The sequence below is a fragment of the Orcinus orca genome, chromosome 12 (genome assembly GCF_937001465.1).
Source record: "Orcinus orca chromosome 12, mOrcOrc1.1, whole genome shotgun sequence".
NCBI lineage: Eukaryota > Metazoa > Chordata > Mammalia > Artiodactyla > Delphinidae > Orcinus > Orcinus orca.
The window spans coordinates 72,037,131-72,109,219 of record NC_064570.1 but is presented as its reverse complement, the minus strand read 5'-3'; positions in this window follow the sequence as shown (position 1 = coordinate 72,109,219).

Genomic DNA, 72,089 nt, shown 5'->3' with positions numbered 1-72,089 from the left:
GTAATAAGAAATAAATATCCAAGAAAGAAAGAACGGAAATGCCATTATACAATAAGCCAAGAGATGTTATGACGGAAGATGTATGGTATCTGATACACAATTGCCTGCTCGTTAAATGCCAGACATTTAGTCATACTTTAGTGTACAGCATTTAAAAACAAATTTTACATTAATCTAAAGTGGGGGGAAAAACAGGATACAGAACCGTAAAAATTTTGTGTAATTGATATGATCACTATAAACAAAAGTGCATAGAAAAATATCTAAAATGCTGTCACTGATGATCTTTGATTGATGGGCTCATGGGTATCACTTCCTTTTCTTTTTTTTATTGAAATACGGTAAGTCCCTAATACAAACCTTCAAGTTTCAGGCTTTCAAAGATGCGAATGTGCATTTGCGTGTCCAATCACGTAAGTTCGCTCCCGTGTCTGGCGTGCATTGTCACGTGCGTGCATCCTCTACAAGTGGCTGTGCTTTTGCGTACTTTACTCTACAGTACTGTATAGGGTACAGCAGTACAGTATCTTTATTTCAAGCCCAGGATGTCCAAAAGCAAGCGTCAAAGCAGCGGTGACGTAGCTGGTACTGCAAAGTTAGTACCAGCTTACAAACAAATTGGACTTACGAACATACTCTTGGAACGGAACTTGTTCCTGTTATAGTTGATTTACAATGTTGTGTTAGTTTCTGGAATACAGCAAAGTGATTCAGTCATCTATTTGTCTATCTATTCTTTTCCAGATCCTTTTCCGTTATAGGTTATTACAAGGTACTGAGTATAGTTCCCTGTGCTCTGCAGTAGGACCTTGTTGTTTATTTTGTTTATAGTAGTGTCCTTCGGTAAGCATAAGTTTGTTTTCTAGTGCACAGCATTTTTAACCCCAGCTACAACCCTTCTTCCTCCCCACATCAAAGCGATTTAACCTAAGTTGAGCATTCAATGAGTATCTACTCTGTAGCAGGCATTATCCAAAACAGCATCTCACCCACGCTAACCCTCCATTGTGGCGTCTGCTCTGGAACAGAGCCCTGCACCTCCCCGTCCCCTTCCTAGTCTATGGCTTTGTGTCATGGGAAGTCCCAAGCAAGCTTTTGGTAACCAGTGCTATACAGACATGAACAGACGGTGCCAGCCAGAGAACCTCATCACCGACATCCATTAAGATGCTCTCTTGGTCCCGACTAGGCTTCATAACAAGTATTCTCAGACTGCCAGAGGGGGAATAGAACCTAGCCAAGCGCTCCATTACACCTGTGCAGCCGGCTAAGATGAAGAACTGGGGGGTAACATTTTGATTTGTTAAAAATACTTCCCTTTATAAAATTGCCTCAGGATAAAAGTACAAAACTTAAACCATTAATTATTAGGCAAAAAACAAGTGATAATTAAGATAGCATCAAAACCTCCTAGAGGAAGCCAGAGTAAACAAAAGGCAATTAGAGACGGTATTGAAATTGTGAGTACGTTTCGTCACAAGTTTTCACTTCTTTTATTAAGAAGATATGGGGGTTTGCCCTAGATTTAATTTTACATCAATTTATTCAGTGTTTACGGTGTTGGCCAAAAGATCAAGATTGTATTGAGGATGATACCGACCTATTCTCTGTCCACTGGGTTTCTGAGCTTTTAATACCACCAATAACAGCCCATATTATGGTTCCTACCTGGGCAACCCTAAAGCATTTAGAGGTGCAATCCAAGAGATGCTGTGTAAAACCAAAGTGATGGCTTGGGACTATTATTAGCCTTATTTTGAGAAGGAGTAACTGACTCCAAAGGTTTAAGAATCATGCTCTCGGGCTTCCCTGGTGACGCAGTGGTTGAGAATCTGCCTGCCAATGCAGGGGACACAGGTTCGAGCCCTGGTCTGGGAAGATCCCACATGCCGCGAAGCAACTAGGCCCGTGAGCCACAACTACTGAGCCTGCGCGTCTGGAGCCTGTGCTCCGCAACAAGAGAGGCCGCGATAGTGAGAGGCCCGCGCACCGTGATGAAGAGTGGTCCCCGCTTGCCGCCAACTAGAGAAAGCCCTCGTACAGAAACGAAGACCCAACACAGCCAAAAATAAATAAAAAAAAAAAAAAAAAAAAAAGAATCATGCTCTCTTGGCAGCAGTGGGCAAGAGAACCTTCACTGATCTGATAGCAGAACTGCAACAGGCTTCAGACACTGGAGCTCCTCCAGGAAAGACGTTTCTTTCTGCTTTTCTGAGCAGGTCTGATTTAGCCACATTTTGGTGTAGAATGCTATCTGTTAAAGAAGTTCCAAATAACACTAGGAGAATCTGCTTGACGGTGTATTCTGTGTACGTGTGTGCAAGGACATCTGTGCACGTGAGTGTGTTTCCACCCGTAACTCTCCTGCTCTGAACCACCAGGCAGCGCTGGTGCAGTGACATTTCCTGCCTGTATAGTTCCCTCTTGTGCTTCCAGACTTTATCAACACTTTTCTTTTTCTTGGATTACTTCTCCGGAGTCACTTAAAAAGAACTGGAAAATTATAGGATTATTTTAACATTAACAAAGTGGCATTTTCTCATGAAAGCAAACAAGAGCAAATCTTTTCATTTTCTTTGGCTGTCAGTTACAAGATGAGGTGGAATGGAGTAATAGAAATTAGCTTAATGGAAAAACAATGTATCTTTTAGAGCAGCTTTGCAGTTAGAAGATATCAAGTACAAATTTTAGTGTGTTTATAGATATACACATACATTTATTTATTGCAAATAAATAAGATGCCAACACATGAGGAACAGGAGACTTAATACAGTTGCAAACTCCTCTATATCACTACTGTTAATTTATAATAAAGGAGGAAAACACCTGGGAGGAAAACATTTGGCAGGCTGGATAATATTTCTGAAGACTAGTTTTACGTAGAGTGAAATCTTATATGGTGTATTCTTTATGTTCCAGTGTTTTTGCAAAATAGTAAAATAATACAAATTGAATGCAGTTTTTTTTTTTCTAGGAAGAATAATTGTGCATTTTTCTGTTACTGCTTAGCATTGGGAAAATTGTACCTCCTGGGGATAAAGTGTTAATAACAATGGTAAATGTCTACATTTAGTAAAAGGGGTTCATTTACATTGCACAAAACTCCTTATTTGGATGAAGCTTTTACATAGGGTAGTTGTTTCTGAATAATTGGTTTCTTCCCTGGTGTTTAAGTAGCTCTTCATTGGATCCTCCTAACACTTCCAAAAGTGAGTTGAACTCACTGTGACACTTACTGTTTAAAATACACATATTTCAAAGAAGTGAAAACTGAGCTAGCCTGTTCTAGGAGGCTCAAACATTTAATAATATATTTTTGGAAAAAATTGTTGTTTCCTAGTTGAAAGCCATAGCAATTTATACTACATACACGTTTTAAAAATTAGTTTCTAATTATATTCAATAAACAAATGTACATCTTCAAGAAATCAGTATTAAAAAATAACCATTGTATATCATTTCCCCCAATATTTAGAGTATATTTGTTTCTCTTTTCTAAAAGTTAATCTAATTTATATTTCCTTTTAAAATAATTGTTTTGGAAAATTGCCAAAATTGAAATATTTGTTTAGATAAAGTGTGTACTAGGTGAGTACATGAAGTCAGTGGGTAGCTTATTTATATTACTTAATTCCACACTGATTATTCATAATACTTATGCATCTAACGTCATTTTCCTGGACCATCATAACATTTCCCTGTGTGGAAGAGGTGAAAAAATATTTATTACTATTCCAAAGATGGAAGAAACTTCCGAGTAATGCATGGTTACATTTTTTTCCTGGCAGTGGCACATGAATATTGGTTTAACTGTTTTATTTGAAGCTTTCATGAATAGCATGAGAAATATTTGATCGTCTCTAAAGAAAATGCATCTTATCAAACCCACATAATTAAAGCAGGAGACCCAATGTTTCCATATCTCCCACCTACTAGCTCCAGGGACAGATTCTCCTATGTTTATTTTCATTTAGATGACAAAGGGCGTGCATTTCAGTGTGAATTTTGGAAAGGGAGATCTCAGAAATTGTGTGCTGACTTCAACTACTGCAGCATTCCATTTGTATTTTGAGTATTGCAGAATCTTGGATCATGTGAACAGGGAACCAAATTTGGAGAAGCAGTCACAGTGCGATGAAGAACTTGGACTATGGCATCAAAGAGGACTAGGTTCGGGCTTCCCTGGTGGTGCAGTGGGTGGGAGTCCGCCTGCCGATGCAGGGGACACAGGTTTGTGCCCCGGTCCGGGAGGATCCCACATGCCGCGGAGCGGCTGGGCCCGTGAGCCATGGCTGCTGAGCCTGCGCGTCCTGGAGCCTGTGCTCTGCAACGGGAGAGGCCACAACAGTGAGAGGCCCGCGTACCACAAAAAAAAAAAAGAGGACTAGGTTCAAATCTTGGTCTCTCTCGCTTCCTATTGAACATAAGCAAGTGGCTTTTGTGAGTCCTGATTTTCTCGTTTATAAAGGAGGTCTTATAGTGTTATTTACCTCAAAGTGTCAACACAGTCATATGAAACAGTTCATGTAAAATGCTTGGCACACAAAAGTAGACAATAAGTGGTATATGTTGTTGTATCAGTTTCCTCCCCCGCCGACCTGACATGCTCAGTGATGACTTAGATCATACACTTACATTTCATCTAATTAGAAAATTATGCAGTTTTCTTCAGTTGTGATCATTGAAAAATTTAAGAGTACTAATACCTTTATGTAATACATTTATTACATCATACAATAATAGTTTACTTGTGCTCAGTTTAACTGGTTCCTGTGTAGTTTGATAAAGAGGGTCGAGCTATCTCATGATCCTCATTTTTCAGTGGGGAAACCAAAGCAAAGAAAAATTAAGTGAATTGACTAGAGTTACACAATCCATAGCAAAATAGGAAGTTGAGTATTTATATTAAAATTCCAGGGGCTTCCCTGGTGGTGCAGTGGTTGAGAGTCCACCTGCCGATGCAGGGGACACGGGTTTGTGCCCTGGTCCGGGAGGATCCCACATGCCGCAGAGGGGCTGGGCCCATGAGCCATGGCCGCTGAGCCTGCGCGTCCGGAGCCTGTGCTCCGCAGTGGGAGAGGCCACAACAGTGAGAGGCCCGCGTACCGCAAAAAAAAAAAAAAAAAAAAAAAATTCCAAAGATATAGAACTTTTATTTGAACAGAAGAAAGCAAATTTATATCATAAATTACGTAATTGTACATTATATGTGTAATTGATTCTATAAATATATTTATTTTTTATAAAGATATTTAACACATCGATTTCGAAAGCACAGAGTTTTCCTTTGCAGTTGAGTTTTCATGCTAATAGTGGAAAAGGTTTTCATACACTTTAACTGTATTTGAATTTATTTCTAGAATACTGGCAGAAAAAAAAGAACACTTTCTTTTGAATGATGGAAAAGTCTTCCAAAATATGGCAAAGGAAAAAAATCTTTTCTCATGGCACTTAATGCCAAGTTAATGCTTAGTTTACCTTCTGATACACGTTTGGTGTTTCTTGAGGGCTTTGACACTGCTGTAGTCATCATGCATATTCTTATATAGACATCACATCTTTCATATTTTGTATAAAATTCTATTCTCTGGCCATATATAGTCATTTTGCTATTCACAATTTTTTTACATACAATTTCTCACTTTTGATTTCACCAAGATGCACATTTATTTACCATTTTAGTAAAAAATGTCCTGCAAGACAAAGTATTCTTGCTGATAATAAGTACCTGACAGATTAAAACAATAATATGGTGGCCCAATTCCCTAGTCTATTATTCAAAGATCTTTTCACCTAATTAACCAACCACCATCTGCAGACCTGTGAGAAGAATTTCTCTAATTTTATTCCATCTTCCTTTGAGATAGAGAGATGAATGCCTGCTGATCTCATCATTTTAAAGAGTTCAGTGATTTTATCATAAGATAATTCATAAATCCAGCCAACTTGATTAGTCTGTTTACCCCATAGCTCTAGGTCTCCTATATTCACATATGCCATTTCAGACTACCATGGAGTAGAAAGATCTCGCAAAAGAAAAACTTTTACATTATTTAAACAGTGTAGTATCCACGAAATAAACAGTATAATCTTCTCGGTTCACCAAGCAGGTACTTCTTTGCCCTCTCTGGGTCCCTGGTGAACTGCAACTCATTAAACGCAGACGCATTTGGACATCAGAACCCCTCTCTAATAAGGAAAGGGGTCACCTCAAGGAGAAATGCACAACTGCCGGGCCGATCCACCTCCCACCAGAAACCCGCTTTAATGAGCATGTTCTTGCTTCGCAGGGCAATCCTCACGCTCTCACTTTGCTCTCAGGCAGAACACCTGGGATTCTTCGGCCTTGCCATGTGTGGACTACAGCCCAAAATAGGCCTGCTAAGACTTCCAAGATGGATTGCTAGACTCTGTGAGTCACCTCCGAAACCTGAAGCTCTGTGCTCTGTGATTTCTGTTTGCATCATTAGGAGGAGGAATTTCAGCAAAGCTCACCACAATTACTTGTAGCTAATCTTAGCAGATAGAAAAGCAAGTGTTTTCTCTTTCCAATCCATACACATACAAAGGGCAAATAAAACCCAGGGTTGCAGAACCCTTTCACAGCTACCTTCCTCAACAAAATGCTCATCAACAAAAGCTTTTCCGTATAAATAAATACAGTGTTCCACTAAAAATGAGAAATATATTTCCCAACTTGATGTGGTTTTGAACATTTACCATTACATGCAATGCCAGAAAAGAATGATTAGACCTGGGATATTAAGCATACAGATTTCACACTGGGTCTTCATAACAGGGAGATAGGTCAGGCTCTGGAAGGACCCATGGGTCAGCTGGCATTCTCGTGAGACTAGAGCATGAACCCAACTGGGATCGACAGACTACAGAGAACTAGAGTTACCATGCAAAGGCTGTGCTTTACCAAAGTGAACTCCAGTACCCACATCCTGTGTTTTCCCCATATTTTATGACTAAAGAGACATATTAATGCTAGAGGGCTTTGTTTTGGTATATGTACCAATAGCAAAGCGAGAGGTAGAACCTGGAAGTAACTTGGAAACAGAAAAAGGATGATGTAAGTTAATGGCTTAATAAATATGGATTCAATGATCATTCACATCTAGGTTGCCTCTTATTTAAAGAAGCAGCATATATATTGTTATGTAACTTAATACCTCAAACAGATTTAAAGGTCATAGCAGGTTGGACTGTTTGGGTATACATGTACTCTGGCAAGCAAGAAAAAAGGTAAAGTGAAAGAAAGAAGAATGGGGGGAAAAAAAAGGATGGGAAGTACCAAGTAGGAAAGGAAGAGCAGAGAAAGGAGAGGCACGGAAATGGTGATTTTTGGTGCCACAGACTGTCTATTCCAGGTCCAAAAGGTACACAAAGGAAAATGTCTGAGTAAATTAAGCCATCACCTCTCAATTACTTAGGACATAGGGAGAAAGGGAGAACATGGTGAAGGAAATGAAGATTAAAATTTAAAAAGCTAATTTCAGCTGGTGGTTTCAATTTGCCCTAATGATCTAAGCACATTTTTCAGCGCTTAAAGTGTTTATGTCAGGTTCATGGAATTACAATCTTTAATGCCTCACATTCATGTCCAGATGATAAATGATGACCTACATTTCCAACACCCCCTTAGCCAATGTTCTCAAATCACTTTAGCAATATTTGCCCTCACAAACTTTAAGAGTACCAAGCATGGGTTTGTAGAAAGGAGAAAACAGACTCAAATAAATAAGTGAAATCAGTTGTTGTTCAAGATTACATTGTGAAGGCTGGGGCTGAGTGAAAATACAGATCAACTCATTCTGTTCACACATGCTATCTTATATCCTTCTTACTTTCTACCAAAGTTATTGGTTCCCAGACTGGGCAAAGCTGTAATTTTAGAAACTTCTAAAGAGTACAGGAATTCTTTTAGACCAAATGTGACTCACAATACAAACACATGAGCAATTGTTTGGTTCTGTAAGTTCCAAGACAGTGCAGGTTTGGTCAGAAATGTAATTACCTTAAGGGCAGACAGTCTAAATAATAACTGGAAGAGGAGGTGTTTTTATAGAACTTAGTTTTCTGACCTCTTTCAGGAGAGAACATTTTCTTAAAGTTTGAAAGGGTACACGGAGCAGGACATTGATTGGTTCTTACTTCTCTGAGGGAACTGGCAGGAGACTGGTGTCTGGAATCAGCAGGCCAACAGGGGTTTGTGAGAGCCAGTTGTTCAATTTTCAGGAATTTTGTGAGCCAGTTTTTAATTAGAGCTATTAATAAAAATTATATTAAATAAGCTTTCAATTAAATAAGTGATAGTAAAAAGATAGGTAATACATACTCAGAATTCATCACTTCCTAATTATTTTATTATATTTTACTAGTATCTGTACTGTTGAGGTTATTTATATCTATCGCATCTGTATGCTAGGAATGCTATAAATAGCATGCTTCTGTGCATCTCTTTCTGATTTCACTTTCAGTAACTTCATGTTGGTAACCTGAAGTAGCCAATGGTGAGAGTATCGACACAAGGGAAACCGGCAAGCAGCAGGGCTAATGATCTGTTGTTTTGTTGATTGTCTAGACCAGGGTTCAGAAAACTAGGGCCTGCCCATCACGTATCTTTATAAATAAAGTTTTATTGGAATACAGCATTGCCCATTCACTTATGTATTGTCTATGGCTACTTTCACACTACAATGGAAGAGCTGAATTATTTTGAAAGTGACAGTGTGGCTTACAAAGTGTAAAATATTTAGTATCGGGTCCATGATATAAGTTGGCCTAGCCCTCATCTAGACTTAAAAAAGTGATGAGGAAAATGTTAATAATGCAAATTAAACTAAAAGCATGTTGTTGTTTGCAATTGTTACATTGTGAATAGCACAAAAAACTGAGGGAAGAATCTTCCAGTATTGGAAAACTATTATCTGATTCAGCAAAATAATCACTCATGTTCTTGGTAAGTGAGTGAAATTCCAACATAAATATGCTAAACTAAGACAAATTTTAGTGTAATGAATATAATCTGTATGGGATTGAGAAACAGTTAACCTAAAACAATAAATAAAACAGCAAGTTATTTTACCAGCAAAATAGGTTTACTCGGGAGCAGCAAACAATTGCAATTTGGGATGTACAAATATGGCAATCCACATGCAAGTCCAGCAAAACAAAGGAGAGAAAACTCTTCTATAGAAGAGAAGGGGAAGTTGGGAGGGGCTGTTATAAACAAAGAGTCCACTGAAGGAAACTGGAAGTTTGAAGTACAGTGGTTTTTCACTGGCTGAGCTGTTGACAGGCAAGGAGAAAAAAAATCTTTCTTCCTCCTTCTGGTGGTAGTAAGGTAGTGTCACTTCCTGCCAGAGATGCAAAGTACGTCTCTTTCTGTTGAGATCTGTAGTGGTGTTGAGTGGTATATGCATGACAGCTCCCCCTTCTGGCCTCCCATCTCCATTTTAGTGAGATTTTCCTTTATTAATTTTCACATTTCTCCCTTTTGATCAAGACCTTTCTCTGAAAGCACTGCTGATCAAGAGTCTGTTTGTTTTAACTAGCACTCAGTGGCTTTTTATCTCTCAATGCCAGGAAGGACCTTTCCTGGGTGTCATGTCCCCCATCACAGGGAAAGTGCAGCACAGACAGGAAACCTACTGCTGTCACATTTGAGTAATAAGGAAGGGTAGGAGGGATTTGTCTCAGACATCTTTCTAAAGTCTGTATCTTATTCATCTAAGGGTCCCAAGGATGGTTCAACATAACGTAAATCAATCAGTGTAATACACCACATCAACAAAAGACAAAAACCACATGATCATCTTAATAGATGCAGAAAAAGCATTTTATAAAATTCCATATCTATTCATGATAAAACCTCTTACCAAAATGGGTAGAGAGGGAACATATATCAACATAATAAAAGCTATTTATGACAAACCCACAACCATCATAATACTCAATGGCGAAATGCTGAAAGCCTTCCCACTAAAATCTGGAACAAGAGAGGAATGCCCATTCTCACCACTTTTATTCAACATAGTATTTGAAGTCCTGGCCACAGCAATCAGACAAGAAATAAAAGGTATCCAAATTGGAAGGGAAGATGTAAAATTGTCATTATATGCAGATGATACGATACTATATATAGAAAACCTTAAAAACTCCACACAAAAATCAGTCAAACTGATAAACGAATTCAGCGAGGTAGCAGGAAACAAGATTAATATACAGAAATTGATGGCATTTCTTTACACTAACAATGAAATATCAGAAAGGGAATGTAAAAAAAAAATCCCTCTTAAAATCACATCAAAAAAAAAAAACTTAGGAATAAACCTGACCAAGGAGGTGAAAGACTTATATGCTGAGAACTATAAAACATTAATAAAGGAAACTGAAGATGATTCAAAGAAATGGAAAGATATCCCATGCTCTTGAAGAGTACTGTTAAAATGGCCATACTACCCAATGCAATCTACAGGTTTAATGTGATTCTTATCAAATTACCCATGCCATTTTTCACAGAACTAGAACAAATAATCCTAAAATTTATATGGAACCATAAAAGACCCAGAATTGCCAAAGCAATCCTGAGAAAAAAGAATAAAGCAGGAGATATAAGCCTCCCAGACTTCAGACTATACTACAAAGCTACAGTAATCAAAACAGCGTAGCACAAAAACAGACATATGGATCAATGGAACAGAATAGAGAGCCTGGGGAAAAACCCACACACCTACTGTCAATTTATCTTCAACAAAGAAGGTAAGAATATACCATGGAGAAAAGAGTCTCTTCAGCAAGTGGTGTTGGGAAAGCTAGACAGCCACATGTAAATCAATGAAGTTAATTCCTCACATTCTACACAAATATAAACTCAAAATGGCTTAAAGACTTAAACGTAAGACATGACACCATATAACTCTTAGAAGAGAACATAGGCAAAACATTATCTGACATAAATTGTACTAATGTTTTCTTTGGTCAGTCTCCCAAGGCAAAAGACATAAAAGCAAAAATAAACAAATGGGACCTAATCAAACTTACAAGCTTTTGTACAGCAAAGGAAACCATAAACAAAACGAAAGACAACCTATGGATTGGGAGAAAATATTTGCAAATGATGTGACCAACAAGGGCTTAATTTCCAAAATACACAAACAGCTCATACAACTCAACAACAAAAAAAACAAACAACCTAATCGAAAAATTGGCAGAAGACCTAAATAGACATTTCTCCAAAGAAGACATACAGATGGCCAACAGGCACATGAAAAGATGCTCAACATCGCTAATTATTAGAGAAATCCAAATCAAAACCACAATGAGGTACCACCTCATACCAGTCGGAATGGTCATCATCAAAAAGTCTACAAACAACAAATGCTAGAGAGGGTGTGGAGAACAGGGAACCCTCCTACACTGTTGGTGGGAATGCAAATTGGTGCAGCCACTATGGAAAACAGTATGGCAGTTCCTCAAAAAACTAAAAACAGAGTTACCACATGATCCTGCAATTTCACTCCTGGGCATATATCCACAGAAAACTTTAATTTGAAATGATACCCACACCCCAATGTTCACTGCAGCACTATTTACAATAGCCAAGACAAGGAAGCAACCTAAATGTCCATCGACAGATGAATGGATAAAGAAGATGTGGTATATTTATACAATGGAATATTACTCAGCCATAAAAAGAATAAAATAATGCCATTTGCACCAACATGGATGGACCTAGAGATTATCATATTCAGTGAAAGAGAAAGATAAATACCATATGATATCACTTGTATGTAGAATCTAAAATATGACACAAATGAACATAACTATGAAACAGAAACAGAATCACGGATATAGAGAACAGACTTGTGGTTATCAAGGGTTGGGGGGAGAATGGGGTAGGGACTGATTGGGAGCTTGGGGTTAGCAAATGCAAACTACTATATATAGAATGGATTAATAACAAAATCCTACTGTATAGCACAGGGAACTATATTCAATACCCTGTGATAAACCATAATGAAAAGAACATAAAAAAAGAATGTATATATGTACCTGAGTCACTTTGCTGTACAGCAGAAATTAACGCAACATTGTGAATCAACTATACTTCAATAAGATACAATTTAAAAATAAAGTCTGTATCTTAGCATAGTGAATATAGCGAGGACACACTAAAAACTGAAGGAATTAAAGAAATGCTTTGGGAAGATGCATTGTAGGAATAAACATGAAGTAATTAAACAGTATTGTTACCTCAAAAAAAACTGTTTGGAAGTAAATGTTTTCTCAGTATTATATAGCCTATAGGTTGCAAAGTCAGAGACTATGAGTTCAGATAAGAATCCAGAAGGTTGGTTAGCAGTACCTGATAGGGGCCTTTCCAACGAGGCTGAAGAGGGCCCTTCTGGAGGTATCTTTTCCAATAGATGGAATATTCAGGTTGTAAGATGTGATGCCTAAGGTCTTCATTTCCTGAGAGCACAATGTGAAAAGATTACTCTAACTAAACATTGTTATTTTTAACAGAAGCAATTAGACCTGTGCAATATCGAAGTATATCTTCTTTTGTCAACGGTGGGTCAAAAGAAGCAGAAGCCAATTGCATTGGGTGTCTTATGATTATCTCAAAGGGTGAGAGTTTATAAGCTCCAAAAGGAGTGGATCTGAGAGTTAGAAGGACCAATGTCAATGCTTTTCGCCAGAGTATTTGGAATTTTGCCAAGTGGGTCTTTTTTTTTTTAAATTTATTTAAGTATAGTTGATTCACAAAGTTGTGTTAGTTTTAGGTGTATACCAAAGTTATTCAGTTCATATATATATATCTTTTTCAGATTATTTTCCCTTATAGGTTATTACAAAATATTGAGTATGGGACTCCCCTGGTGGCACAATGGTTAAGAATCCGCCTGCAAATGCAGGGGATGTGGGTTCGAGCCCTGGTCTGGGAAGATCCCACATGCTACAGAGCAACTAAGCCCATGTGCCACGACTACTGAGCCTGCGCTCTAGAGCCCGCAAGCCACAACTACTGAAACCCGTGCGCCTAGAGCCCGTGCTCCACAACGAGAAGCCACTGCAATGAGAAGCCCGTGCACCACAACAAAGAGTAGCCCCCACTCGCCACAACTAGAGAAAGCCACCCACAGCAATGAAGAACCAATGCAGCCCAAAAAAAAAAAAAAATTGAGTATAGTTCCATGAGCTAATTATTAGAGAAATGTAAATCAATTGGGCCTTAATACTGGCCTTAGTTCATCTGACTAACCCTAAGGATTAAGGATGTAGCACAGTGAAAGTGTTGTAAAACTGGCCCAAAGCACAGATTTGTCATAATACCTGGCCAGTAAAATGGGTTCCTTAATCATTTTGAAGTTCAAGAGGAGTTCCCCAGGTAGGAATAATATTTTCTAACATAATTTTAGCCACAGAAGCAGCAGTAGCCTGTCTATAAGGGAAAGCTTTGATCCAGTGAGAAAACATACATACCATGAGTAAAACATATTTATATTTATATCCATGAGATGGGGGTACCTGTATGAAATCCATCTGCCAAACCTTGAATGGCCCATTCAGCATTTCAAAATCCCCAGGAGCAGTGCAGCCAGGTTTCCCCGGATTGTATTCTGGACAGGGGGACAAGCAAGGGAGGCACTTTTGTGTCTTTATTAGTATTTCCCAACCAGACTGGTTCATGAATACTATCATTTTGTCAGTGGACTAACGGTTCAATGCATGTACAATCGCAAGAAGCGGGAATCTTAGAATTCCTGGTGGGACCAGTTTGTTATTTAACCTGAACCGGAGTTCTTTTTATCAAACCAACGATTATTAGATCTCCAATACTGTTTTTCCTTTTCTGGGATCAAATGTTGGGCAATTCTCATCAATTTTTCTAGATTGTTATTTTGGGGAGCAGCCCTTTGGACCATAACAGAAATTTGGCCGTTAATTCCTTTGAGAGCAGCATTTTGGGCACAAGTATCCGCAAGGTGGTTTCTTTTAGCCTCTAGGGAGTCAAGCCTGCCATGCCCAGGGATCTCAATAATAGCCAAGGCTTCTGGGTAGAGTATGGCATCTAATGGATTTTGGATATAAGAGCCATTTAAAATTTCTTCCCCATTAGAGGTAGGAAACCTCGTTGTTTCCATAGCCTCCCAAAGTTGTGGGCTGCTCCAAAGGCATACTGACTATTGCTATAAATGTTTGTCATTTTTCCCTTGGCTAAATTTTAAGCCCAAGTAAGAATGTATAATGCAGAGTGAAGTAAGTCAGAGACAGAAAAACAGATACTGTATGCTAACACATGCATATGGAATCTAAAAACAAAAAAATGGTTCTGAGGAACCTAGGGGCAGGACAGGTATAGAGATGCAGACATAGAGGATGGACTTGCAGACGCGGGGAGGGGGAGGGGTGGTCTGGGACGAGGTGAGAGAGTGGCATGGACATATATACACTACCAAATGTAAAATAGGTAGCTAGTGGGAAGCAGCCGCATAGCACAGGGAGATCAGCTCGGTGCTTTGTGACCACCTAGAGGGGTGGGATAGGGAGGGCGGGAGGGAGACGCTGGAGGGAGGAGATATGGGGATGTGTGTGTATGTATAGCTGATTCGCTTTGTTGTAGAGCAGAGGCTAACACACCATTGTGGAGAGGTTATGCTACAATGTTAAAAAAAAAAAAAGATTGTATAATGAAGCAAGTTGGGCCAAAGTAGCCATTGGTAAAGGTGCTGCCTCAGTGATATCAAAAGGAGTTGCAACAGCTTATCCAGCACTCTATTTACCATTTTCTCCCTTTAAATAAGAATCATCTGTAAACCACGAAAAATCTGCATTGGTTAGAGGAATCTCCTGTAGATTATTACCAGGTGTCAGACTATAATACCCTTATGGGTCAATGATGGTCCCCATGTTTGCAGGTGAGTACTCCAAGGGCATTCCCTTCCTTCTCACATATAAAAGGGAAAAGGGAAGCTGACAGTTAGAATGTCCAAGGGCAGGTGGTCTCAATAAGCTTTTCTTTAAGCCTTCAGAAGCTGTGTCATCTTGACCTCCCCAATTAATGGGGTCAGGTTTGCTGGGTTTCAATAAAGCATAGAGGGGCTGAGCCGTAAGAGAGAAATTTGGACTCCAATTTCAACAGTAACCAGCTAGCCTGAGAAAACCTTGTAATTGGTTCTTAGTTTAGGTTTGTAGACGTTCAGGGTGCCATGAAGGCTCTCAGGATCCAGACGTAGCCACCGTCCTGAGATCAGGTGCTCTAAATATCGAACCTGAGTTTGAGCAGACTGCAGCTTTTCTTTGGAGACTTTATGTCCCTTTTGACCTTAAGTCAAAAGTTTTAGTAAGTGGATGCTGTCTTCCTGTGAGCAGATTCAAGAAGGAGAGCATCTATATGTTGTGAATCATCTATATACTGTAACTAAGTGGAACCCGCAGAAAACTTTATACCAGCTTTCAAGGTTTGTGGAAAGTAAAACGGACTTTCTGTGAAATCCTGGGGCATTCTTCTCCAGGTGTAAGGTCATCTTTCCCAAGGCAAAAAGATATTGACTTGCCTTACCAGCTAGAATACTAAAGAATGCACTACATCAATCAATTACAGTGAAAATGTGCTCCCAGTGGGAACAGATGTCAGTAGGAGCAACAGGGCGGCGAGGGATAATAGCGTTGTGTATTGCTCAGGGGTCCTGGACAGACCTCCATGCTTGGCCCTTGGGTTTTCTCACAGGTAAAACAGGAGTATTACAGGGATTACTGCAAAGGATGATGATGCCCTGAGCCTTGAAATCTTCTGTTATGGGCTTTACTCTTTGAAGGGCTTCTTTACTTATAGGGTATTGTCTAATTCTGGGGAGAGATTCTGAGATCTATTTGAATCTTTTGTGGGAGGTGCACTGTGAATTTTTCCATTATTAGAGATTTTGCCCGTAAGGGTGGTGATGGTAGCTGATTCAATAGGGAAAAATGATCAGTGTTTCCAGAACCAGCTCCTGTACTGTCAAAGGCAGAGAAAAAGATGTTAATTAATTAACATCTCTTGGTTAATTCTCTTGGTTGGCTAATTTGATGGTTTCTGTCAAATTCTAGAATTATCTCCCCCTTTTGGAAGAAAGAAATCCTGGCATGATACTTTTCCAAGAAGTCTAAACCTAATAAATGGATAGGGGCAGAAGAGCTAAGGAGAAAGGGTGTGCATCTCTCAAGGGGCCTAAACAAAAGGGAATCGGTTCAGAGAGAGGAACCTCTTGAGGTTCATTGCAGACACCCCCTATTTGAACTGTTTTAGTACTACGAGGCAGGGGCTGCTTCATAGCAGTGGGGTTGAGCACCAAGTGGTGTGGCTCCAGTGTCCGTTAGGACAGAGAGAGATTCATTCCACATCTGGAGAGTTGTTTCCTCTGAGCTAAGGAGGAGCACTGGGAAACGCGACTGGAGTTGCTCAGAAGTCTGTCACTGAGAAATGGGAGGACATTGGAAAGGGCGGTTAGAAAGCTAAAGATACCTGAAACATTTACATTTGTAACAACCATTTTTCCAATGTCCTGGCTCTTTGCAATAATAGCAGAAACTGGAAGGTTTTGCTTCTGTTTAGGGAACTTCATTTGCCAGAGGTGAAGACAAAGAATTTTAGCAGTCTTTTTGGCAACTCTTCCAGGGTTTGAGTATGCTGATTTGCCAAATTAACTAAATCTGGAGTGAACATACTTTCCCATTCCATCCTGGTCCTTTCAACTAAAAGAGAATGGTCCTGATTAAGCCCATTAATAAACACGGAGTTAAAGCCTAACCCAGTGGACTTAAACATCTGAAGACAGACAGGATTTTCTTTAAAAATAATCTGAAGTCAACTACAATAGTCACGGACAGCGTCATCGGATTTTTGTGCGCAAGCCTGAATTTTGTTCCCATCAACAGGCTTAGGAAAGGCTGCTGTAATTGCTCAATGGGGGTTTTCAGTGAGTGCTGCAGCCTCTTGACAAGTTAGGGGTTTGCCTTTCTAATCCCTTCCAGTATGTTCCCATTGGGCTAGTTTCATCCAGTGTTTGGCTTGACCCTCACCAGCAAGCATGTGGACTAACTCATATAAACCTGAGAAACCATGTTGGTAGGTTTGAATAACTATGTGAAATTCTTCAGCAGACATATGGTGGGGAGGTCCTTGGTTACTTCAGGGAACTCTTTAACTGCAGCTCACAGTTTGGCCTTAGTTCAGGGGACCTAAGTACTTGGGGGTTTATATGGCTCCTCAGAAGATTTAACACTAAAGGGGCAGTTTCTGCTAGGTTCAGAGAAGGAGGAAAATGGCACTAGAGGTGGAGCCTGAGACGGAGGAACGCGGGGGACAAACGTGAGGCTTTGGAAGGCATTTTGTCTTTCTTTACCAGCTCACCTCAATTAAGTTAATTATCGTATTCTGCACAGAGGCAATTTTTTAGACTCCTGATAATGGTTGGAAGCCTCAAAATACCAATCAAAATAAACATCCAATTGAGTTTGGATATTTCAGAGCCGTGGCTGTGTAACAGATTTTAAGAAAGGTAAGTTTGGAGAGTCCAGAAGTGCCCCATAATGGCCATCGATGTTACTTTTGGTTAAGTCATAAATCAAATAAACACGAGGAGGCACCACGGTTTTTAAACTAAAACTGGCTGGGGCCTGGGAGGGGGGTGTGTGACCTCAACACATTTAGATAACTGGGATCCAATTTTTCAGAGGTTTTTCCCTAGAGCAAAGAATAATTTTTAATAGCCGGCAGGCCAAATACCAGCACAGTTACAGTAGGAACTGCCTGATTTCAAAAGAAACGGAAGTGTGAGTACTCACAGCCCAAACAAGGCCTTAACAAATAAAGGACAAAGGCTTTAAACAGATCCTCAATAAAGGCTGAAGAGCTTCACAATGCAAAAAGAGCGGAGCTTGGATCCAGCAAAAACACTTACCCTCAGATTTCAGGGTCAGCAAGAAAGCAGGAGTTCCGTGGGCTCCAAGGTAGCGACACCTGTTTGTTCACCAGCCTCGGAGTTGTCAGCGTTCTTCTCTGGATCTCTGTGGGACCTCCATGTAGCGTTAACTTAAAACAACAGAACAGCAAATTATTTACCAACAAAACGCGTTTATTTGGGAGCAGCAAAAAACGTAACTTGGGACACGCAACTACGGCAAACCACATGCAAATCTGGTGAAGCGCAGGAGGGGAAACTCTTATAGAGAAGGGGAAGTTGGGTGGGGCTGTCATAAACAAAAAGTCCATTGGAGGAAAGTGAAAGCTCAAAGTATAGTGGCTTTTCATTGGCTGAGTTGTGACAGTCTCTCATTGGCTGGGCTGTTGTCAGGCAGGAGAAAAATCTTTCTTCCTCCTTCTGGTGGTAGTAAAGTAGTGTCCTGCCAGAGAGGTAGTATCACTTCCTGCCAGAGAGGCAAAGTATCTCTCTTCCAGTTGGGATCTGTATTGACATGAGAGCTTCTCCCTCTGGCCTCCTGACTCTTTACTTTATTACTTTTCACACAGTTCAACAGTAGATCATGTCAGATTTAATGACAAATTTTATTGGGAAAGGAGTTAGTGGATCACCTTACACCCATGAGAATGGCTACTATCAAAAAACCAGAAAATAAGTGTTGGTGAGAATGTGGAGAAGCGGGAGAACACTTTTGCACTGTTGGTGGGAATGTAAAATGGTGCAGCCACTATGGAAAAAAGCAGGACAGTTCCTCAAAAATTTTTAAATAGAACTACCATATGATCCAGCAGTTTCACGTCTGGGTATATATACAGAAGAATTAAAAGCAGGATTGTAAAGAGATATTTGCCCACCCATGTTCATAGCAGCACTGTTCACAAGAGCCAAGAGGTGGAAGCAACCCAAATGTCCATCAATGGATGAATGGCCAAACAAATGTGGTATGTGCATACAATGGAACACTAGTTAGCCTTAAAAAAGGAAAGACATCTTTTCACACGTTATATCATGGATGATCTTGATGACATTATACTAAGTGAAATAAGCCAGTCACAAAATGACAAATACTGTATGATTCCACTTAAGTGAAGAATCGAGAATAGTCAGATTCACAGAAACAAAAAGTAGAAGAGTGGTTGCCAGGATTTAGGGAGAGGGAAGAATGAGGAGGTGCTGTTTAATGGGTACAGAGATTCAGTTTTGCAAGACGAAAAAGTTGTGGAGATTAGTTGTCCGACAATGTGAATATGCTTAACACTATTGAACTGTACACTTAAAAACGGTTAAGATGGTAACTTTTGTGTTACCACAATTAAAAAAAGACTTAGTGGATTGAGATACAATGCCATTAGTCAAATCATGGTTGAATTGCAACCATGGGTTGGCTATGGACAGAAGAATTGAGGAAAATCAAAACATCCAGTGAGAATCAGTTGGTCATATGGCATTTACCTTATAGAGTATTGCATATTTCATTATCATTTGTAGACCATGTGTTACTTATCCTTTACATGAGTAAAGGGTTGAATACAATTACATATAAATGTATGCACAAACATTTTTGTGCCCAGAGAGCTGGCTGTTTACATTTACCAGCACACCACTGTCAGGACTGGGCTCCCAGCCATGAAGTGAAGTCTGGGCTGGTGGAAGGACGTTGGCCTGGGTCAGGTGTCTGGGCTCTACTTCAGACTTCTCCACTAACTATACGGACGACTTGCTTAGGCTCTCGAGTCTCAGTTTCTTCACCTGTTAAATGAGAGCCCGATTGGGTAACCTGATTATTTTCTGCTGTAAAAGTCTATGACCATGTCAGATTGTAAGCTCCATGAAAGTAGGGGCTGTTTTTCATCTTTGCATTTCTAAAAGCACTTAGCACGGTTCTTTGCACACTCAACTAATGTCTGTCAAATTAAGTGAGCAAGTAGAATTTTTCTCAAAATGTTGGTGATTCCTAAAGATGACAATGGCTAATATTTCCTTTATTATCATGCAGAAGCTGCTTTATCTCATTGAATCCTTTCAACTCTATGCAGTAGGAACAGTTATTAACCCCATTTACACAAACAAAGTAAAAGAGAATCCCAATATCTCATAACTAGTAAATGACAAACTAGGATTGGAACTCGAGTCTGTCTCATTTTACAAACCCTCTTAACCACTGCCCTACGCTGCTGCATATCACGAATTAAGGTCTTCTCCACAATTCTGATCATGGGGAAGCCCTCTGCAATGCTAGAAAGTGAACTGACAAGCAATTCTTTACATCCCTTCACTGCAACCCCAGAAGTGTTATCATCTGTGTCTGTAATTAGTGATTTAGTGAGAATCACTTGTAGTTCCTCTAAAATGCAAATTTCTGAGCCCCACCCTAGACCTATTCAATCAGAATTTCTGGGATGAGGCAAGAAAGCTGCATTTTTAGCTGAACTATTATGATTTGAGGGTCCCGAACATTTGGGAGAAGCACCAGCCTAGAGCAGGGACTTTCAAACACTTTAAACCACAATTCACTTAACAAAACATTTTACATTGTGACCCAGCACTCACATACATATTCCAACAGAAATGTGAGCATTTTGGGGACTTCCCTAGTGGCTCAGTGGTTAAGCCTCCATGCTCCCAATACAGGGGACCCGGGTTCGATCCCTGGTCAGGGAACTAGCTCCCACATGCATGCTGCAACTGAGAGTTCACATGCCACAACTAAGGAGGCTGCAAGCCGCAACTAAGACCTGGCACAGCCAAATAAATGTTTTTTAAAAAAAGGGAGCATTTTGATTTTTTTTATTGTGTGCTTTTATTCTATACATGTTCAAAAGCCAACATGTACAAGGCCATTTAGCAAAATGCCACCACGGGTTTCACAGTTTGTAATTTTAAAAAACAATGGTCAAAAGCTGCTGTAGCTCATAAATTATGCAATAAGGGGTTTTGAGTAAGATTGAAAAATAGGAGTAAACCGACATTCCCAGCAGGAAAAATACTGCTTGACATTTCAAAAAATTTGTTCTCCCCGCACAGCTTTATTGAGGTATAACTGACAAATAAGATTGTATAAAGCACACATTACGATGATTGCTACACATAAACTTTGTAAAATGATTACCACAATCAGATTAATAAAACAACCATCACTTCAGAGCAATTATAATGTTATAATAAAAGAGGCATCTAATCAGAGTGGCGGAGTCAGGTAAGGCTGTCCTGAGGAGGTGATATTTGAGCTAAGTCTCAAAGGGTGAATAAAAGCAGAAAGAAGCCGAAGAAGGGGGAAGTAGGACATTCCTGTTAGTTTGGGTGTCCCTGAAAAGAGAGTCTGCCATAAGGACTCATGACTAGATAGTTCCGTTGAAGTATGATCCCAAGAAGCTCGAGTGAGGCAGAGAAAGTCAATAAAGGTGGTGTTTTGAGTTCATTACAACTGTGGACGACTGGGACTTTATTCCAGTGAGGACTTTTGAAGGAACATGTAAAATGTACTGAAGAATTGCCTCTCTCAAGGGCAAGTGCTAGGGCAAGGGCATCTCTCCATTGACTCCAGTCCTTACTGGAATACGGTGTGTGCGCGTGCGCGCTGTGATGGAAGTGGAAAATTGACTATCTTATTTTCTAATGGGTAAATACCCTCATTCTTTGAAGCCAGTGACAAATGGGGTGGAGTTGAGGGGTTCAAAGTATCTTGTACCATTTTCCAAATGTTCTTTATTTCAAGTGAGAGTTGAGGGCAGCCAAATTTTTCATAGTCTACTCCACATGCCTTACAATTTGGATAGATTCTTTCCACAGTCTCATGTAGGTAATACATCCAATCTCAGTTTTTAGTGTTGTGAATGTTCATTTCTTTCTATGTTCTCTGTTTCAGTGGAAAGTTAAAATGACCTCAACAAGGACTGGTATTTTGACATTTTGAACCCTTGTATCAGTACAGTGTGTTTACCCTACCATGCACTAGTGTCAGGAGAAATGCTAACATCATCTCCAAAAGGAACATTTGTGGAAATCAACTTTTGCTTGACATGAACATTTTTAGAACTGCTTCTTAGGTTCTGTTATTCCTAGTTTTTATGAGTGCAAGAAACTAATCAGGAGAATTATATTAATTTATTATATTAATTTATTTATATATTTATTATATATATTTATTAATTATATTAATTTAATTTATTTATTAATTTATTCATGATCAGTAAGCAATAGAGACCAAACTGAATCTCATAATTGTAAAGTTAAAAAGAACACTGTGTACTAACACAGGAAAAATATGTGGATAGGAAAACGATTTACTAATTTAAAAGCAAAATATAAAATTTAGGAAATTTAACAATAAAATGTGATTTTCTCATAATTATCTCTCAAATTACATAATCAGATTAGAATAACTTTCTTTGTAATAAAGTAATTTGTAATAGAAGCTAATCTCTTGGATTAAAAAAATGAGTTTTAGTGTAAGGGAGATAAATCATTGCTGGAAATATTATTCAAATATTAACTTGTTCTTTATTCTTTATATTTTCCAGATTTTATTTTCAAAATGGCTAATTTATAGTATTTTCCCCAAACATTACAATTTGTCATTTCTTATTCTTTCAAAGTTGGCATGCTGAGATTCCTTTTTAACAGATTCAGCTCATTACTTCAAAATGAAAAAGGGTTTAGGTGCAAACAGCTTCTTCAAAGTACAGGTTTATGAAATTTAAGAGCTTTTAAAAACAGCACTGACAAGAAAAATACTCTAAATAATAATTGAAAAATATATGGGAATACTCCATCACTAGTACGTATTTTAAAGTCTAAATTTATTTTTTCTTTTCTTGGAACTTTTGAGTAAATCCATTTTTTGTGGATATCATAGTCTTAAATAATTAAAGTATATTTTTCAGGGGTAAAAACCTTTGACTTCATTGGAGCTTCTATGTCTCATGGAATTAGGTTTAAGGCTGTAACTGCTCAGAAATAATCATTTACACAATTCACTGACCTCTACATCAAAAGACACCTTATAAGTGCACATCATGACACTGTAGAGAATAAACATGCAAGTACTGTCAAGTCTATTCTAAAAATGGAGGCACTGAATTACAGATTATAATTAGAATGAGAGACTACATGATATTTAGTGCCACTTGCAGGGCTTACTTCTTGAAATCCATGCCTGGCAAATGATTACTGTTATATGTTTAGTATCTGTTTTTTAAAAATACATTTTTATTGGAGTATAATTGCTTCACAATGCTGTGCTAGTTTCTGCTGTACAACAAAGTGAATCAGCCATATGCACACATATATCCCCATATCCCCACCCTCTTGCATCTCCCTCTCACCCTCCCTATCCCACCCCTCTAGGTCATGGCAAAGCACGGAGCTGATCTCCCTGTGCTATGTGGCTGCTTCCCACTAGCTATCTATTTTACATTTGGTAGTGTATATATGCCCATGCCACTCTCTCACTTCGTCCCAGCTTACCCTTCCCTCTCCCCTTGTCCTCAAGTCCATTCTCTATGTCTACGTCTTTATTCCTACCTTTTTATTTTTAGATTCCACATATATGCGTCAGCATACGGTATTTGTTTTTCTCTTTCTGACTTACTTCACTCTGTATGACAGACTCTAGGTCCATCCACCTCACTACAAATAACTCAATTTCGTTTCTTTTTATGGCTGAGTAATATTCCATTGTATATATGTGCCACATCTTCTTTATCCATTCATCTGTTGATGGACATTTAGGTTAATATCTATTTGAATACAAGGATCCAATCATTTTGCACACCCAGACTTCAGGGACACCTTCCCCCAAGGTACATAGTCAGCGTGCTATTAACTACTGATGTTGCCATGATCACTAGCAGCATCTGTTCCTCAATGTTTTCAACATGACATTGGAGAAATATTAGAACTCCAAACTTAGAATAAACTTCTAAAATTATGTGTGGAGTGCTTTTCCATTTAAAAACCAGGTAGATATGCATAGTACTGATAAATGTTTAGCAATCAGCTCTCTAGTGGGAAAAAAGCCCTGATTTAAAGCATTTGTAATTCCAAGCTTCCAATATAATGACTTCACTGAATGCGGTGTTGTTTATATAATATTTCCACCACACTGATTACCAACACACCTATACAACCTTAGGAGCATGATAATAGTAAAATACTTATGAAGTGATGAGTTTGAATATTTATTGCCTTTGTTTTTAATATAGTTTATTTAATTGTAAATTTATGTAATTTAATATTTATTATTGACTGTGTTAAAAAAAAAACAGGCTTACGAAGGTCTTAAAAATTTAACAAGCAGCTCTCGTGAGCTGGTATGAGCCAGCTCCAGCATACCACTGGGCAATAAAGATATTATTATTGCTGATTTATAGATGAGGACACTGGGGCTGAAGAGAGGGAAAAAAAGCTAACATTTATTGACCACACAGTGTTGGACACAATAATCAATCATAACTCCTATAACCCTCAAAACAACTCAGTGAGGCAAGATGTATTATTCTGGTTTTACAGATGCAAAAACAGAATTTTCCTAATGTCATAATGCTACTAAGTGACAAAATCAGAATTAGAGCCCAGTTTCTCTGACTTAGGATTCTCACTTTTTTTTATGCCCCCTATCTCTTGCCCACATAAACTATGGAAGAATACCACTGGCTATCAGATCAGGCACTGTGAGATACAGCAATGGGTCATTTGCCTTTTAAAATACTACTTTTTAGTGGTGACTGTGGCTATAGATTTCAAAAATCACAATATATAAACAGTGGAAAATTAATACTGTCTGCATTGATTTGGTTTCAGAATTAAAAGATACTGGTTTTAAAATTTTAGTAACTAAAAAGCTTGGGTAAAAATAAGGCTAAGAAAGAATAGAGAGAAATATATCCTAGTACAGTAGTTATAATATCAAACAGTATGATGTAATGATGAGTGGAGAGTGTAACACAACCGAAACTATAAACAATTACTTTTTGAGTACTCAGGATTATGAGGAACAATGCTCAGTATGGAGATGAGACAGATATTCAATAAAACAAGGTCTAAAGTGAATCATTATTCAAGATCAATAACTTACTTTTTTTATTGTATGTTGCTTTTAATTGGACATCAACAACAAAAAGAAATCAACATAAAACAAGCTGACATCCCTTGTCACTGATAGATTCTTTGCAATTGCTTTGAAGATTAATGTAACGTGATATCATCACATAATATTAAAAATGCTCCAAAAGCCTTAGTACAAAGGCTGTAAGAAAATAAAGATTTAAAAATAACATTAAAAGATTCTAATTATGATTAAAGTATCTTGTAAGAATAATGAAAATATATTTAGAAGTGAAAGATCTACCTTTCAAGAAGTCTCATTGTAAGCACAATATTCATTCCAATTAACTATTTTTTTTGAAGCCATGTAAGGTTTGTGAGAAATTTCTGTGCAAATATTATGGTATTCACAAATAAAAGTTTTAATGCATTGTATTAAAAAAAAAACAGTTTGTGTATTTCTCATAGCATGGATAAGATCAAGAAGTTTACAACCACGAAGTTCCAAATCTCTTTGTGCGATAGGAACTAAGACAGGCCTGGGACCTTGGACCCTTTGCGGCAGTGCTGCAGTGCTTGCACATGGACACACCTCTCCTTGAGCAACAAAATACAAAGAAATTGTATGGGGCTAAAAATAACTGCATGCATGCTCAGCTGGGGCAAATTATGGACAAAAAGATACAAAAGACCAAAATACTCAACTGCCGCTTCTGAAGAGCCCAGAGCAAAAACAGGGTGTCGGGAGCAAAAGCAGACTACTGCACATGCCCACTGCACTCAACACCACCTAAGGGATGGGCAAAACACCTAAGACACCCCTCCGGCCTGACCCTTGGACACACCCCTACCCTGACCTCATATAAGGAACAAGCTCGCCCCACCCGCCTTAGCCAGCGAGCAAGGGAACCTGCTGTTTGTTCTCACTCCCCCTGCTGCAGCAGGGGCCCCAACAAAAAGCCTTGCCTGAATTTCTTGTCTGGCCTCTAGTCAATTTCTATTGATTGGGGAAGGCCAAGAACCCTGGTGGGTATCAGATTTATAGTCAGTTCAGGACTGAAAAGTGCTTTGAATTCTGAATGTTGAAAGGTGTTTTGGTATGATAAACTATTGTACTTCTTTTTAATCACCTGTCTTCTGTAAGTTATTAAACTTCCATCATAATTGATTTTCTTCTTTCAAAATTATATCACCAAAAGTGACATTTGGAACAAGCACTGAATTTAAACAGATTTCCTTGTTTTCTGTCCCTGCCCTTTCTGGTGGTTGCTGGGAGAAGAATGGCCTTTGGGGGGATTCACAGAGTTGTTTCTAAATGGGAAGCTCCCTGCCCTTCTCCAGGGCACCAGCAGCTCTTCCTGGCGGTGCCGCCAGCATGAGTGGTCTCAGAAGGGGTTTGAAAGACTGGGCCTTATTGCTTGCCTCATCCCTCTGCCTGCTGACTTGAAGCTTGAAAAACAAGTGAGAGGGACAAATGGCCATTACCTGCCCTCCCAGACGTGTCCCACAAGGACGATGCCTGACTGTGGAGCTGAACGTGCTTCCAATGAAACAGAAACAGAACCAAATCAAACTAAAATTGTTAAATTAATTAAATTATTTACAAGTAAATAAACTAGGAAAGCAAGGCACTCATGCCCCAAACAACATGAAAACATGAGAACACAGAGTTAGACGTTATCTTGACGTGTTTCTAGTATCTTTACACATGGCATTTTTGTTTCACTAATAATTGATGAAGTTGTATCAATATGTAACAAGATCATTTATATGTGGAATCTAAGAAAATTATATAAATGAACTTATTTACAAAACAGAAATAGACTCACAGACTTAGAAAACAAGCTTATGGTTACCAAAGGGGTAATGTGGGAGGAGGGATAAATTAGGAGGTTGGGATTAGCATATACACACTACTGTATAAAATAGATAATCAACAAGGACATACTGTATAACACAGGGAACTCAACATTCTGTAATGACCTATATGGGAAAAGAATCTGAAAAGGAATAGATATATGTATATGTATTACTGAATCAGTTTGCTGTACACCTGAAACTAACACAACATTGTAAATCCAATGTAAAACTATACTCCAATATAAAATAAAAATTTTAGAAAACCAATTTAGATTCTTATTTTAACAGTGCTCTAATTGTTCTACACTGTAGAATTCATTATAAGGCAGACTTGGGTATTTTGTGCAAGGACAGTAAGTAATTACTGGAAGTATAAGAAAACCTAATGAAAACACTTTAACATTTAGCGTGGTCCTCCACTATGAATTTGTGACAATGCACAGATTAGATGTATACTGCAAGGTTTATGCTACTGCATCTCAATGTCACCATTACTTCTCTGTCTTTTTGGTCCATGATTCAGAAATCTAAGCGAGGATAGCCGATATCTGAGTTATGGTCTGGTGATTCAGCCAAAGAACCATCAAAGAAGTTTCCTTCCACTATTCCTTGCCTTTTCCATTATCTGTCCCCTGCCTTATTCTTTGCACTATTAAAATGTAATAGAGACCCGGAGAAAATTTATCTCTTTTTAAGCATGACTCATATTATTTGTCTGAGGGCATAGGCATGATAGTGATAGGTGCTTCCAAAGAACCTAGAGATGAAAAGAGGCACCTACATCAATGTTCAGAACGCCAGAACCATTGTTACCTGATACGAGAGAGAAGCAGGTCATAGCTGGGCACATTTTTCTTAGGATTAAAAAAACAACAGAAGAAAACACTCTTGTGTTTTTGCTGATGGCAGCAAATTCTTTTGGAAAGGAGGCTAGACTATGAGAGTAAGGTGTGGGGACCAAGAATAAGACCTTGACCCAGCCCAGACTACTGGGTGTAAGCCTCCAGTTTTGCCAGTTGTATCGAATAAAAGAATATATAGTTTTTCCAATCAGACCCCTATGAGGATTAGATAAATATTTCGTAGTTTAATAGAGTAGATTCCCACCTGGGTGACTGTGATATTTCATAATTGTTATTATTGATGATGTATTTGTTCATCAGGTGTTAGATGTAATACTACGGCAGACATATTGGAAGTAGGGGACTTTCATTAGTTGGATTTGTAACTGGTTCTCAGAGATGAATTTGTGAATATTTATTATTCCAGTTCAGTAAAAACAACCCCACAGTTATGTATATTGATATATGTGAAATATACTTTCTCCTTGAAGAAAACTATGTGGCCATGTTTTACCTTGAAGAATTTCTCGTATAAATTGTTTAGAAATTTTTTATGCTCCACTGGTCCAAAATTTGAGAGTAATACATTTAAATTCCAGCAAACCCCCCCGCAAAAGCCACTTATTAAAACTACTCAATAAAATCTATAATGATAATAGCATTCTGTTTTCTAATTTTATATAGAGAAACATCTCTGAAAGATAATTACTCTGTGGACTAAAATTTCACATTTTCTAGCACAAGTAGGTATTTAGAGTAGGTATTTGATACATTTTTAAAAATAAATGAAAACATATACAAAGATCTAATTTGATCCCTGATTCCAGAATTTAATATTTGTTACTTAAATTTAAACTTTAAAATGCAAATTTTAATTTAATATACAACTTTATGAGATGAAAACAGACAATACCAACAATTTATAAAATAGAGTTAGATCTCTCTTTTTTAAAAATTTTATTTTATTTATTTTTGGCTGCATTGGGTCTTTGTTGCTGTGCACGGGCTTTCTCTAGTTGCGGTGAGCAGGGGCTACTATTTTTTTTTTTTCTTTTGCGGTACGCGGGCCTCTCACTGTTGTGGACTCTCCCGTTGCAGAGCACAGGCTCCTGACGCGCAGGCTCAGCGGCCATGGCTCACGGGCCCAGCCGCTCCGCGGCATGTGGGATCTTCCCGGACCAGGGCACGAACCCGTGTCCCCTGCATCGGCAGACGGACTCTCAACCACTGCGCCACCAGGGAAGCCCAGGGCTACTCTTTGCTGTGGTGCGCGGGCTTCTCATTGTGGTGGCTTCTCTTGTTGCAGAGCACCGGCTCTAGGTATGCAGACTTCAGTAGTTGCAGCGTGCGTGCTCAGTAGTTGTGGCTCGCAGGCTCTAGAGCGCAGTCTTAGTAGTTGTGGTGCATAGGCTTAGTTGCTCTGCAGCATGTGTGATCTTCCCTGATCAGGGCTCAAACCTGTGTCCCCTGCATTGGCAGGCGGATTCTTAACCACTGTGCCACCAGGGAAGTCCAAGATCTCTTTTTGAAAAAACCACATTAGACTTTAAGCTACATTAGAGCAGAGGCTGTCTCTCTTGTTTGATGTGCTCACCCAAGTGTCCTGAACAATTCCAGGCACATAGTAGGTGCACAATAAGGATATTTGTTGTCACTGAAGCTCTTTAATTGGACTAAAGAAAACAATTTGTCTTCACATCTAAAAATAAAAGATAGGGTATGCTATTTTTTTATTTCTCATTTTTAAAATTTTATTTTATATTGGAGTATATCCAATTAACAATGTTGTGACAGTTTCAGGTGCACAGCTAAGTGACTCAACCATACATAGACATGTATCCATTCTACCCCAGACTAAGATGGGATATGCTTTTGCTCTACTTTCTCATCCCTTCTTGTGGCAACATGGATATTTTGTGAGGTTACTGAATGCATTTAATCTAGATAGATTTTTTATTCCTAGCAGTCTGGATTATTGACTTTTCAAAGTTATTGAGTTTTCAAAGTACTTAGACCACTCTAAGAGATGTATGTTAGGAAGTGACATTAACAAGTATACAAGGCAAATAGAAATTTTTTGGTTCGAAGAAATTTTCAAAGATTTTTAAAGACTATTTTTACTTTAGATTTAACAATGGTTCATTCAGTGTTTGGATTATTTTAAGATTTTGACTTGTTTCTCTTTGCTTAGGGAAAATAATTAACATAATAACAGTAGCTATAACAATAACAACCCACCTACCATCTACTGAGTGATCGCAACGGGCCAGGCACTGTTCTGAGCACTTCACAGGTACTGACATGGTAGCCGTCAGAGCAATCATGCAACTGAGCACGGAAGTTACCTCCAGTTCATAGATGAGGAAACAGGCAGAGAGAAAGTAAGTGACTTGCTCAAGTTCACACAGCAGGCAAGTGCCAAAGCCAAGTTGTGAACCCAGGCAGTGTGTCTTCCACCCTCATTAGCTGACGAAATCAAAACCTTTATAAATTATATCATATGAATTATATACGAGTTATATACATGGTATAGGATTAGCACTATGATTCAATGAACGATTATTCGAGGACTACTTAAAAACTGTTTTCCCTTGAGTAAGTATAATCACAAATAATAAAGTTGCCAAGAATTCAAAAAAAAAAATTCACATCCTTTGGTTCTTCTGTCGGTCACGGAAACAGAAACCCCTCCAGGTATTTTAAACAGAGGGGTCTTAATATAGTGAACTGGTTACATAAGGTGTTGGAAAGGCTGGAGATGCAAAAAGAAGGTGATGTGGTTATCCACAGGTATGTGACAACACTTCAAGGTTGAGTCTGGGAGTAAAGACGAAATGCTGTCACCCGAACCCACACTCTCTGTAAGTAGGTTTGCCAGAGCATCCGCTGATGCCGTGGGATCACTGGGACCACAACAGTCACTACCCTGCAGAAAGCCAGGAACCCAGGAGCTGGCAGTCATCTCCCACCACAGTCACTACCCTGCAGAAAGCCAGGAACCCAGGAGCTGGCAGTCATCTCCCACCGCAGCTTCCTCTGGAACCAGATCCAAGGCTGTTGGAGTTCATACTGCTACTGCTACCTCTGAAACCACGCTTTTAGAGCAGGGAGCACGGAGCCCACACACACTACTGCTGCTGCTACTGCCTGTGACACTGCCAGGAGCAGAAAAGGCAAAGAAAAGTGGCTGATCCCTTTCTGCCACCTCACAGCTCCTTCCAGCAACTCCCACTGATAGGAATAACTTGCAGTCACCTGGCCAGAGTGTCTGGGAAATAGAAGTGGCAGAGTTCCAACCCCCAGAGATGCAGATCAGAGTTCAGAGCCATCAGGCAACTTTCGTTGTGGAATTTTGTTTGTTTAGAGGCAATAGAAAACATTTAAAAAATGAACACAGGGGCTTCCCTGGTGGTGCAGTGCTTGGGAGTCCGCCTGCCGATGCAGGGAACACGAGTTCATGCCCCGGTCCAGGAAGATCCCACATGCCGCGGAGCGGCTGGGCCCGTGAGCCATGGCCGCTGAGCGTTTTACAGATTCAAAGCTTATAGGAAGCGTACAAGTCCTAGATCCTAAATAGTATTTGACACACACACACACAAACATGTGCATTCATATACACAAACTTTTTGAAAATACCCATTTTAAAAATGAGTGTCTTTAATCTGCCATATAGTCAAACCACAAACCAAGGAGGTAGTCCTTATTGAGCTCTCTTATAATTCAGAGATGTTCCTGGCTATGCTAGTTAGGATAGGCTAACTGGTGCAACATAAACTCCCCAATATCTCATGGGACAAATAAGAAAGAAGTTTATTACTTGTTCATATGAAGCCCCAAATGGGTTTTCCTTGTTGATAGATGGCTGTCTTTCAAGCAATGATAGAGGAACCCAGGTTCTTTCTGTCTGTGCCTCTACCCTCTTTAATATGTGTCTTCAAAGATCAGCTTCAAGCCAGTGAAAGGAAACAAGAGTGAAAGACTGATTGCACAGGGAAGGCTTTTCCAGGGCTGGAAGTGGCACACAGGACTTTCATTCACATTCAATCGCTAGAATGCAGTCATATGGGAAATTTAACCTGTGTGTTCAGGAAGATGAGACGTGAGGTTAGTGAACAATTATCAGTATTTTCCACCATGGTGTAGCAACTGGACTGATGTGGTGAATTTACAGGAACAAAAACTGCCCTCCTGTTCCCAGCCTGGTGATGGGGGGACACAAGGGACCACTGGCCGAGGAATAGGTCAGGACTTTACATGAACAGAAAGCCAGGATTACACTTAAGGGGGATATCTCCACTACACATTCTAATAGAGTCTCTTCATTGTCTAAAACACACCAAAAGGAAGTTTTCTTAAGTGAACACACTCTTCAGTAATACAAAGTTGGCAAGTTGACAGGTAGAGATGTGGGCAGTAGCAGTTTGAAGGAATTAGGCAAGAAGCCCAGACCAAAGAAGCAAAGCCCAGGCAAAAGTCCAAGAATCCCAGGGCAATGCCGGTGCGAGGAATCAGATAAGTGAAGAGATATCGAGAAGCCACAGAAACCTTGGAGCAGAGTAAAATTGGAGTCACCAACCTTGACGCTGAGACCTGGCCTTGCCATTTACTAGCTGACACAGGAGAAGCCGCTCAACCTCTCTGCGTTTGTTTTTCATTTGTCAATTTAGGGTAATAATATCTACTTCACAACGATTCATTGGAGAATCAAAGGCGATAACGTGTGTGAAAACTCATGAAGCCTGGCAAAAAGAGAAAGAGGGCTAATTTTAACTCTATTTCTATTTTCATAAGCTTAGGGTTTTGAAGAATGCTGTTTAGGAAGGAGAAGACTTGGAACCCGTTTTATGTATGTCAGTCCCTAGTCATGAATCTGAAGGAGTGAGAACTAGCTTGTGTAAAAGGCTATCCTTTGGGCTGGGGAGGCTTTACATATTCAGTTTCCTTTATAAAGTCCTGCCTTACTGCATGCCTGTCTTCCTCCCTTTCCATCTATTTTTCTTCCCTCTTTCCTTCCTTCCTTCCTTCCCTCATTTTTCTTCCTTTTCCTCCATCTAGTTTCTTTGTTAGATAAGCCTAGACATTGAGGAGGGTGAAACCAATTTCATATAAAAGGGTTCTAGACAGGAGTTTGCTAAGGTAGGGTTTGAAGGATTGAATCAATAATAGAAACAGAAAGGATGCATTGCTCGTGGATGTGTTCTTTGGTGCAAGTCTGGGAAAAAAATTTGTAGTATGTACCCTCAAGGTGAAAATTCCTTTTGACCTGCATTAACTCTTCTGGGTAAACATCCAAAGAAATAATCAGAAAAATAAAGGTCTTATGAGCAAGGATGCCCATCCATCATAGTTTTATTCACAGCAGTGAAAAATCTGAAACAGGCTAACTGCTCGACATTAGACACATGGTAAATTAAACTAGGTTATAGCCACACAATAAAATATGTAATTATTAAAACTTGTGCTTATGACGTGTTTCAGTAATATGGAGAGTATCATGATAAAAGAGCAAATGAAATAGGTAGATTACAAAGTGAGCACAGCCATGTCAAAATTGCAGGCAGGAAAAGCCTAGGAGGTAATGCACCACGGTGGCAGTAGTTGTTATCCATAGGTAGGTGAATACAAGTGCTTTTTTTCTTCTTTCTACTTTTCTGTATTGTCTCTATATGTGTAATGAAACTGTATTATTTTTTATTTGAAAATACAAAGTCAAAAACAAACAAACAAAAACTCAAACAAGGGCTTCCCTGGTGGCGCAGTGGTTGAGAGTCCGCCTGCCGATGCAGGGGACACGGGTTCACAACCTGGTCCGGGAAGATCCCACATGCCGCGGAGCGGCTGGGCCCGTGAGCCATGGCCGCTGAGCCTGCACGTCCGGAGCCTGTGCTCCGCAGCGGGAGAAGCCACAACAGTGAGAGGCCCGCGTACCGCAAAAAAAAAAACAAAAAAAAACTCAAACAAATAAAGAAAATACAAAGTCAACTTCAGTTTCTGGGAAAGTTGTTGATACTAACTTGCCTCATTTTAGCCTAGTGCTACTGAACAAAGAGATGGTGTAATTAACAGCAAATCAAGTTCCCTTTGTGCATCATAATGTAAATTACACTTTCAGAAGTGAATGAAATGTATCTATTTTCTCTCTATATATAGATATATAAGTACCCATACTAATATGTAATATGGGTTTTAGCGTTAACCATTCCCTCTCTCATAAGTCATAGTTTTGCTTTACAGGATTTAATTGGTAAGAATAAAATGTAAATTATTGGTGCAATACTTTTAGTCCCTGTCATCATGACGTCACGGGTTCCATAGTCTGACTCACAGGGTTGGCATGTATCACAAGGATTGTGTTGGAGTCTGTCAGGGTGAGAATGAACTTCTCTTAGAGTTGACTTGATAATTATTAACTCTGGCTACTGGTAGCCACAGTAGCCAAAGAAGTCTACCTTCTTTGTAGACTGTGGTGATGGGGGCTACAGATAATGAAAATTTGGATCATCATTATAGACATTGACAAACATCATGACCCCACAGATGTTCCTGGGAGTCTGGCTGGGTCCACTGCAACCCACAGTGGGAGATGAAAGCAACTTAACGCAGCCTTACTCAAATGTCCATTTAATTAAATGTATTGATTTGGAGTGAAGCTCTTGAAAGTTCCAGGGAAGATTTAAATGCATTGAGGAGTCACTGCTTGCTGAGAAGAGATGAATAGATTTTCAGGCAAATGAGTCATTAAAAGTTGGTCCAGAAAGTCAAAAAGGTTGACAGTGTTCATATGATTATATGGTATTAGAAGATATTGCTAAACAGATGGGGGAGAGTTGGCCAAGGAATAGCAAAATATGATTTTCTCTATTCAACCCAATACAAAATTTTGTAAACCATAGAAAGTGGATATGGGGAGTTCCTATCTTAATATTGACGATTTTATTTGGATTCACTGAAAGGTATACTGGTAAAATTGCATTCAATATTAAAATTACAGTACCGAAAACCATAAAGTTTACCCATGAGACTGAATATGACAGATTTAGAATGGGCCAAGAAAATATACCACAGCTGACAGGGAAAAAAATACGACCTGAATCTGAATTTCCTGCCCATGCAAATAAAGGTGCAGTCCGCGTCCAGGAAACGTTATGGTCTATTTATGCTAATAGGAATCTGTAGGTGTCTGGCTTCTCTGATATTTGGCATCAATATTAGTCCAGGCACAAAGCTGTGTTTTATTTCCTTGCAGAGCTTTCCTGATGAAATTGAAAACACTGATTTGTGATCACCACACTAGAGCAATCTCAACACACGGGTGTTGTGCTTTGTTTTATTTAAAGGACCTGCGTCAGAGATTTCTATTTTGCTTTCTGTTCAAAACCTCCAGCAATGTTTCTCAAACTTCAGAGTACATAAGAATCTCTTGGGTTTTTAGAAAAATGCAGATTCAGGAACAAGCAAGATTCATCTACATGAAGCAAGTCAGAAGAGTGGTTATCTTTGCAGGGGTAATGACGACAGGGGGCATGGGGGAACTTTCTGGGGTACGTAAAATGCAGTACATGTGTAAAATGTACTAAACACTACACTTAGGAACTGTACATGTACCAAATGTGTCTAATTCTGCAGTTATCATTTTTAAAGCCAAAAATATAGTACAATTTAAAAACGAAGATTCTTAGTTCATGCTTCAGGGAAAAAAATGCTTTAAGGACTGGATCCATTGTAATAAGCCTGGGCCCACGGTTGGCTGGAATGAACTTGTCAACCAAACATCAGACATGAGGAACCGGAAAAGGTAGACAAATTGTAACTTTGCTTCTCACCATATTGAATGCTACCCACACCTATTTTTAGAGCAAGCAAAATCTCAGCTGGTGCTTTCTGTGGTAATTCAGAAACTCTAAATCTCCGCAAAGCATCCAGCTTTGTCACATCTTAAAGGTTTTGTCTTTGTGTGGCTAAAGAAACAATAACTGAGGTGTAATTCTTAGAATTACAGAGTTACGGTGCCTAGGAAAGATGACCTTTTTAAGATGACCTTTTCTCTCTTGTCCACTTACCATGTTGAGGCCTGCTGTGCAATAGAAACAGCTCCTATTCACTATGGAACTGAAAGAATCTATTGGTTCAAACTTAACCGCAGTAGAATGGAAGTATTTTCCCACTGTTTCTTTGCTCAACCCTGCCACGTGGTTCATGGAACTCTTCAGGAGGCCCAGGGACTCCAGGAGTTTATTCCTTGCAGGCATGAGCTTCTATTTAGTCACCAGAGGATATAGTTTGGGTATTTCTTTTTTTTTTTTTTAATTTATTTATTTATTTTTGGCTGCGTTGGGTCTTGGTTGCTGTGCACGGGCTTTCTCTAGTTGTGGTGAGCAGGGGTGGTATGTGGGCTTCTCATTGCGGTGGCTTCTCTTGTTGCGGAGAAGCTCTGGGCACGCGGGCTTCAGTAGTTGTGGAGCACAGGCTTAGTTGCTCCATGGCATGTGGGATCTTCCCAGACCAGGGCTTGAACCCATGTCCCCTGCATTGGCAGGCGGATTCTTAACCACTGCACCACCAGGGAAGCCTAGTTTGGGTATTTCTTGCTGGCAACACTCTCCTCAAGTCTGTCATAAATCTTATTGCCCATCTGCGGAATAAGCTTCCAGAGGGAAGCCACTGAAAGTATTACAAGTGACAGATGGAACATTCTCCTAAGCTAAATGGAAAAGTGATCAATCATCTCCCCCCCCACCACCGTTGCTGAGTTATAGACAGTGGAAATTATGTAATGTGTCAGGTCCACCTTGATAAATTCCCCTTGTTAATCAGCCAGAGAACCCCCAGTAATGAACAGGGAAGGGAAAGTACACAAAGTGACCCCAGGACTAACTTTTTAATTTCTCCCAGTTATGAACTCTTTTGCCTGTAGATGTTAAACAGTTGCTAATTTCTTCCAGTCTTTAACATGACTTGGCTCCTAGTCATACAACAAAAAGAAAAGATGCCAGTTGAGATAAAATCCCTCTGCATACAATGAGCCAACTACAACCAGACCGGATGCCTGAGAAATAGCATGGGCTGAACTGGGTCACGGAAAAGGAATCAGTTTTTAGTTATCTAGTTGAGCACATGTTTGTCTAGTTTTCTCATACTCTGCCCAAACAGAAACATCAAAGTAACAAGATACCAGAAACGAGCACTGCTTCAAAAGAAGATGCTGTCTTTAATTTGCTCATTTATTCAACAAATATTTATGGGATGCCTACCATTGGCCAGATATTGTTTTAGGCTCTGGGGGTACAACAATAAGCAAGAGACCAAAAAAGGAAGCCCTCTTCTCATACTCTATGAAATGATTTATGATTCATAATGTGAAAATTATGGTACTGATGATGAAATGGATGAAATAATACATAGTAGTTTAAATATGTTTTTTTTTGTTTTGTTGTTTTTTTTTTTTTTTGCGGTACGGGGGCCTCTCATTGTTGTGGCCTCTCCCGTTGCGGAGCACAGGCTCCGGACATACAGGCTCAGCGGCCATGGCTCACGGGCCCAGCCGCTCCGCGGCATGTGGGATCTTCCCGGACTGGGGCATGAACACGTTTCCCTTACATCTGCAGATGGACTCTCAACCACTGCGCCACCAGGGAAGCCCTAAATATGTTTTAAAGGGAGAAGGAATATGATAAGAAAATATTTTTCTCAAGCTCTAAAATAGAGCTTTTTTCCCAAATTTTAAGTAAAATTAAAGAAATCTCAGGATTGTTAAACTATGTTATTATTATTGTAATAAATATCGTACTCAGAAGAAAATAGATGCAAGTAGATGAATATAGGTGCAGATCTAAGGTATATAGTCACCTGTAGGTTTCCCCAGGCCTTCACCATGAGTACCTGTTGGATTTCCTCAAACCCATTAAGTAAACCAACCAAAAAATAGAAAACTGGAGGCTCATTCCTTCTTGCTCAGAGTTACCACAGGATCCTGCAATCCCACTCCTGGGCATATATCCAGAGAAAACTTTAATTCAAAAGGATATGTGCACCCTAGTGTTCATTGCAGCACTACTTACAATAGCCAAGACATGAAAACAACCAAACTTCCATCAACAGATGAATGAATAAAGAAGATATATACAACGGAATACTACTCAGCCATAAAAAAGAATGAAATAATGCCATTTGCAGCAACATGGATGGACCTAGAGATTATCATCCTAAGTGAAGTAAGTCAGACAGAGAAAGACAAATACCATATGATATCACTTATATGTGGAATCTAAGATACAACACAAATGAACTTATTTATGAAACAGAAACAGACTCAAAGATATAGAGAACAGACTTGTGGTTGCCAAGGGGGAAGGGATGGGGAAGGGATGGATTGGGATCTTGGGACTAGCAGATGCAAACTATTATATATAGGAGGGATAAACAACAAGGTCCTACTGCATAGCACAGGGAACGATATTCAGTATTCTGGAACAAACCATAATGGAAAAGAATATGAAAAAGAATATATATATGTATATATCTGAATCACTTTGCCATACACCAGAAACTAACACAACATTGTAAATCAACTATATTTCAATAAAATAAATTTTTAAAAATTTAATTCCTCAGTTCCATCATCTACATATATTTATATCAAATCAGAAAATTCTATTTGATAGCGCTGTTCTAGGGAGTTAGATCTCCCTCTCATTTGCCCTTTGTAAGATAGAGAGACTGGAATCATTTACTTCAATTGCATATATTAAGGTCAATTTGATGGTATCAGACAAGGTTAGTGCCAAGACACTTCTGGGGCAGTCTTTGGGAGATGTGCAGTGCCAGTAGAAGAAAAGGGTTGAGTAAGTCCGAAAGAGTCTCCTTAACTCATAATATTTTGCTACCAATATTACCTCCAAAATGTAGTACCTGATGTGCAGTGGTGGGCACCAGAGGAGAACATCTGACTAGTCCACCTGGGACTTTTTTCTAGTCCCTTAGCAGCTGAGGCAAAGAGGTATATACATGGGGCCATAGAGGTGTGGTAGCTATAAAAGTCATAGCTTTCCCAGACTCAAGAAGCATGGCCCATTACCCCAAACCTGAGTCACTTACACCAAATGCATTTCAACATCTGCTGTAGGAAGATTTGTAAGGAAGCTTGGCAAGTCTGTTGAACACAAATGCTGCTGAATGGAGAATAAAGCCAGCTGAAGCTTAATGAAACCAGGGGAGTATTTAAATGTACTAATAAAGAAGCTAATAAAGGAAGTCTTCAGATCCTAACCAAACTACAGCAGAAAATTAATGACAGCATCATACTTATCTGGGAATTAAATGGTTGAACATAATCAATACTGTTGAACCGAATTAAACTTGCAATATTTTAATCTAAGTTTTTAAAATTACAAAGGATGCATCTTTGTGAAATGCTTGGATTTTTCTTAGTGAATATGGGGTCAATAGTAAAGATTCAATGACTTGTTTTCCTTCTTTGCTTTAAGTCCTGTATCACATTGCTTATTCCCTCAAGAATATGCAATCGTCTTGCTTCTTACAGTCATCTTCCTAGTCATGTCTTTCTCCTTAATCTAGTGTGTTTCTTCATACATAAATAGTCATGATAACTCCTTAGTAACTAGCTTATATTCTGTATTACTAAAATACACCAATAGTCTTGCAAATGATGGATATTAAGGACCTAATCATACCCTATGGAATGCCACAGCTGGAAGGGAATTTGGAAATAACCTAGTATTTCCAATCTCTAGTCCACTAATTTTTCAACCATGTCATGCTTTAGAAAATTTGTAACAATGATAATAATTTATTGAGCACTTACTATGCTCTAGGCTCTTCACTAAGGACTTTATTTGAATTATCTCTTTAATCTTTCTACAGCTAATCTTTCTACAACAATAATTAACTTCATTTTGAAGGGAGGAAAATTATACTTCGAGAGAGTAAGCAACTCGTCCAAAGTCACGTACCTGCTAAGTACCTGGGCCAAGATTCAAACCAAGTTAGGTCCCAGAGGCCACTGAACTGTGCCATGTCAGGGCAGGCAGCTCTAGGAAGATGGACAGAAATGGCCACATGTCTAGTAAGAGGGAAATACCATTTTTATCATCATTGGAAATACGCTTCAAGAAACGAATAGAACCAGCAGGCAGAGGCTGTGTGCCAGGCATTCTTTATATTTCAGAGCTAAGCTGAATAATACCAATATTAGTAGAACAAATACAGATGGCAATGAGTATGATTTTAATTCATATCAAATAATTATCGTGTGCTTTATTCTATTTTCATCAAAACCAGAATGCAATATGACCCTCAAAAGTAGGTCATAGGAATATACCTATCTAGGAAAAGTTATTCTATGCTTTTTTCCCCTTTGCTTAAACAAAAGACAGGTCTGAGGAAAAAAATGTCACATGAAACATAGCCTAACAAATCTCAGAAGATCAACACAGAATAAATAGGGCAAAGAATTCGCAATTTTCTTTAGACTTACTCCTCAGAACATTTATGTATGTAATTTTCAGTGTGAACTGAAATCACCAGTTTGGTAAATAGTTCTCAACACATTTGCATACAATTAGGTGTATTTTATTTTTCACTATGTGACATATATATAAATAAAATTATTCAACACAGAATTCCTATTTATCAATATCTGAGTGAGAAAGTAAACAAAAGAGATACGTGAACCCATAAAAACGGAATGGTAGACAAGGTACTGAAATTGTTTATTGATGTTGTGTGCTTGTCATTGATTCTCATTCTGAGTGTTAGGACCACGGACATTTAATAGATTTAAACAGAAACCTATGTTGACTTCTTAACTGGTGATTCAACATATATATATTTTTCCTTTTATAAACTCTTCAATTTGTCTTAGTAACCTGCACATAGTTAAAAAAAAAAATCTAATAGCCTCAAAATCCTTATGATGGCAAAGTAATAACCTTTGGTCCCACGTTCTCCTTACTTCCCAGCCCAGCTTCCTAGGGACAACTACTTGTAACTTTTTTGCTTCTTCTGGTAGTTCCTCCCAAATCTCCAAGGAATAGGCTATTTGGCTGTTCTTTGATCTATCGATTTTAATCATCTATTAACTTCCTCATTATGTCAGATGAGCCTGTGTTCTCTTACACACACACGCATACCTCTTCTACACTATCATCCCAAATTAATCGTATCATACCTTTTTTTTTAAATTAATTTTTCGGCTGCGTTGGGTCTTCGTTGCGGCACGCGGGCTTTTTCTAGTTGCGGCGAGCGGGGGTTACTCTTCGTTGCGGCGTGCAGGTTTTCATTACGGCCATTCAAATCTTATTGTTGCGGAGCATGGGCTCTAGGCACGCGGGCTTCAGTAGTTGTGGCTCACGGGCTCTACAGCGCAGGCTCAGTAGTTGTGGCGCACAGGCTTAGTTGCTCCGTGGCATGTGGGATCTTCCAGACCAGGGCTTGAACTCGTGTCCCCTGCATTGGCAGGCGGATTCTTAACCACTGCGCCACCAGTGAAGTCCCCATATCATAGCTTTAAAATTAAATTGGTAATGTATGTATTATTTACTGGAAGGCTAAGAAGTATACTTTGATTACATTTACTTTCTCATGCAGCTGTTTTCTTTGACTCTATTGTTTTCTTCTCTTTTGCATATGTGCTCATTTTCCTGTGTTCAGATTTTCAACAGAGGCATATCAGATTGTGTTAAGCCCCTATTTTGGGAGGCCAGAGCCCCCTTTCCTCCTACTTCAGATTGGACTGGTTATGCTCTTAACCTGCTGCACACCTGTCTTCTTGGAACTTTTTGGATTTGCTTTTTCCCTCTATTCCATCTTTCTCTTAGTTTATATCCTTGTTTTCGGACACATCCCCAAATAACTTCTTAAGAAAGAGTCTGTGGGAGGTTAAGTTTTGAGTCTTTGTATGACTGCCATTAAAAAAAAATCTACATGAGTGGCTGAGTATAGAATTTGAAGATATAAAATAATTTTCTCTCAAAAACTTGGGCATCTAGTAATGCTGTTGGGAAGCCCACCGCCATTCTGGACTTTCACTTTTTTGAAAGTAATCTGTGCTTTCTCTCTAGAGGTAGTTGGACCATCTCTTCATTCCAGAATTTCTGAAATTTACAGTTACGTTCCTTGGTGTAGACGTTTGCCCATTCAAAGAGATGAAAAATCAATGGGCCATTTAAATCTGGACATTCATGTTGTCCTTGACTCTGGGAACATTTTGTCTATTTCCTTTTTGATTATTCCTTCCTCTCTGGACCTCCTAGACTGATCTTTGATCTTTCAGTTTTTCTTTCTTATTGTCTCCTTTTCGTTTTGGTCTGCATTGTGGGAGGTTTCCTTGTCATTATCTCTCCAGCTGTCTATTGAATGTAATATTTTGTCAATCTCATTTTTAATTCCCAAGAACTCTTTCTTGTTTCCAACTGTTCCTTTTTTTATGTATCCTGATTTTGTTTTATGGATGCAATATCTTCTCTTGTATCTCAAAGGATGCTCGTTGGAGGTTTATTTCTCGTCTTTTTTTAAACTTCTTTCTGTTACATGAACTCTATTTTCTCCTAGGTCTTTTTATTTCTTTTCCCCCTTGTTTGCTTGTTTTCCCTATTGTTCACATGGGAGGCTCTTCTCAAATGTCTGCATTTTTGTTGATTCCTCATATTTAAAAGTGAGTCACTAAAACCCAATCTGGCTTGTTGACAGCCAGGCATTGCTTTAGGTGGATCAGAAAGAGAGCCAGCCACCCCTTTCATTAGCGGATGCTAGAACGTTTTGTCTTTGGAGCCATTCAGCTCCTCCAAATAAAGGACGTTCAGTCTTCTGCTTGGGAGTTCAATTCCCAGGCACAGGTGATCTCCATTTTAGAAAGATTTGTCCAATTGTTCCAAGTACATACTTTCAATTGATCCCCTTCTTTCCATCCGAGCCCTCACTCCCACTGTTCCACTTCCATTCCCACTCCACTCTTGAGCCTCTCCCAAGTTCTAGGAGGCAAATCTGCTCCTTCCTAGTCATTTTCTTCTACATTCATTAAGGTTTCAGCCTCCTCTGTCCTGTTTCATCAGCAACCATTACTCGTTCTCCTTTTGTTCCCCAGAAATCGTTGGTTCATGAATGATGATGACTCCACCATTCTTTACATACCTGTAGGTTTCTACAGATTTTTTTCCCTTTACTGACATTACAATGTAGTCTCTGGAGACAGAGGACACAATTGTGTGTGGTCAGCCTATCAGCTTTAATGGTCAATCAGTCTAATATTTTCCAATGATAACTATCATACTATTTTAAAGAGTTAGTCTATTTGAAACACTTCCCCTATATTTTAGCTGAAAGTTTTTTTTATATGGCTAGACATTAGAAATATCATGGGCTTTAAAGGCAAACAGGCCAGTATTGGAACCCTGGTTTTGCTACTTATTAGTCATAGAACATTGGAAAATTCACTTAATCTTAAAGCTTCAGCCTCACAATAAGAATAATAGTATTTATCGTGAAGACTTTTTGTGAGAGCTAGATGAAATAGGAAGCACAAAGAACAGTGCCTGGCACATGGGAGGAGCTGTCTTTGTTAGGTTTATTGGTGAGTTGTCTGCTACTCTGAACAAATCACTTGAACTCAAAACCCAAATCATCAGACTACCTTGCCTCAGGTGTCACTTTCTTTTTTAACATCTTTATTGGAGTATAATTGCTTTAAAATGGTGTGTTAGTTTCTGCTTTATAACAAAGTGAATCAGCTCTACATATTCATATATCCCCATATCTCCTCCCTCTTGTGTCTCCCTCCCACCCTCCTGATCCCACCCCTCTAGGTGGTCACAAAGCACTGAGCTGATCTCCCTGTGCTATGCGACTGCTTCCCACTAGCTATCTATTTTACATTTGGTAGTGTATATATGTCCATGCCACTCTCTCACTTCATCCCAGCTTACCCTTCCCCCTCCCCACGTCCTCAAGTCCATTCTCTACGTCTGCGTCTTTATTCCCGTCCTGTCCCTAGGTTCTTCAGAACCTTTTTTTTTAGATTCCATATATATGTGTTAGCATATGATACTTGTTTTTCTCTGACTGACTGACTTCACTCTGTATGACAGACTCTAGGTCCATCCACCTCACTACAAATAACTCAATTTTCTTTCTTTTTATGGCTGAGTAATATTCCACTGTATATGTGTGCAACATCTTCTTTATCCATTAATCTGTCTATGGACACTTAGGTTGCTTCCATGTCCTGGCTACTGTACACAGAGCTGCAATGAACACTGTGGTACATGACTCTTTTTTTTTTTTTTTTTTGCGATACGCGGGCCTCTCACTGCCGTGGCCTCTCTCGTTGCGGAGCACAGGCTCCGGACGTGCAGGCCCAGTGGCCACATGACTCTTTTTGAATTATAGTTTTCTCCAGGTATATGCCCAGTAGTGGGATTGCTGGGTCACATGGTAGTTCTATCCTTAGTTTTTTTAAGGAACCTCCACACTGTGCTCCATAGTGGCTGTATCAATTTACATTCCCACCAACAGTGCAAGAGGGTTCCCTTTTCTCCACACCCTCTCCAGCATTTATTGTTTGTAGATTTTTTGATGCCGGCCATTCTGATGGGTGTGAGATGGTATCTCATTGTAGTTTTGATTTGCATTTCTCTAATGATTAGTGATATTCAGCATCCTTTCATGTGTTTGTTGGCAGTCTGTATATCTTCTTTGGAGAAATGTCTATTTAGGTCTCCTGTCCATTTGTGGATTGGGTTGTTTGTTTTTTTGATATTGAGCTGCATGAGCTGCTTGTAAATTTTGGAGATTAATCCTTTGTCAGTTGCCTCGTTTGCAAATATTTTCTCCCATTCTGAGGGCTGTCTTTTCGTTTTGTTTATGGTTTCCTTTGCTGTGCAAAAGCTTTGAAGTTTCATTAGGTCCCATTTGTTTATTTTTGTTTTTATTTCCATTTCTCTAGGGGGTGGGTCAAAAAGGATCTTGCTGTGATTTACGTCATAGAGTGTTCTGCCTATGTTTTCCTCTAAGAGTTTAATAGTGTCTGTCCTTACATTTAGGTCTTTAATCCATTTTGAGTTTATTTTTGTGTATGGTGTTAGGGAGTGTTCTAATTTCATTCTTTCACATGTAGCTGTCCAGTTTTCCCAGCACCACTTATTGAAGAGGCTGTCTTTTCTCCACCGTATATTCTTGCCTCCTTTATCAAAAATAAGGTGACCATATGTGCGTCGGTTTACCTCTGGGTTTTCTATCCTGTTCCATTGATCTCTATTTCTGTTTTTGTGCCAGTACCATACTGTCTTGATTACTGTAGCTTTGTAGTATAGTCTGAAGTCTGAGAAGACAGAGAAACACACAGCAGATGAAGCAACAAGGTAAAACCCCACCAGACCAAACAAATGAAGAGGAAATAGGCAGTGTACCTGAAAAAGAATTCAGAGTAATGATAGTCAAAATGATCCAAAATCTAGGAAACAGAATGGAGAAAATACAAGAAACATTTAACCTGCAGGCTGCAGGTTCGTAGTTCCCGTTCTTTTTGGTGTCTGCCCCCAGTGGCTAAGGTTGGTTCAGTTGGTTGTGTAGGCTTCCTGGTAGAGGCGAGTAGTGCCTGTGTTATGGTGGATGAGGCTGGACTTGTCTTTCTGGTGGGCAGGACCATGTCTGGTGGTGTGTTTTGGGGTGTGTATGACCTTATTATGATTTTAGGCAGCCTTTCTGCTAATGGATGGGGCTGTGTTCCTGTCTTGCTAGTTGTTTGGAGTAGGGTGTCCAGCACTGTAGCTTGCTGGTCGTTGAGTGGAGCTGGGTCTTAGGGTTGATATGGAGATCTCTGGGAGAGCTTTCGCCGTTTGATATTACGTGGATCCAGGAGGTCTCTGGTGGACCAATGTCTTGAACTCAGTTGTCCCACCTCAGAGGCACAGGCCTGACACCTGGCCAGAGCACCAATACTCTGTCAGCCACATGGCCAGGTACGTGGGGAGTTTCTTACCTTTTGGGAGGTCTGAGGTCTTCTGCCAGCATTCAGTAGGTGTTCTGTAGGCGTTGTTCCATATGTAGATGCATTTGTGATATATCTGTGGGGAGGACAGTGATCTCCACGTCTTATTCCTCCACCATCTTGAAGTTCTCCATCAGGTGTCACTTTTTAAGGGAAGCCTCCCTGATTTCAGGTTGGGATAGAGGGGCCTTCTTTGTTCTTGCAGCAGTCTGTTAACTACCTGTTATAACACCTGTCACACTGTGGTGGATTTGCTTGTTGAATGTCTGTCTTCCCTATTAGTCTGTAAACTCCATGAGAATTGGGATCCGGTCTGTATTGTTATATATATATTGGAGATATATATATATCTCCAGTGGCTAGCACTAGGCTTGGTACGGAGTTGGTCCTCAATAAATACACATTGAATGAATGAGTAATACCATTCCACTTTTAGAAAGCCTGCTGTATTAGATGATTTTTTAAAAATGTAAAATGCATTCCGTGCCTGAAGTTCCTTCAGTAAGGATGCAGATGACTTTTCTTAAGGTACTATTTAGAAAGATCATGGAACAAACATTATATAACTAAGATGCACAAACTTAGAGGAACACAAATATTGGATAACAAATCAGTATAGTGTATGAAAATCAAATCCAGTTAAAACAATTAACCCCCCTTTTCCCTCCTTCTCCACCCCCCATAATGGAGCACTGAAGCTTTATAGCTAGAGGAAATGCAACAGTTCATTCAGAAATTGGTATTGGTTTTGATTTTGTTATTGTTTCAAAGTCAAGCTTCTACTTAATTCCTCTGAAATCTAAATAATTCCTCAGTCAAAAAAAAAAAAAAAAAGAAAAGAAAAAAGAGAAAAACAGTCTCTGGATGGTTTCAATTTGGTGGCAATGCCTGAGGCTATAAATAGACCCAACAAATGTGTTTCAATTTTTCCTTTTGGAATGCTTTCTTCCTTAACCCCACTACTTGGATAGGGCTGCCATCACCCACTAAAGAGCTACAGCCTTAGCAAAAATGACCTATTAGGAATGTCACCTGCCTGTTTAATTTACTTACTGGATTGTTCTGGACACTCCCTTCTGTTCCAGGAGTGATTAGGCGAAGTGGTATCCCTTTGTTGTCCCTGTCTCTGAAGAGGGATGGAGGATTCTGCTGGTTCTTAGTTAATTCCTAAACTACCCATAAGATGTAAAATCTTGGATGATCAATCTACTTCACACTATTAGTAATCACAGAGCTGCTGAATGTGGTTATAGCAAGACTGAAGACCAGTCTTTATACATTTTATCACTGTGTTTAGTAGAATCATTGGGATGGGGACTTTGTTGTTTATGCTATTGTTATTCCCTTTGTTATTTAAAACTGAAAGTAATCTCAGTGATCACCATGCTAAACATTTCATTTAACAGATAAACAATCTGATTTCCAAAGAGCTTAAGATTTAGCCAAAGCCAATGTCAAATCCATATAATAATGGGAACCAACAAAAAACTCACCAAACTCAGAAATCCTGACTTCTTATAAACAGATAAAACTTAACTGTATTGGGGAATATTATCTTTGAATATAAATGATTCATGTACCCTAAACTTAATACATCAGTTTAGACCACAGTTGAAATATCTGTTTTCAGCTGGTTTATACAGTCTGATGGGAATTACTTGCATACAGAAATTCTTGTGTAGGTTTGCAGCTGAAGATGCATTTTTCAGGTAGACAGAATATCAAGAATAAAGAGTTCTAGCCAAACAACTTTCCTTCAGAGGATGTCTCTGCTCTTCTGTCTTTGTGCTTCAAGATACAGAGGCAGCAACAGTACACAGAGCAAGTCCACTTCCAGATTGGGAAGAGGGGAGGAGGTGTGATGTGAATTAAGTCTTACTCATAGTTGCGTCATTCACAGCCAAAGAGGTATTTTGGATAGACAATGGCCTAGCGACTCCTACCCATCTATCATATGACATCAAAGCACAATTTGTAATACATTCGCCAATACAGCCATTGTTTGCAGTTCAAATATGAGCTAAAAGACGGTTTTGGATTGGACTTCGGTTCCCTAGTTGATTAGAATCATTTCGACATTAACAGTAGTGCGAGCTTGAACATCATCTTCTTGTGTGATTTGTACCTTTCTTGAATTTTTAATCAAGGGCCTATCCATGATCAGAATTTTTATATAATCATAGTTTTCAGGAAAATAGTAATTCTTACTTAACCTAATGAGTGACTCTCTTCATAAGAAAGCTAAACATGGTGTGCAAGGGCATTCGCTTGTGAATAGCTATTGCAGAATATTATCCCCCGAGGTGGCAGAAAATCAATCATTTCATAAGTACACCAATTTGTACAGTGATTAGGCTACCAAGATGGACCTAAGTGTTCATTTTTCAGTGGGATTGATGTGCAAATACTGAGCAATAAAGTCTCCTGCTGCGTAGAATCTTGTAATCTTAGAGATAATCTTCTTTTTGGTTTTTAAGGAAGCAGAACCTAATTAAAATCTTCTTGAAATTTTCACTTTTGAAGGTCCATAAAACATTTATGTATCCTTTTTATTTGTTGTTGTTTTTTAAAATGAATATACAGGAACATTTTATCTTGTCCTAGATGAGTTAAAATTTATAAATAATATTCAGCTCCGGAATTCTTCCTTCCTAATAACGTATTCTCAATGGATTGTTTCAGTGAGGATACTATTGGTTGCAAATAACAAAACCCAAAGATAGAAACTTAAATAATTAGAGCAATTTATTGATGTAGAAACAGAAAAGTCCAGAGGTAGGGTGGATTTCAGGCAGAGCCTAGCTATGACTCTGGGCCCATTTTCGGCAGTTTGCTCAGATCTGCCCTGCTCCTTGTTGGTGGTCTCTTCCATGGTTTTCATATGGCTTTTAACAACAATGTCTTTCATGCTTCATATTAACTGTGGGTTGTGGGGTCAGGGGACAGGAAAACTGGAGAAGTAAGAATTTTCTCTTGACAATCAAATAAGAGTCCTGACCTCTGGTTTAACTGGACCATTCTTTATCAATCACACTGACGGAGGGCATGCCTTCTCTGATTGGATAAGGTCATCAGAGTCCATCTTTACAGGGGTGGGTGGAGAGATAAATTACATCTAAGCTCAGCCACAAAATGGGTGAAAATGTAGTATGGATGTTGTTGAGACAACCTCACTTTCCTCTACGTTGAGCAAGTAGGGAATTAATTGTATATAATGTGCATTCTAAAATCTGAGCGCTGTAAGGATAGAACTATCGTATGATATGATGGTTCTCAATGCTTATTCTGCTTCACTACATTGAGAAAAGATATTATCATGCAACATCCCACATGCCTAGGTAGGTTTATATGAAATTCTCTTTCTATTGGCTTCAAATCTTTTTTTTTTTTTTTCACTACAGAGAGAAGGTTGACATAATGAGAGAAAAACTAGGTCTGTTTCACTGTATTACCGTGGGGTCCAATTCAACTGACTAGAATACAACAGTGGCATGATATGTGGTTGAGAGCCTCTAGATTTTAGATGCAGTAGCATCTACCAGCTACATGTGGTATGAATAATTGCTCTATTAGAGATACTATTAGAGATAGTTTTAGATATTAGTAGTAGTAGATAGTAGTTTTAGATAGTATTAGATATTAGATAGTATTAGAGATACTAAAAGAGAAATATAGAGTTCTGTGTTAAAGAAAAAGCTTTGTTAGTGTATCAGAGTTCTCAAGAAAAAGAGAACCAATGTATAAAGTAAGTGCTGCCTCATACAGTTCTGGAGGCTGAGATCTGCTACCTCTAAGCTGGAGACCAGGACAGCCAATGTTGTAGATGCAGTCTGGGTCTGAAGGCCTGAGAATCTAAGAGTGGTGAGAGCAGAAGATCAATGTCCCAGCTCAGTCAGCAGGGCAGAGTGATTTCAACCTTCATCTGCCCTTTCCCTCTATTCTGATCCTCAATAGACTGGAGGATGTCCACCTCTTTTGGGGAATCTTCTGCTGTAGTCAGTCCACCAATTCAGAAATAATGTTTAACCACATATCTGGACATCCTTTGGATGATTCAAGTTGACACAAGTGACCGACACAGCTAGGTGTAACATACCATCATGAAAAGAGCACAGCGCATGCTCCATCAAAGGGCTGGGCAAGGACTGGGCAGGTCACTTCACTTCTCTGAGTTTTAAGGGGCATAAAAATACCTAACCTACCAACAATGAGAAACAAACAACCTGATTAAGAATGGGCAGAAGATCTGAATAGACATTTTTCCACAAAGGACATTCAGATGCCCGAGATGCTCAACATCGCTAGTCATCCGGCAAATGCAAATCAAAACCACAATGAGATATCACCTCACAACTGTCAGAAAGGCCATCATCAAAAAGAACACAAACAACAAACGTTAAGGATGTGGAGAAAGGGGAACCCTCATGCACTGTTGGCGGGAATGTAAATGGGTGCAGCCTCTGTGGAAGACACTATGGAGGTTCCTCACATAACTAAAAATAGAACTACTATATGATCCAGCAATTCTACTCCTGGGCATATATAAAAAACCCACAAAACATACACACACCCCAATGTTCATAGCAGCATTATTTATAATTGCCAAGATATGGAAGCAACCTAAATGTCCATCAACAGATGAACGGAGAAAGAAGATGTGGTATGTATACATATAGTATTTGTATATATATATATACACACACACACACGTGCGCACATAAATATATATATATATATATACACACATATATATATACACATAAAAAAGAATGAAAGCTTGCCATTTGCAACAGCAAGGATGGACCTGGAGGGCATTATGCTAAGTGAAATAAGTCAGACAGGGAAAGACAAGTACTGTAGGATCTCACCTGCATGTGGAATCTAAAAAATACAACAGACTAGTGACTATAACACAAAAGACGCAGATTCACAGATATGGAGAACAAACTAGTGCTTACCAGTGGGAGAAGGAAGTGGGGAGGGGCAAGACAGGGGTAAGGGATTAAGAGGTACAAACTATTATGTATAAAATAAGTTACAAGGATCTATTGTACAAAACAGGGAATATAGGCAATATTTTATAATAACTATAAATGAAATATAACCTTTAAAATTGTGAATCACTATAGTATACACCTATAACATATAATATTTGTAAATCAACTATACTTCAAAAAAACACACCTAACCTACCTGTTTAAGAATTTGTTGAAAGCTTAAAAGAAATAGTTTATAATAACATATTTTGTAATACTGTGAAGTGCCACAGTATTATTATTAGCAACTATACGCTCCTCTATAGAGTGTAAGCCCCTGGAGGGTAGGGCACTGTTTCTTTATCTATATTCCTCTACTGTGTTTGTCTACCAGTAACTCTTTATTAATAAATAATGACATGAAAATAAGGACAATAAGGGTGGTTATGATAATTAGGAAAAATATCTGTGGTACTGGAGATGACGAGTTGAGGGAAGAAATGATGATATTGGGTAAAAGTTAGGAAAATACAAGGAAAAACTGAGTTCTTGAATTGGAGCTGATAACCTAACATCAAAATATTTAGTGTACTCCAAATTCCATTGTGCCACTGGGCTATCCACTGTTTCATTAAAAGTTTGCAGTTAAGGGGCTTCCCTGGTGGCGCAGTGGTTGGGAGTCTGCCTGCCAATGCAGGGGACACGGGTTCAAGCCCTGGTCTGGGAAGATCCCACATGCCGCGGAGCAACTAGGCCAGTGAGCCACAATTACTGAGCCTGCGCATCTGGAGCCTGTGCTTCGCAACAAGAGAGGCCACGACAGTGAGAGGCCTGCACACCGCGATGAAGAGTGGCCCCCGCTTGCCGCAACTAGAGAAAGCCCTCGCACAGAAACGAAGACCCAACACAGCCCCCCACCAAAAAATTTAGAAAAAAAGAAAAGTTTGCAGTTAAGATTGTTAGAAGATTTTGCCCATTTGGGAAATCATCCCTAACTTTTAAAGGACATTCAAGGGAAATCGTATTAGCTTTAAAGCTGAATTTGCTGGGAGGCATCTATATCATTTAGCAAAAATATACCTGTATTTCCACATTCTGTATGTGGCTAGGGGATCTACACAATTGATGAAGTTCTTATAAATCTCAGAAAAAGAAATTCAAATCTTTGCTACTTCAAGTATGCTCTATAGTCCTATAAAAATCAGTGATACTCTTCACAGAAAACATGAAGCTTTAGGCACATGTGTTTTCACTCTAAAACTTCTTTCTATAACTAAAGGCAATTAGTTGTCACATATCCTCAATTTATTGCCATTTACCAACACTATAAATGGAGCTAGGATGTACACAGAATGCACAACTAGACACAATTCCTGCTGAGTCAGGGGTGAGGGGAGTTTTCCCCACAAAACTCTCAGCAAAGCGTCTTCTGTGAACTGTAATAGACAACCCACACATTTCAGCCACAAATCCTGCAAACTGTATCACTGGGAAGCAGCACTTTAACTGATAGTCTGGTATTTCCAAAAGATAATGTCACCATGACATTTTCAGTCTTTCACTATCCTTTTACTGAGTCCCTTTTGTATCATCCTAGAGCTGCAGCCACTTGAGCTAGAAGTGCATTTTTCGTTGTTTGCCAGGCTCTGTTTTGCCTTACCAGCTGGGCCATCACAGTGTAACCTCCCAAGTTCTTAGAGGGAGGCATCTTAGTGTCCTTACCACTAGAACAAGGACGTTGCTTGCGAAACAAGAAAATGTTCCTTCTGCCATGGCTCTCTCTTCAATAAAGGAATGTCTACCTTATTAGGTTGAGCTGCCATGCTCATTCTGTGTTACCCTAGAAGGAATAGAGGGCAGCAACGCCCCTCAAGTCTACAGAACCAGATGGGTATTCTTGGCCAAGACTGTGTGTGTGTGTGTGTGTGTGTGTGTGCACGTGTGTACGCAAATGAGTGTCTGGCAAATTTGTATAAAAATACGTATACAATATATAAGGTAATCTAACTAGTTTATCATATAGAGACTACGTTCGAAACTGAAAATCATCTGTGTCCAGGAAAGAAAACCATCAAACAAAAGATAAACATTTTAAATGGTTGTTTTCTTCCATACATCATGACAGTAGTTATTCCCATGGCTGGTGACCTCTAATTTCAATGTCACAATCATCCCTTTGTCCTAGCTCTCTCAATTGTACATTTCCCTCTCTTGTGATAGGTAGGTAGATAGATAGATAGATAGGTAGATAGATATTGCATTAGTCAGGGTTATCCGGAGAAAAAGAATGAATAAGATATGTGTGTGTGTGTGTGTGTGTGTGTGTGTGTGTGTGTGTGTGTGTATGCATACATATATATGGAAAGAGATTTTTTAGTCTCTGATAAAGAGACTAAATTTTTCTTTTATTCCTTGCCTAAAAGTATTCTCCCCATTATTTAAAGTAAATCACTACCATGATGAAAAATTAGGCAAAGACAAAAAAGAATAAGTGGAAAATCACAATCATGCAAAATGATGACTAAATAAAAACAACAACAAAAAAAATCTTTTTACTTTGGGAAATTTCAAACATATACAAAGGTAAAAAGGATAGCATAGTGAACATCCATGTTCCAATCATCCAGAGTCCTTAATATCAACTCCTAGCCAACCTTAGGAAAGAGGTTTATTTCAAGGAATTAGCTCACATGATTATGGAGGCTGGGAAGTCCAAATCCACAGTATGGCCCAACAGGCTTGAGACTCAGGACAGCCTATGGTGCAGATGAAGTCTGAAGGTGATCTGCTGGAGCATTCCCTCTTGCTCCAGGAGGCCAATCTTTTTATTCTATTCAGGGCTTCAGCTGATTAGATGAGGCCCACCTACATGATGGAGGGCAATCTGCTTCTCAAAGTTCACCAATTTAAACGTTAATCGTATCCAAAAGCACATTCTTAAGTTGGCACATAAAATTAACCATCACAGATTTAGGTAGACCTACCTATACATCTGTGTCTCTCTGTATAGATACACAGATATGTCTTTTGCTCTCTCTCTCCCTCTTGCTCTCATCAAACAGGCCTGAATCCAAATAGCAACCCCAACAATTACGTGTGACTTGTGGTATGTTATTGTATCTCCAAAAGGGTCAACTTCCTCATTTATGCAATGGAGATATCACACCTCTTCCTTAAAGTCACTTTAAGGGTAAATAAGGTAAATAAGGCAGTATGTATAAAACACCTGGCAACGTGTCTGACACATAGCAAATGTTCAACAGATGGAAAGTGTTACCCATTCATTCCAACAAACACTTATGTACCCTGATTCTTTCCACTTCTCCACCTCTAGTGTTACCACCCTAGTTGGGTTACACTGGTGTATCTTGTCTGGGCTAGTTCAATAGCCTCCGAAATTATTTTCTCATTTAACCCTAGAGGTAGTCAGGGAACGCCTGACTGGTAAATTGATATTTGAGTGAAGCATAGATATACCTGGGAAAAATTTTGGTGGAAGGGGCAGAGAGGACAAAAGAAACCCCCCAAAAGCAAGAGTGTTGAGGGTGGAAATCCAGTTCCCTGAGTTTGGAAAATGGTAACCCTTTTATTCTGCTCAACAACGCAAAACAGTCTTGATAAATCTGTGAAACAATCAAAGTGAAATGAGTTCTTTCTTCCTTGACGGCTGCCTCCAATGGACCACGTGCACTGGCCCATGAAAGGGAAGTGCATCCGTTGCAAACAGAGCACACGTAGGAGAGAGAGCTCGCTGGGCTCCAGGCTGCTCCTACTATCAAAATCAAATGTTGGCTTTTGAAACATTAACGATTAATTTTGCTATTGAATCAATATTAAAGCAGGTGGATACCCCGCAGGAAGTCTCTTCCATCCAGCACTCATATTTCATGGTCTAGTCTAAACAGGATTTGATCCTTCCTGCACAAACCTTTGAACTCCTTAGTGAATGAAACAGGTGGAACAAGGCTAAGGAGCTCCAAATCTGGCATTTTAACATCTTGATGTGAAAAGACAGCAGGGGTGAGCCAAACAGAGACCTTTAACTCAAATCCACAAAATCAAGAAAGCCAGCACAATGCCTGCGAGTTGTAAAGGGAAGCGAGGAATCCATAACCTGCACAGTGGCCTGCACAAAACCAATCAGTTTAGGTAGGTTTTTCAGTAATGTGCCCATTTTTTCCTAAATAAGCTGTTGGCTGGGTCTACCATTGACTAAAACTCCGACAAAACATAAACATGAGATTTTTGCGACTTTGGCAGGATATAAACAAGCCACTTTCATATGGCAATTAGCTGGTTTGTTTTTCCTGCCTTTCTTGACTGTTTTTGAAGGGTTTCAAGTTTAAGCTGTCTTTGTCCTCTTCAAAAAGGGGAACTAGCTTTGACTGACTAAAGCTCTGGGTTTGATGAGAAGGATTATTTTTATTTTTTCTACACAGAAGGCTTAAAAGAAAAAGGATTTGTATCTGTAGGCAAAATTTATTTTTTGTTTTTAATTTAATTAATTTATTTTTGGCTGCATTGGGTTTTCGTTGCTGCGTGCGGGCTTTTTCTAGTTGCGGCAAGTGGGAGCTGCTCTTCGTTGCGGTGTGCAGTCTTCTCATTGCGGTGGAGCACGGGCTCTAGGTGTGTGGGCTTTAGTAGTTGTGGCTTGTAGGCTCAGTAGTTGTGGCTTGTTGGCTCTAGAGCACAGGCTCAGTAGTTGTGGCGCACGGGCTTAGTTGCTCCACGGCATGTGGGATCTTCCTGGACCAGGGCTCAAACCCGTGTCCCCCGCATTGACAGGTGGATTCTCAACCACTGCACCACCAGGGAAGTCCCAGACAAAAAGTTTTTAAAGGTTCCTTCCAGGGTAGAAAATATTCCCTCAGGCTGGGGTGGAGCAGAAAGTGAAGAGGAGACCTGGGCCACCCTAGAGAAGAAAGGACTTCTAGGTGGGCAACTACTAGGTGTAATACCTCATGGGCAATATTGCTGAGTCTCCTGCATCCCAAGGATGGCAGGAAGCCACAAAGGACACCAGGAGGGGCACTGTTCAAACACTCACGAAGGGGAGAGAGGGAGTCATCATCCTTAGCACCACTTCATTCTTGCAACCATGACAATCATTCTTGCAAGCATGGATAACCTGTGCCCAGGGACCTTGTCTGTTGTTCCCTTAGTGTGTATGTTGTCACAAAGGACCTCTACAGAGGTCACCTACCAGTCTTGATTCCTGTCTGTGTCCCTAGATTTTATGAGGCCATACTCTAAGGGGGGAGTGTCCCTCTCAACATCTCTGGGCACCCACACAAAAACAAGAGAGTTTGGATGGAGCAACTCCAGACCCGATGAAGCAGGTTAACGATGCCTCCCTTCTATGTAACTTATCTAGAAACTTCTTTTCCTCTCATGTAAATAAGCATAAATTGTGTAATCAACCTTATTGGGCAGCACTCTGCAAAAACTGGAAACTTCTTTGCTATACTTCCCTCACAGGAAGGGTTTTAATAATTATTCTCACTGAACCCTTATACAGAACATTGCAATATGTGATACCCAGAGTCCTGAAAAGAACAAAGCACTTAATTTGCATTCAAAATTGGTTTTTTTAATGATACAAATGAACATATTTACAAAACAGAAATAGATTCATAGACTTAGAGAACAAATTTATGGTTACCATGGAGGGAAGTGTGGGGCAGGGATAAACCAGGAGGTTGGGATTAAAAGATGCACACTACTATACTTAAAATAGATAACCAACAAGGACCTACTGTATAGCACAGGGAACTCTGCTTAGTATTCTGTAATAACCTAAATGGGAAAAGAATTTGAAAGAGGATACATGTATATGTATTAATACAACTGAATCATTTTGCTGTATACTTGAAACTAATATAACATTGTTAATCAACTATACTCCAATATAAATAAAATAAAATTTTTTTTAAAACTTGTTTTTTTTTTTTATACTGCAGGTTCTTATTAGTCATCAATTTTATACACATCAGTGTATACATGTCAATCCCAATGGCCCAATTCAGCACACCACCATCCCCACCCCACTGCGGTTTTCCCCCTTGGTATCCATACGTTGGTTCTCGACATCTGTATCTCAACTTCTGCCCCACAAATCGGTTCATCTGTACCATTTTTCTAGGTTCCACATACATGTGTTAATATACGATATTTGTTTTTCTCTTTCTGACTTACTTCACTCTGTATAACAGTCTCTAGATACATCCACGTCTCAACAAATGACTCAATTTCGTTCTTTTTTATGGCTGAGTAATATTCCATCGTATATATGTACCACATCTTCTTCATCCATTCGTCTGTCAATGGGCATTTAGGTTGATACATGACCTGGCTATTGAAAATAGTGCTGCAATGAACATTGGGGTGCATGTGTCTTTTTGAATTATGATTTTCTCTGGGTATATGCCCAGTAGTGGGATTGCTGGACCATATGGTAATTCTATTTTTAGTTTTCTAGGGAACCTCTATACTGTTGCAATAGTGGCTGTATCAATTTACATTCCCACCAACAGAGCAACAGGGTTCCCTTTTCTCCACACCCTCTCCAGCATTTGTTGTTTGTAGATTTTCTGATGATGCCCATTCTAACTGGTGTGAGGTGATACCTCATTGTAGTTTTCATTTGCATTTCTCTAATAATTAGTGATGTTGAGAAGCTTTTCATGTGCTTCTTGGCCATCTGTATGTCTTCTTTGGAGAAATGTCTATTTAGGTCTCCTGCCCATCTTTGGATTGGGTTGCCTGTTTCTTTAATATTGACCTGCATGAGCTATTTATATATTTTGGAGATTAATCCTTTGTCCATTGATTCATTTGCTAATATTTTCTCCCATTCAGAGGGTTGTCTTTTTGTCTTGTTTATGGTTTCCTTTGCTGTGCAAAAGCTTTGAAGTTCCATTAGGTCCCATTGTTTATTTTTGTTTCTATTTCCATTACTCTAGGAGGTGGATCAAAAAAGATCTTGCTGTGATTTATGTCAAAGAGTGTTCTTCCTATGTTTTCCTCTAAGAGTTTTATAGTGTCTGGTCTTACATTTAGGTATCTAATTCATTTTAAGTTTATTTTTGTGTATGGTGTTAGGGAGTGTTCTAATTACATTCTTTCACATGTAGCTGTCCAATTTTCCCAGCACCACTTATTGAAGAGACTGTCTTTTCTCCATTGTATATCTTTGCCTCCTTTATCATAGATTAGTTGACCATAGGTGCGTGGGTTTATCTCTGGGCTTTCTATCCTGTTCCATTGATCTATGTTTCTCTTTTTGTGCCAGTACCATATTCTCTTGATTACTGTAGCTTTGTAGTATAATCTGAAGTCAGGGAGTCTGATTCCTCCAGCTCCATTTTTTTCCCTCAAGACTGCTTTGGATATTTGGGGTCTTTTGTGTCTCCATACAAATTTTAAGATGATTTGTTCTAGTTCCGTAAAAAATGCCATTGGTAATTTGATAGGGATTGCATTGAATCCATAGATTGCTTTGGTAGCATAGTCATTTTCACAATATTGATTCTTCCAATCCAAGAACATGGTATATCTCTCCATCTGTTGGTATCATCTTTAATTTATTCCATAACTGTCTTATAGTTTTCTGCACACAGTTCTTCTGTCTCCCTAGGTAGGTTTATTCCTAGGTATTTTATTCTTTTTGTTGCAATGGTAAATGGGAGTGTTTCCTTAATTTCTCTTTCAGATTTTTCATCATTAGTGTATAGGAATGCAAGAGATTTCTCTGCATTAATCTTGTATCCTGCAACTTTACCAAATTCATTGATTAGCTCTAGTAGTTTTCTGGTGACATTTTTAGGATTCTCTATGTATAGTATCACGTCATCTGCCAACAGTGACAGTTTTACTTCTTCTTTTCCAATTTGTATTCCTTTTCTTTTTCTTCTCTGATTGCCAAGGCTAGGATTTCCAAAACTATGTTGAATAATAGCAGTAAGAGTGGACATCCTTATCTTGTTCCTGATCTTAGAGGAAATGCTTTGAGTTTTTCACCATTGAGAATGATGTTTGCTGTGGGTTTGTCGTATATGGCCTTTATTATGTTGAGGTAGGTTCCCTCTATGCCCACTTTCTGGGGAGTTTTTATCAAAAATTGGTGTTGAATTTTGTCAAAAGCTTTTTCTGCATCTATTGAGATGATCATATGGTTTTTATTCTTCAATTTGTTAATATGGTGTATCACATCATTTGATTTGCGAATATTGAAGAATCCTTGCATCCCTGGGATAAATCCCACTTGATCATGGTGTATGATCCTTTTAATGTGTTGTTGGATTCTGTTTGCTAGTATTTTGTTGAGGAATTTTGCATCCATGTTCATCAGTGATATTGGTCTGTAATTTTTTTTGTAGTAGCTTTGTCTGGTTTTGGTATCAGGGTGATGGTGGCCTTGTAGAATGACTTTGGAGTGCTCCTTCCTCTGCAGTTTTTTGGAAGAGTTTGAGAAGGATGGGTGTTAGCTCTTCTCTAAATGTTTGATAGAATTCACCTGTGAAGCCATGTGGACCTGGGCTTTTGTTTGTTCAAAGATTTTTAATCAGTTTCAATTTCATTACTTGTGATTGGTCTGTTCATATTTTCTGTTTCATCCTGGTTCAGTCTTGGAAGTTTATACCTTTCTAAGAATTCGTCCATTGCTTCCAGGTTGTCCATTTTAGTGGCATAGTGTTGCTTAGTAGTCTCTTAGGATGCTTTGTATTTCTGCGGTGTCTGTTGTAACTTCTCCTTTTTCATTTCTAATTTTATTGATTTGAGTCCTCTCCCTCTTTTTCTTGATAAGTCTGGATAATGGTTTATCAATTTTGTTTATCTTCTCAAATAACCAGCTTTTAGTTTTATTGATATTTGCTCCTGTTTTCTTGGTTTCTATTTCATTTATTTCTGCTCTGATCTTTATGATTTTTTTCCTTCTGCTAACTTTGGGTTTTGTTCGTTCTTCTTTCTCTAGTTCCTTTAGATGTATGGTTAGATTGTTCATTTGAGATGTTTCTTGTTTCTTGAGGTAGGATTGTACTGCTATAAACTTCCCTCTTAGAACTGCTTTTGCTGCATCCCATAGGTTTTGGATCGTCGTGTTTTCATTGTCATTTGTCTCTAGGTATTTTTTGATTTCCTCTTAGATTTCTTCAGTGATCTCTTGGCTATTTAGTAACGTATTGTTTAGCCTCCATGTGTTTGTGTTTTTTACTTTTTTTCCCCTGTAATTCATTTCTAATCTCATAGCGTTGTGATCAGAAAAGATGCTTAATATGATTTCAATTTTCTTAAACTTACTGAGGCTTGATTTGTGACCCAAGATGTGATGTATCCTGGAGAATGTTCAGTGGACACTTGAGAAGAAAGTGTAACCTGCTGGTTTTGGATGGAAAGTCCTATAAATATCAATTAAATCTATCTGATCTACTGTGTCATTTAAATCTTCTGATTCCTTATTTATTTTCATTTTGGATGATCTGTCCATTGGCATAAGTGAGGTGTTAAACTCCCTCACTATTATTGTGTTACTGTCAATTTCCTCTTTTATAGCTGTTAGCAGTTGCCTTATGTATTGAGGTGCTCCTATGTTTGGTGCATATATATTTATAATTGTTATATCTTCTTCTTGGATTGATCCCTTGATCATTATGTAGTGTCCTACCTTGTCTCTTGTAACATTCTTTAAAGTCTATTTTATCTGATATGAGTATTGCTACTCCAGCTTTCTTTTGATTTCCCTTTGAATGGAATATCCTTTTCCATCCCCTCACTTTCAATCTGTATGTGTCCCTAGGTGAGGTGGGTCTCTTGTAGACAGCATATGGATGGGTTTTGTTTGTGTATCCATTCAGCAAGCCTGTGTCTTTTGGTTGGAGCATTTAATCCATTCATGTTTAGGGTAATTATCGATATGTATGTTCCTATGACCATTTTCTTAATTGTTTTCGGTTTATTTTCATAGATCCTTTTCTTCTCTTGTGTTTCCTACTTAGAGAAATTCCTTTAGCATTTTTTGTAGAGCTGGTTAGGTGGTGCTGAATTCTCTTAGCTTTTGCTTGTCTGTAAAACTTTTGATTTCTCCATCGAATCTGAATGAGATCCTTGCTGGGTAGAGTAATCTTGGTTGTAGGTTCTTCCCTTTCATCACTTTAAGTATATCATGCCATTCCCGTCTGGCTTGTAGAGTTTCTGCTGAGAAATCAGCTGTTAACCTTATGGGAGTTCCCTTGTATGTTACTTGTCATTTCTTCCTTGATGCTTTTAGTAATTTTTCTTTGTCTTTAATTTTTGCCAATTTGATTACTATGTGTCTTGGTGTGTTTCTCCTTGTGTTTATCCTGTACGGGACTCACTGCGCTTACTGGACTTGGGTGGCTGTTTCCTTTCCCATGTTAGGGAAGTTTTCAACCAAAATCTCTTCAAATATTTTCTCGGGTCCTTTCTGTCTCTCTTCTCCTTCTGGGATCCCTATAATGTGAATGTTGTTGTGTTTAATGTTTTCCCAGAGGTCTCTTAGGCTGTCTTCATTTCTTTTCATTTTTTTCTCTTTATTCTGTTCTGCAGCTGTGAATTCCACCATTCTGTCTTCCTGGTCACTTAACCGTTCTTCTGCCTCAGTTATTCTGCTATTGATTCCTTCTAGTGTAGTTTTCGTTTCAGTTATTGTATTGTTCATCTCTGTTTGTTTGTTCTTTAATTCTTCTAGGTCTTTGTTAAACATTTCTTGCATCTTCTCGATCTTTGCCTCCATTCTTTTTCCGAGGTCCTGGATCATCTTCACTATCATTATTCTGAATTCTTTTTCTGCAAGGTTGCCTATCTCACTTCATTGAATTGTTTTTCTGGGGTTTTATCTTGTTCCTTCATCTGTTACATAGCCCTCTGCCTTTTCATCTTGTCTATCTTTCTGTGAATGTGGTTTTTGTTCCACAGGTTGAAGGATTGTAGTTCTTGCTTCTGCTCTCTGCCCTCTGGTGGATGAGATTATCTAAGAGGCTTGATGGGAGGGACTCAAAAATTGTGTTTTTTTTTAACAGGAAACACAGCTTCTGCTAAGTTCTTTCTGTTCAATTAGCAAGAAATCCTGACTGTGGGAGGTGAGTCTCCTGGACTGTTAAAGGTTATAAATCAGTATCACTATTTTAATGATTTCCAAAAGAGATGACGAAGTGAAACCACATCAAGATACAGGAGAAGAGAACTCCTGGCTGCCTGGGTTTATTTCAGAGACAGCCCCTCACCACGCTGACAGTTTCCTCTTCTACCAGTTCCTAGTGGAAAGACAGATGGGCCCCCTCTTCACTAGTGGGTGACCCAGAGACAGAGTTATACCCACCAACCCTCTAATTCAGGCAGAGATATTTTCAGAAAATATGTCAGATTCTGCCCCATGTTCTCATCTCCTTTGGGAATATAGCACATTGCTCGCTCCTTTAGAAATGCCATATAATTGGACTCAACAGGGATAGCAACTATTTATACTTATCCTCTACACACCTCCATGGCTCACCTCCATCAATATATGTATATATACACACACACATATATATATATATATATATGTACACATACCCACACATATACACATACAACCATCACTTTTCAAAAAAAAAACAATGAAAACTTTAGTATCTTCCTATTTCCTGGTAAATTCACAGTAAATGGTTCCATAGTTTTTCTTCATCCTAATTATTTAAGTTTTGCAAATAAGGAAAGAAAAATCACTGTGTCTGCAATAAGTTTGCTATGCTTTAGGGTTTAATATAAATAAGGCAGGTATTATAAATTTCCTTCAAATCTTGAGATGAGCTTTTCCAAATAGCCTAAGTCCTCTCACCATCACTTTTCCATTTTCTGTAAAGAGCATGAGGAAGTTTTCCCACTCCTGCCACCATGACTGGCTGGCACATAAAACCAGGTAGCTGCAGGCAACTGACTATAAAGACGCATTCCTCCCACAATTTATTGATCCCCCTGAAATGTGACTGCAACTACTGTTACTTCTCCTTGGAAATTTTTCTTGCTAAGGTTGCTCATGACCTTGCAGAGTCAATCCAATGAACATATTTTGGTGCCTACTTTGGCATCTTCCTTACACTCTTCTCATTTGATATACTCTCCCCAACAGGTTTATGATTTCTTACTCTGTATCTCTAGTTCCAACAGCCTCCTAAATATCTCTACTTGGGGGTTCCAGAGGATCTCCAACTCAGCATGGTCTAACCAGGCTTGGGTATTTTTCAGCCTTCTTTCCTTATAAACCTGTTCATCTTGAATCTCCCATCCTGGTGACTGGTACCATCCACACGTCCCTTAGTGGGATGAGAATTGTTGAAAGAGGGCAGAAGGGTCCCACAGGGCCAGGCATAAACATGGAAGAGAAGTGTATCAAGGTCAAGGTGGACACCTAAATTAGGGTTGTGTGCACAGCTAATGGCCAGACTCTCTCTCTCAGAGAGAGTCTGACTGGAGGCCAGAACCAAGGGGACCCAAAAACAGGAGGCCAAGTGCCAGTGAGAATGACAGAGCAAGACAGGCAATCTGAGAAAACTACTTACAAAAGAAAAGAGGATGAGACAAGCCATTACGTCCTAGAAGAGGGTGCAGGTACAGAAAGGACAGTCAGTGCTTTACAAGATACTTTTACACTTTTATTTCTTTTGAGCAACAACTCCTATAGAGATGAGGATACGAGTAACACACCCCATGTCACAGAGTTGGAAAGCGAGAAAACCTGGTGTCGAACCTGGGCCACTGACATCATGTCCCTAGTCACACGTGCACCTGCAGTCCAGTCAAGTTTAGGGCCATCCAAATGAAGGTTGCAACATCTGTAACTTCTAAAATGACATTGATATTCTATCTGCAGCTGTACCTTCTGTTGTAAAGTTCTCTTTTTCTGCTCCCTCCTACCTCTACCTGTGACCTTGAGGTCAAGAGAAGACAAACATTTTCCTCCGTAGGCTCTGCCATTTCCCGGCAACACTTAATTGCATGAAAAGCCACCAAAAAGGACTAGAAAGGAGAGCTTGATATATTACTGACAGGGCTGAGGGACTGATTCATTTTGACTTGAGCTCACTACTTTTATGACTCAGATTTTTTAAAAAAATTCCTAATTGAAAACCACAAGTGTTCAGTATCAAAGCCAATCATCACAGAAGAAGAGAAGGAATTTTCTTTTGTCTTTCAATGTGAGTCTTTAAATGGTCACCTTCGTTATGAGATGGACTTCTTGGCAATTCAGTTCGTTTTAGAACATGACGGGCTTTGACTCTACAATTCCATATTTGCCAAGTGGGAGTTAAACAAAACAGAATAAAAAGCAAATGCTGAAGGAAGCACCAGTTTCAAAAATCAACTTACAAATTGTGTACAAGCTAATTACCAATATTTTACCTTATGGGTGCTTAGGAAGGCAACGATAGTCTCATTGTTCTACTACATTTCATAAATTATGATAATCTGTGGTTTATGATGTGCTTATAAAGGCGGTGATCTTTAGAAGAACTGGCCATTATGTACACCTAGATTGTTTAAAATTGCAGCAGTGTGGGATGAGTCTGTGTAATGAACAACTCTGATTGGATTTTTTCTTGTTTTTGGAGAAAAATTGGGCTGCTAAATAAATGTTTAAAGTTAAATTATATTTCTCTCATATGCAAAGCACAGTTTAAAATCATTTTTGCTTTTCTTTCTAAAAATTGTAAATATGATAGAACCAATGGAAAGTAGAAACGACAGAATAAATCACATACAGTAATGCTACTACCCCAGAACAACAATTATTATCATTTTTGTGTGTATGTATTCCCTTCCTGTGTTTTTTCACATGTATGTATTTTACATGGTGATAATACACAATGCCATTGAGTAGATACATCATAGCTTACTAAACCATTCTCTTGTTTTGCTTTGGGATTCCTTCTGGATTTCCATTATAAACTTTGGCTTTTAAAAATGTCTAATGGATAGAGAATATGATTGTCATTGTTTTCCCAACAGGGGGAAAGGTGTCACCCTAGTCTATCCTAAGCGAATATAAGCCCCAATCACTTATGAACCATTTTTTGGATGCATCCACTGATGTCTGCTGGCCTCTGATGTGGTTAAATACATGTTTCCACCACTGTGTCAATAAGCCTAAAATGGCTCTGCTCCAAAAGACCTGGGATCCTTTGTGTTGTGTTGCACACAAAAATGGCTAACACCTGCAACTGTAATAGAATACGTCCCCATTTGGCCTTCTAATTGCTTGATAAAAAGACAGATCATATTTCTAAAACCCAGATGTTTATCTCAGTGTAGCTTAGTGGTGATGAGCCTGGGTTTTGAAATCAAGCTGACTTGGATTCAAGCTCTGATTTTGCTCCTTTCTTCTGTGGGCAGGGCAGCTGCCTTGTTCTACTCCTGGAACACATTCAGATGAGAGCCTAGATGAATGGCGCCTCCTGGAGGAGTGCAATGCAGAGCCACTTACCTAGACCTCAGTGGCAATGCACTCATGGAGTTGTACAAGGTGGCTGCTCAGGCTTTGGGTAAGTTACTTAATCTCTGAGTCTCAGCTTCCAAATGTGTAAAACTGGGGAGTGATAATAATACCTCGTTACTGTTGTGCCAATTATAGGGGAGAATATTGTAGTAAAGTTTTTGGTGTAGTGCCTCAGTATAGTAAGACCTCAATACATGTTAACTCCTATTATAATTTTTCTAAAAATGTATGCTTTTCAATAGAAGAACTTAGAAAGATTAAGTTCTTTTGTATGCTTTTCCATCATGTGGTTGGTTTCTGTTCTTGATTACTACATTAATCTGCTCAGAATGGAAGAACAGCATGAAACAGGATAGAATAGAATAACCATCTGCTCATATTCTCCATCCCTGAGCCTGAGGCTGATCTAATTTTATCTTAAACCAGAGTCATAAATTATCCCTGAACTAAACTGCTTATAATCCCAAAGCTCTTGAGAAATCAGTTGTGGGAATCTCCCTTAGCTTGGATGGGATTCAGTGAGGCCCCAAGCTGGGAGCAGTTGAGGACTAGGGGCTGAGTAGAGCTAGAAGACGTGCAGGGCTGGTCAAGTTCAGAATGCTGAGAGAGGATCTGAAAGGCAGCCGTATTCGGGAACGGTCAAAGAAACAGAAGGTGAGCACAGTCATAAGAGTTTCTAGAAAAATCATTCGTCAATCTAATTAACACCACCGAACGCCACTATGTGCTAATTCTTGGGAATAAAGAAGGAAATGAACATTAAGTTTACTGTCACTTACTCTCTTGAGGCTCATCTACTTTTGTTTATATCTTGGGATGGGATGGGGTAGACTGAGTCAAAGTAAAGAGTATCAGTGGAATAGACATAGAATTCAGGTTCCAGTCCCATAACAGATCTTGGAGCCACTCAGATGCTTCCTAAAGCAGCTATAGCTCTCCAAGTTTACCTGGCTTAATTCCTCCAGTGGCTGATAGATCAGGAGGGAAAGAGATCCCCTATGAGGTCAGCCAATATGTCTTGCCTTCCGGCTTCTTATTCCAACTCCACAGGGATTGGGAACAGATCCAACTATTTGAGGACAGAACTGAGGAATCGGGGTGGTAGAGAGAGCATGTAAAAGAGCTACTCAGTTGGATACAGTCTAACCCAGGCTGGACTCCCTCAAGGAACCAGTTCCTAATGAATCAATTGGACTTTGGACTTGCAAATTGAGAAGAATGTTCAAGAAGAGAAAACGGAATCTGAAACTGGACGGTATGCTACAAATTAAGAGATATTTTGGATCTGAACCCTTCTCCCCATGACGACAGTTTAATAATGCTGATTCCTCAGCATAAAATGTAGTTTTTGTCAGATAGATTTTAACCGTAACTTACTTTAACCATCCTACTGCGGTTCTGAGACAGCCAACTCTGTTAGAGTGATTTCAATTTGTCCTTTACGTCGTCCAAATGTTCTTGTCTCAGGTAAGAAGCCCTGAAATCCATGCACAAGTTTCTTTATAAATTACTTATCTTTTAGATGGTGTGTATTTACCACTTCACCATGTTTCCATTTAGGTTTAAGTTTGTAGGACATGACTCATGTCATATTTCTAGAAGGCCAAAGCTAAGTGAATATGCTTCAACACAGTCACATTCAACGTTGCAATTAATCTTGCAAACTTCATTTAAGGAAGGTATAAAGTAAGACAATAATTCACTCTAAAGTCACTGGTTTAGGCCTTCAAAGTCATTTCTCATTTTAGCAATAAGGAGGATTATTTTTCTGGGAAGAAATAAAAGTATACACATGATACTTGTAATACGAATAGCACGTTTGACTTCCGATGGAGACCTTTATCCATCGGCAAAGTTCTTGCTTCTAAGTCAGGTATCCTGCTCTTCCAAGTGAATTAATATTTCCACAAGATGGTGAGAGGGGATGTGGCATGGAAGAGAAGGCTTGAGGGGCAGCGGCCGAGGGGGGTCTACATTCCAGAAGAGGAAGAAGGTAAGTGGAAGATGGCTAGACATCAGGATTTGAGGGTCTCTTCAGAGCCAATTCTAGACATAGGTAGTACAGGAGGTTAAGGATTGTTTGGTTCAAAGGGACAGAAACTTACTCCAGTGAGCTTAAGAAAAAGGTGTGTGTGTGTGTCTGTGTGTGTGTTTAAAGACTCCAGGGCAAGAAGCACAGTGTGGTCTCAGAAAAGAATGAAACCACTTCTGGAAAAGATCTTGGTCTTTCCAACATTACATGGGCTCTCACCTTTGTTCTTCTCAAGGTTTCCACTTCATTTTACTCTCTTATAGACTGACTTTTTGTGTTTTTAGATGGACAGGCCAAAGAAAATGGCTACAGGCCTCACCTTTGCATAATTTCTTGTTCTACACCTGCCATAGAATCACCAGAGCCTCTGAGTCCCAAATCCAAATTCTTATGGGATAGACTCTAATTGGCTCAGCTTGGATCAGGCATCCATTGGGCTGGCTGCCCACTCAGCCCGGGTGATGGAGGAAGATTCTCTGAGAAGCGGTTTTGGGGTGGGAGAAATCATTGGCAGAGGAAATGATTTATAAAACACAACGGCAATTCTTTAGCAAAATTTCTTCTCCTCTGTTTGTTACTTAATTATAATCACTGTTTTAGTTCTTTGAAACAGATCAGAAAGTACTGTTAAAATACATGCATCCCCTCATAGGGGTATATACATTAATTCACTAGCACCTGTTTTAAGATCCTATCACTAAAGAATCAGGTTAACCAGTTAATTACCTATCCAGCCAATAACCAATAGCCTACAAATTCCCTGAAGGGAAAGGGTCAAGGACAAATAAAGTGTGCTTTCCATTAAGGAGAAAGAGAAAATGGTTACAGTCATGGAGTTACCTGGAGGCTGTGATGCATGGAGGTTACTGGGTGCCCACAAGCCTGACCTGGTTCAGCCCATTATGGATCCCAACTCCCTCCCACCTCTATGCCTTTGCTCATGGACACATTCTTCCTCTTCTTCACCCGGCTAACTCCTACCCTCTCTACAGGACTGCCGTGGATTGAATTATATTTCCCCCAAAGATACATTGATCCGAGGTACCTGCGACTGTGTTGTTTGGAAATAGGGTATTGCAGATGTAATCAAGTTAAGATGAGGTCAGGGATTAGGGTGGACCCTAAACCCGACGAATGGTGTCTTTACAAGAAGAAGATTTGGAGACAAACACACATGCAGGGAATGAGGCTATGATGATGTAGTGAGAGACTGATATAGTGATGCAGGTACAAACTGAGGAGCACCAAGGATGCCACCAGAGGTGAAAAGAGCAAGGAAGGATTTCTTTCTAGAGCCTTCAGTGTTAGAAGGGCCCTGCAACACCTTGCTTTTAGACTTCTAATCTCCAGAACTGTGAGAGAATAAGTTTCTGTTATTTTAAGCCACCCAGTTTGTGTTACTTCGTTATGGAAGCCACAAGAAACTAATGCCAGTGCTATAGACTGAATGTCTGTGTCCCCCCAAAGTTCATATGTTAAAATCCTAACCCCCAATGTTATGGTTTAGGAGGTGGGGCCTTTGGGAGGTGATAGGTCATGAGGGTGCAGCCCTCATTAATGGGATTAGTGCCCATAAAAGAGTGGCCCCAGAGAGATCACTTGCCCCTTCCACCATTTGAGACACAGGGAGGAGACAACCATCTTTGAACCAGGAATCAAATTCTCACCAGACATTAAAGTTGCCAGCATCCTGATCTTGGACTTGCCAGCCTCCGGGATGGTGAGAAATAAATTTCTGTTCTTCATAAGCCACCTAGTATACAGTCTTTTGTTTTAGCAGCCTGAATGGACTAAGGCAACATTCAAAGACTGTGTTTGTGTCCTTTCTCTGTACTACCATCCCCATCCTGTGCTTCTTGCTGCCATCACTACCATCTTGCCATCACAGTAGAGATGAAACTGGTGCTTTTCTGTCTCTGGATTGTAAAGAAGTACCAGAAACTGTCCTTATTTTATATTGCCAGTGCCTAGCAGTTTGTTGGGAGTAAGTGTGTATTAAAATGAGAGGAAGATTATTTCCATATGTATTAAATCTACAATGCTCTTGTGTGAAGATATTTACATCTCAAGAATTTAAGACATGCAAGTGTGGAACAAACTAAACTCACATTGTTGAATTTCACCCTATACATCAAAATATGCTACAGGAAGAAATCAGGGAGCCAAAATAATTGAATAACTGCATATATCAACTTCTATTTGGTTGTCCCCAGCCCTGGTAAGATATGGAAAAGTTTTTTGAATGTAAAAAGTATACTTCTTTGAGGAAAAAAGGAGGTACTGGGTTGGTTTTGTAAATTTAACTCTTTCTAGAATACCTTTCCATTCAAATAAAGTAATTGTAATTCATGAATTCAGAAATGTGGTACAAATGCAGATGAAGATAAATAGCACATGAGCCATCGGAGGCAGGCAGATTCACGGGGGAAATTAGAAGCTGCCGTCGGGAGAGTTAATGGAAAGTCCACTAATCCCAATTTTCAGGCAGGATCAATGGAGCTGTGTGCTTCCCATGCAATTTGCTCTTACATGAGGTCTGCTTCTCCGAAGAGGATGGGGGCGCCGGTTCCATTTACCCTGTCACCCCCGCCACCCCGCCAAGTACATATTAGCTGCTACAATGCCATTTTGAGATGTCTGCTATACATTTGGGACATGTTTTAATTTTGCTAAATAAAGAATTAGCTAAGAGATTCTTTGTTATATAGGGATCTTCGTTCTCTCTAGTGTGAATAATCACTATTTAATGTTAGATTATTCTTCAGATAAGCAGCACAGATTGTCTGCTGGGTGGCACATAGCTCAGGGGGTGCTGGGCAGACAGTCTTATCAACACATTAAATGGCATAATTACACATTCTATAATGCATGTCACTATGGTACTTGGGTGGGCAAAGTCTATTTTTTATTTTTCACACTCCAAAGAGCTTCAACTTCTAGAACAAGATTCCAAGCTTAGTCTCTGAGAACCATTTTTCCATTGTATTCGTTATATTCACTTAACTAAGTTAAGTGGTAAACATTGGGGTTGCTTTCCCAATTGTCATTCCATTTTTGATGAGTATTCTAATCCTGGTCAGGGATTGGCTTAGGAATGGATGTGTAACACAATTCTGGTCCATGAGATGTGAGAGAAACTTGCTGGTGTGGGTGAGGGTGCATATTCTAGGAACTATGTCCTTCCTCTTGAGAGAGTCACAGGAAGAGATGGTCTCTCTTCTACTTCTGGACACTGGTCTGGATGTAAGACTGAAACTGCTGCAGCCATCTTGCTACTTGAGGGTGAAAACCTCATCAAGATGGCAGAGAAATGAAAGAACTCAGGGCCCTTAATGATATCTTTAAGCCAATGGATCAAAGAACCTTGAGGTCTCCTCTATGTGGAGACTTGCCGTTAATATTAAGTAATAAATTTCATTATTAAGCCAGGTTTTGTTAGTTCCATCTGAAGGCAATACAAACTGCTACACTAGGCTTAAATTCCATTGTAGAAATGGCAAGCCAGTGACCAAACTGCAATCAACAGCTGAGTCACTATCTGTAGTGGACATGTCTTTTGCTGCCTAAACCTTCTTTGATCTGCTTTCCTTCCCGATTCTTATTCCATGTAATTTCAGTGGCTGACCCTCCTGCCACCTCCACAAGGGTCTCTGACCCATGATCTGGCCACTGAGTTTACCCCAGCAACCTGGCTGCACTGACTGGTTCCAGGATGGACTTATGACTAAAACTAAGCCAATGAGCAGCAGCAACAGGAATCTTACTTTAACTGTTAGGAAAGGGGGATCTTTTTCTATTAGAGTTGGTAAACTGTTAGGTTATAATCTTAGAGCTGCCAATGGCCACTTTCGCCATCACGTGGAAAGAGCCTCAATGAGAATGGAGCCAACACAGGGGAATGTAACAGAGCGAGTACATGCTCCATAATAACATGTGTCTTATCCATGTGGGCTGCTGTCACAAAATACCACAGACTGGGTGGCGTAAACAATTTCTCACAGCTCTGGAGGCTGGGAAATCCAAGATTAAAACCCTGACAGATGCGGTGTCTGATGAGGACCTATTCCTGGTTCACAGATGTGCCACAGGAGCAAGAGAGCTCTCTGGGGCCTCTTTTATAAGGGCACTAATGCTATGGAGGAGGGCTCCACCCTCATGACCTAATCACCTCTCAAAGCCCCTTTCTTCTTATACCATCACATTGGCGGGTAAGATTTCAACCTATGAATTTTGGGGGACACACACATTCAGTTCATAACAACATGGACCCTAACCCTGCCAGAAGATCAGCTCTACACTTGGACTTTTCAGTGACATGAGCTCAGAAGGTCCTTTTGGCTTAAATCAGTTTGAGTCTGTTTCTTTACTTGCAATTAAAAGGATCCTAATGAATACAAAATTACATTGATAGCTACCGTTTTCTGAATACCAATTATGTTCCGGGCATATTACATCATTATCACTAGGCTCACAGTGACTCTGGAGTGGAATATGTATGCCTTTACAGATGAAAGTGCTGAATCTCAGAGGGTTTTTTAATGATATGCCCACTTCGCATGCTATCCACAAGCAGTGTTAAGTTACAAACCCAGGTCTGTTAGACTTCAAAGACTGCGTGCTTTCCCTTACACCACCTCTCATCACTGGATTAGTAACATCCACACTGCATTTCAGAGACCCCATCCATACTTTTTTTTATATCTGTTTAAGTACTAATTTATCTTTTTAGTAAAAGACAGCAATGGATTCAAATTTCTGTTACTACGTCTCCCCTCATTCCCCAGTATTTTTTGTACACAGACGGAGCTACTTGATGGAACACTTCTAATTTCTCACTTTCTTTGCTCTTACTGTTTTCTTCT